General features: G+C 38.4%; 2 protein-coding genes and 1 pseudogene across 7 annotated transcripts; 2 read left to right on the top strand and 1 right to left on the bottom strand.

The window, feature by feature from the left end:
- Positions 1–2,355: 2,355 nt before the first annotated feature.
- Positions 2,356–15,235, top strand: LOC148842508 (cytochrome B5-like protein; annotated as a pseudogene). The gene is made up of 7 exons (XR_016103278.1): positions 2,356–2,379; positions 9,191–9,329; positions 9,815–9,852; positions 13,957–14,034; positions 14,116–14,206; positions 14,402–14,523; positions 14,618–15,235. The product of XR_016103278.1 is annotated as a cytochrome B5-like protein (transcript).
- A 14,769-nt stretch (positions 15,236–30,004) lies between these two features.
- LOC148842507 (auxin-responsive protein IAA26-like) lies at positions 30,005–33,990 on the top strand. 4 transcript variants are annotated; one of them, XM_088957048.1, is made up of 7 exons: positions 30,005–30,923; positions 31,043–31,098; positions 31,292–32,010; positions 32,676–32,947; positions 33,060–33,207; positions 33,451–33,515; positions 33,607–33,990. In XM_088957048.1, exons 3-7 carry the CDS (start codon positions 31,361–31,363, stop codon positions 33,654–33,656), a joined length of 1,185 nt encoding a protein of 394 aa, XP_088813174.1. In that variant the 5' UTR covers positions 30,005–30,923; positions 31,043–31,098; positions 31,292–31,360; the 3' UTR covers positions 33,657–33,990. The 4 variants fall into 4 exon arrangements, with proteins under 4 accessions (XP_088813174.1, XP_088813173.1, XP_088813172.1 ...); XM_088957047.1 differs by having other exon boundaries at positions 30,160–30,923; positions 30,997–31,098; positions 31,286–32,010; XM_088957046.1 differs by having other exon boundaries at positions 30,527–30,923; positions 31,286–32,010.
- A 6,527-nt stretch (positions 33,991–40,517) lies between these two features.
- LOC148842506 (Nucleotide-diphospho-sugar transferases superfamily protein) lies at positions 40,518–54,018 on the bottom strand. Of its 2 annotated transcripts, none has more exons than XM_088959734.1 (14): positions 53,307–54,018; positions 51,100–51,155; positions 50,817–50,991; positions 50,395–50,496; positions 44,487–44,558; positions 43,914–44,030; positions 43,672–43,749; positions 42,875–42,937; positions 42,693–42,789; positions 42,219–42,297; positions 41,918–42,123; positions 41,514–41,659; positions 41,182–41,304; positions 40,518–40,882 (listed from the first exon to the last, which is right to left on the bottom strand). In XM_088959734.1, the coding sequence occupies exons 1-14, from the start codon at positions 53,391–53,393 to the stop codon at positions 40,730–40,732; spliced, it is 1,554 nt and encodes a 517-aa protein (XP_088815860.1). In that variant the 5' UTR covers positions 53,394–54,018; the 3' UTR covers positions 40,518–40,729. The 2 variants fall into 2 exon arrangements, with proteins under 2 accessions (XP_088815860.1, XP_088815862.1); XM_088959736.1 differs by lacking the exon at positions 53,307–54,018 and adding an exon at positions 52,702–53,213.
- Positions 54,019–62,835: the final 8,817 nt, after the last annotated feature.

The raw sequence follows: 62,835 nt of genomic DNA, 5'->3' as shown, positions 1-62,835 counted from the left end.
AGCAGGAGCACTTGAGTACGCAGGAGCGTCCGTATGAGTGGTTTCAACGTAAGGCGCCCCGGCAGTCTCGTGCACCGGTGGAGTCACTTCGGGCTCCCTGGGTAGATCCTCTGGCGTATGGTCTGGGGCTTGGGGCTCCTCATCCAGGGGCAGCTCGTTACGAGTTCGCTTGGCGACCCGCTTCCTCCTCTTCATACTTTGGAACAAACGCCCCCCACGAGTTCTCTCCGCATCCATCACACCTACAGAAACGACTTCGACATCAAAAAAAAAAAGAAAAAAAAAGAAGAGAACAAAGCAAGCAAGAAACCCCATAGCCAGAAACCTACCCGAACTCAGGCCGGCTGCAATAAGCTTGGCCTCCGTTAAGTAGTGGTGGCACTTTAAGCCTTGCCGTGCCCATTGCCGGAGACCCTTCACCGTCTCTTTATCAAGAGTTACGCCCAAATCGGGAGCGGCCTCACCTCACCCGGTCTGAAAGGGCCATCCTTGTGCACTTCGCACGCCAAAGTAGTCCCGCTTCCAAGCCAGGCCCTTATTAGGAAGATCGTGCAGAAGCTTGAAACCCTGGCGAGGAGAAAGGTAATACGCTCGTCTCCCCCCCTGGAAGAGAACCCGCCTGTCTCTTGAGCATCAAGATAGAGGAGAATATCTCTAAGTCTAAGGGAAAGTTATGCTCGCAAAAAAGGGAAATTGTCCCCACCAGGTTCCGAATAGAGTTCGCATGAAGCTGGCCAATGGTGACACCGAAGCGGTTTATGACTTCGACGAGAAGGGGATGGAAAGGAAGTCGCAACCCTGCAGCAAGCTGCTCTCAAAAAATCATGATCTCGTCGGGACCGTGTTCCCAAGGAAAGCTAACCGAAGGAATAAAATATGTGTACCCCCTAGGAAGATTGTAAGATAGAAGTATGGATTGAAGCCCCTCAGGCGTCATGGTCGAAGGGCCAAACCGGTCTAGCATCCGACCTCGGCGGGAGGTAGACGCCAAACTGCCCGAAGCGACTCAACCTACTGGTTCGTAGTCCTCAAACTCCACCTCAGGATCACTGAGGCAGTCTGGGGACACGACTCGGTTGGTGGAACCTACATTGGCCCTACTCGGAGAATCGTCTGAGCTATCAAAGCTAGACATTGGGGAAAAGACGAATTCAAGAAAGTACTCACCGGAAGGTTTGAAGAAATACCAAAGAACCGTGAACTGTATAACCAGCCTTGACGCGAGCTGGAAAAGACTTGGACGCGAGCTGAAGGGTTGGACGCAAACTCAGTAGACAAACCGCAAAAGTGACAACAACCAGGGTCCCCCACTATTTATATCCACAATAACCAAGAATCGACCGTGCAGACCGAAGACGATCCGACGGCCCACGTTCTTACCGACCGCACAACCCTTAAGGTCGAGACGTGACTGGCGCACGTCTTTTCGAAAAAAAGCGAAACGTCAGCCCGTCTTTTTGAAACCGACGTCGCTTCGACACGCGCCTTTTCGAAACTGACGCGCCGCACGTCTCCCTGACAGTCGACTGCGCACGTACAGCAGTGGCGTGCCTTTTTGAAATGACCCGCTGTCACGTCCTAGCGGCGCGAATTGGTTTGAAATTTAAAACGCGCAGTCACAACCACCAGCGTTCTTGAGTAAGCACGTTTCCAGCCTTCTCGGAAACCGAAAGAACCTTAGCAAAAACGTCTCGTACAGTGAAGGTTTGAAGGACGGGACAAATCCACCAGCTATCTCGCGAAAACTCCCCACACCATGGCAAGACCCTCGGCGCAAGGAGTGGGGGGCAATTGATGAAGGAAGATTTGGCCCGACCTCTCTATTATGTGACACATGGCAGAAACGACAGCTCGGCAAAAGGGGCCAAGCTTAGGCAGGAACAAGGGGACACACTTCGCCGAACTGACCCACCTTGTAACAGCTCGGGATAGACTTCGCCGAACTGCCACCTTGTAACAGCTCGGGATACACTTCGCCGAACTGCCACCTTGTAACATCTCGGGATAGACTTCGTCGAACTACCACCTTGTAACAGCTCGGGATACACTTCGCCGAACTGACCCACCTTGTAACAGTTCGGGATACACCTCGCCGAAACTGACCTGCCCTATAGATACCTCCGAGCTCAAAACCGCTTCGCTCAGCACTTCGCATCATCTTCTGGGCACCAAAGCCAAATAAGTCGTACCATGCCTGACACTAGGGAAGTCCGTGCCCAAGGGCGCCACGCCTGACTGACTTAGGATCTGACATTTGGCAGCAGCACTCTAAACGGCCACCTGCCACCGCCACTGACGCCGCCATCTCCAGTTAGACGGTTAGGCAGTGACGGTTCTGTCTCAGCAGAAAGGACGATGGCTGAATTGGCAAGCACAAGGGTAATCATACCCGATCTGACAAGGGCCTCGGGATGAGTACACGAAGTGACTATAAGAGCCCCCTGCCCCCCGACAACGGAGGTATGCAAACTTTGCGCTATCTGGTATTACCTTGCTTTTGAAGGATTCTAACTTGAACTTCGGAACCTCTACACCGGGTTTCCCCCGGAGGTTTCCCATCTCCTCCGTTTTAGGTTCCCTGCTTCCCCGTTCGGAAATAAGGCAGCGGACAGATAAAACCAGCCGGATCGCACTCCATCACCTCCGAAGCAATGTTGCTATCTTAAACGGAACGGGATCATCATTCCCTTGTTTTATTGTCTTTCCTGATCAGTTCAATGCCTTAATTATTTTCTTTTAATCTATGGTTGCCAACCATGAAGGATTATAACAAGGAATGTCAATAATTAACCTAATCCAATGATTCCAATCATGCAACGAGCAGGAAGACCCTACTTCTACTTGGGTGTGGGAAATATTCAATTGAATTGAGAGGACTCTGTTTAATTGGAGTTGGTCATAAATCATAATTGGTAATGTATGGATTTGAATCAAGTATCAGGTGGATTATTATTATTATTTATTCATTTAAACCGTGACAACTGATAAGGTTCCATGGGTTACAACTTGTTTAATTACTGTATCCAAATTGGAGTTGGAGTGGGATGTTTATCTCTTTTCTGTTGTGTAGCTAATTTCTAAATTTTCCTTTGCAACAGTAATTCCTGAGTGCTGTGCTGACAACGTCCCACCCGTACGTTCTTCTGCCTACTTGTCACTTGTCCGGTCAGGTTAAGGTGTATTCAAGTCCGTCCAGTTGTCCAAATACATCCCGTCCGGTTTCACCTCCCTGAATTGAACTCCGTTCTGTTATTGGTACTAGTACTACTCCGTTCTGTTATTGCCACCCTACATTCTGGGAACGGGATGAGTATATCCCTAGCTTGTTCAATTTCAGAGAGAGAGAGAATGAGAGAGAGGTTCATCGAATATGCAGAATTTAGTTGTCGTTCTGAGTCTGGGATAAAGAGTTCTGGCAATAGCACAGTAGTCTCACAAATTTCTAAAAGGATAAATTATTTAACACCTCCTTTCCCTCCAGGTTTTCTTTTTAATTTACTCACCCCCTTGCCTTCTAGAGTTGTAGTTTGGAGCTGGAATTACTGATTTGATTCCATTCCCTCCACCGACATGCCATTAGTTTTAGGCAAACAAAGTGCGCTTTGGTGACAACTTTTTAAAAATCTATTTTACCATTTCTTTCTGGCACCTCGTTCACTCATTGTATTACAAATATACCACCATTCAAACAAACATTTTTCGAGATGGACTGAGCACAGGTTCAAGAAAATTTGGAATAAAAAAAAAACAGTGTTTTACCACTTTAGATTATAGATTTCTGGAGGCAAAAGACTAATAATAAATTATTCGAAAAAGTATGGATTTGTCCCAGATTTCTGATTTACACTGCAGGGCTATAAACATTTAAATTGACCGATACCCACACTCTATGCACCCACGCCCACCCATGAATTGGCATCAATTACGAGCTGGCACCTACCCTGACCGTACATTCAACCTACAAATTCTGACACTGGAGGTATCGGTCATTCTCCCTAAATCATTTTGGTCTTTGGGTCACATGTCAAATGGTCTGGCCATCCGGTTCAATCACTAGATCCATTCAAATAAAAAGGATAAATAGAAAATGGTTTCAGATAAATCTTTTAAAAATATTTCTACATAAACAAGCTTAAAACAATAAACGTTATAGTTTAGGGAAATTGTCTAAAACTCACAATGAGTTTTCAGCATTTCTCTTAAACTCACCACAACTTTTCAAAATGTCTAAAACTCACCATGTCACTAACTTGACATTAAACAGACTAATGGGTGTTAATAAATTATCATTTTGACCTTCATAGAAAAATATAAAATATATACAAAATAAATTAACGGGTGTTAATATATTACCATTTTAATATTTAGACATGAAAAAGGAAAAGGTTCAAAAAATAATTTTCAAATATAAAATACATAAAACATAGAAATTACAAAAAATATAAAAAAAAATTAGAAATTGCAAACAAAATAAAAAAATTATTTTCAAATTATAGAAACCATAGAAATTGAAAAGCAAAATCAGAAAATACAAATTGTAGAACAAACACCAAAAATTATAGTAAAACATAGAAATTACAAATAAATAACAAAAATTATAGGAAAATTTATAGATTGTAGAAAATAGAAAATGTAAAAAAAGCTGAAATTATACAAAAACCAAAAAAGAAAAAAGAAAAAAACAAGAAAATTGAAAATTGAAAAGACCATTCTCCTCTAACTCACCATTCAAGGGTAATTTGGTCATGAAAATTGTTATTTATACTGACATGGACACTTCTGTTAAGAAGCATTAACAGTGCACTAACGGAATGTGAGTTTTGAAAAATAAAAACTTACTAACATGGTGAGTTTTAGATATTTTGAAAAGTTGTGGTGAGTTTAAGAGAAATGTTGAAAACTCATGATGAATTTTAGACAATTTCCCTATAATTTATAATACTTACTGGCATATTTATGCAACATACAGTTTTACTTTCAACAAGCCAATTTCTAACTCCTCTACAGCTCTACCCAAAAAAAAGGGGGTTGACACAGAATGACAGTAAGGAGATATCCTTGGCTGTTTTGAATCTTGTGCTTAGGTACAGCTATAAGCTTTTCTGGGGGAGCAAAAATTTGCTGAACGCTTTAATGGAGCCATATTTTTTATAATAGGGCCTAGAAATTTAATACTGACGTAGAACTTTATTATTGGTTTCACAGATCATTAAACAGTCAAAACGTTCAGCTAATCCGAATTCAAAGATAATGGTGTGATATGAGCTTTAGTAGTGGCGTTCTAGCAATATTTAGATATATGTTGGTAGCAAGAAACAATCTTGTGTAGTGTATCGAAGCCCTCCATTTAGAAGTTTTTTTACCTTTTTTTTTGTCTGATGTTATAACAAGATTTTTTTTTTAAATCTCATCTTTTTTGTTGGCAAACAAAGAAAAAACACACAGCTGCTATCATAAAGAAGCTTTATACATGACTGCCTGACCGAAGTATAACTGATCATCACTTGGAGTTTACATGCAGAAAAGGCAAGAAAATGAACCAACTGATGAAACTGTCTTTTTATTTATATTTATATGCACTAAAAATATAAAAGAAAAAGAAGATATCAATGACTTGGATATATTCCCAATGCCATTGTTAGTGAGAAAAATTGGATGCTGACTCAAGGATAGATTAGTCAACAAACATTCCATCATGTCTCGATTATTTGAATGAATCTATTTTTCCAAGCAATCTGGAGATTATGTAGAATACCAACTGATAAAGGAAAATTTGGCCCGAACTCTTTATTATGAGACATGTGGTAGAAACGACAGCTCGGCAAAAGGGGTCAAGCCTAGGCGGCAACAAGGGCACACTCCGCCGAACTAACCCACCTTGTAACAGCTCGGGGTAGACTTCGCCCAACTGTGCCTTGTAACAGCTCGGGATAGACTTCGCCGAACTGCCACCTTGTAACAGCTCGGGGTAGACTTTGCCGAACTGACCGCCTTGTAACAGCTCAGGATAGACTTCGCCGAACTACCTTGTAACAGCTCGGGGTAGACTTCGCCGAACTGACCGCCTTGTAACAGCTCGGGATAGACTTCGCTGAACTGCCACCTTGTAACAGCTTGGGATAGACTTCGTCGAACTACCACCTTGTAACAGCTCGGGGTAGACTTCGCCGAACTGCCACCTTGTAACAGCTCGGGGTAGACTTCGTCGAACTGCCACCTTGTAACAGCTCGGGACACACTTCGCCGAACTGACCCACCTTGTTATAGTTCAGGATACCTCCGAGCTCAAGACCACCTCGCTCAGCACTTCGCATCATCTTCTAGGCACCAAAGCCAAACAAGTCGTACCATGCCTGGCACCAGGGAATTCCGTGCCCGAGGGCGCCACGCCTGACTGACTTGGGATGTGACGTTTTGGCAGCAGCACTCTAAACGGCCACCTGCCACCGCCACTGACGCCGCCATCTCCAGTTAGACGGTTAGGCAGTGACGGTTCTGTCTCAGCAGAAGGGACGACAGCCGAGTTGACAAGCGCCAGAGTAATCATACCCGATCTGACAAGGGCCTCGGGACGAGTACGTGAAGTGACTATAAGAGCCCCCTGCCCCCCGATAAGAGAGGTATGCAAAAACTTTGCGCTATCTGGTATTACCTTGCTTTTGAAAGATTCTAACTTGAGCTTCGGAGCCTCTACACCGGGTCCCCCCCGGAGCTTTCCCATCTCTCCCGTTTCAGGATCCCTGCTACCTCGTTCGAAAGCAAGATAGCGGACAGATAAGACCAGCCAGATCACGCTCCATCACCAACAAATCATAACCATGTTGGAATTGAGACTCGGAACATGTTCTATGATCCTGTGGGATGAGTTACAACGTAGCAGTGGACTTGTGTTTGTGTCTGAGTGAAGAGAGGGGAAGGCTCAAACCCAAATAATGAAGCTTAAGGGAAATGTTAAAAGTACAATTGACCTTAAAAGAAGGGAACCATCTTTTGGTACAACCGACTAGGAAATAGAAAACATATAATTCCTAAAATGCCTCTGGATTTTGATCCCATTTTTACCTTTCTTTTCTTATTTTTATCACTTATCTTATCAATCCTTCGCTTTTTTAGGTTAAATTACAAAAATCTCCTTCACTTTGCAACAAATACCCCTAATTAGATGATGAAATGCATTAAATTACTAAAATGCCCATTTTTACTTTTCTTATTTTCTTTTCTTTATCCTTTTTCTCTTAAATCCTAATGGAGGAAAAATACATCCATTTTCTTCAAACCAAACAGCTAAAATAACAATAATCATTTATATATATATATATATATATTTTTTTTTATTTATTTATTTAATTCGTGATTCATTTTACTAACATGGATGCCTCTTTTCATCTTAAAATATAAAACTTATCCTCTCTTTTCTCCAATAAATCAAGAAAAAACAAACAAAACCATAAATTTACATGAAATAAACCTCTACCATTTCATTTGAATACTGAATCCAGCCAAAATTTTGCAAAGATCTACAAAAGCAACTAAGAGGACTTCAATGTTATATTTAGAAAACTAATCAAATCATAAATCATTCAAATAAATACAGAAATTCTCGGTTAGTACCCTGAACTTTGGGCCTAGTGCCACTTTGGTCCCCGAACTTTAAAGCATGACAATCCAGTATTCGAACTTTCAAAACATGCCAATCTAGTTCCTACCATTAACCAACCGTTAAGTGGCATTTGAAAAGATACAAATGCCCTTCAAGTGTCATCTATTTTTCTTTATCAACCATCCAAATGTTGACGAAAAAAAATATTCATTGAGATGTGATAAAAATTAACATTTGTAAATCCTTGCCTCTTCTATTCAAGAAAGTTGGAATCACCAAAATACCCACTGAGATGTGATCCCAACTTTCTTGAACAGAAGAGGCAAGGATTTAGGATTGTTTGTTTTTTATCAACACTTGGATGGTTGGTAAAGAAAATAAGACGATGCTTGAAGGGCATTTGTGTCTTTTCAAATGCCACTAATGACTAGTGAATTGGCTGATTAATGGTAGGTACTAAATTGGCACGTTTTGAAAATTCAAGTATTAAATTGTTGCATTTTAAAGTTTGGGGACCAAAGTGGCATTAGGCCCAAGGTACATGAAAATTTTTAAACAATTGGATGTAAATATTTTTCAAAGTTAACCGATGGAACTCAAATGAATGGGGTCTTTGTCGCAAATGAAAATTCAGGAGGGTATTTGTTACTAAACCTATAGTACATGGATCTTTTTAATATACCCTTGTTAGATTTTTGGACTGCAATCCCCCTCAAAAATCTAATTTGCTGCCCCCTCCTAGTCTATTAGTAGGCCCCCCTATAAATCACATCCTGTCCTTAAATTTGGCATCAATCCACGGGTAGGATTCAGCCCATCCCTAATCTACTAGTAGCTCCACTTAGGGGTGGACTGAACCATAAAAACCCCAAAATTTTCTGGCTAGACTAACCTCATGATCATAAACTCAAACCCAATCAAGTTCACATCTATCCCCACAGCACGTCCCTGCCATGTATTGAAAACATCTCCTGATGATAATACCAGTCCTGATGATGTCATCATTGGGAGATGTTCCCAATATATGGCAGAGATGTGCTATGGGGTGGAGATGTGATCTCAACCCAATCTGTATAAAAAGCTTAGCTTGAATCAGGTTAGACCCAAATTCAACCCCTATTTTTAATACAATGTTGCAAAAAACTGTTAGAACAGAATAGGTACAAATTTGTCCCGAAGCTCATCTCGTTTTTAAAAAGACTTTACAGCCTATCAGAGCCAGAAAATGTGGGAGATCACATCTCCGCCCCCACAACGCCCCAGAGCACATACCCGCCGTGTATAGGCCTGCAACGAGATGTGAACTCAAAATGTGGATGTGGACTCAAGATGTGCATCGTGCTGTGGGGCGGCTGATGTGAACTGAAGATGTGGACGTTGGACTGTAACGAGATCGACTTCCATCACGATAAATCTGTGTCCACACCGTCTTTTAACAGCCTTTGCAACCTTGCATTGGGAATATCTCGCTTTTAAGTAAATGGTGATCGAAGCTTCGGATTCTGATTCCGATCACATGACGTGACTGTCTCCTGACGTCTGCTCCTTCCCCTTTCTAGTTCTGTGTGAGTCGTGAGTTGTGTGACATAGATTGGTAGCATCTTATTTCGAGCTTCTGGCTCATTGTTTTTCGATCAGGTTTCCGGCTACTTCTCTGCTGCTTTAAGTGATTTTCAGCCGAATCCTCTGTTTGGTGCTGTCACCGGAAAACTAGTTCATGATTTTGCAGGTGAACATCTCCTCAGCTTCGCTGTTTTCCTTTCCCTGCATTTCCACGTAGTTCTACTAGAAACCAAGTTTTGCCCTTGTATTTTCTATACACCAAGAATCAGCAGGCATTAATTTTCTCTTTCTACGAAACATTTCTGATCATTTAAGAGTTTCCTTCAATGTGGAATCGAAGTACTTGAAGTTAATTAATCGCAGCATTACGTGAAATAATAAAATTAGACCTTAATACTCTTTAATTGTCTACTTGCTTAATTTTAGGACGATTATTGTACAATTCTGTTTCTGTACAATCAACACTGGGAACAAAATCAAGAGATGGTGATAGTTGTTGACATTGGTTTTGGGTGTCTTATTGGGAACTTCACGAGCCCCTAAACCTGGTAATCGTTGTCGATCTTTTGAGTAGACATCAGACATACACACACACACAGAGACTCCATGTCGTCCTCATGTTTTTAATCATTATTGATCTGCTCCATGCAGGTAAAGCAAAGGTTGTAAAGCCGATTCTTAACAACAAGGTATACACTATACAAGATTTTGCTCCATGTGACATTCTCTTAATTGGGAACATCTTCTATAATGATGTGCTTCTTTAAATTTTGCTCCATGTGACATTCTCTTAATTGGGAACATCTTCTATCATGATGTGCTTCTTTAAATGAGTTTCGGGAAATGCTCCATTTAGTTTGCTTTAAGTCCCTCAAAGTTCTATTTGAGAGATCTTTTGTTTCTTTGAATATGTTAATATATGGATAAATAAGAATTAAAATCCATGACCTAGAAAAAGGACTTTGGATCATTACTAGATGCAAAATTTTGTAATATTGGTCAATAGCTTTGTAAAATCAACACACCAAGATTAGAATCTAGGAAAGAGAGATTGTGTAAAATCAACTGTAATAAAAGAAAACTTAAAAGAAACTCAATAAACATCAGGTCAACTCTCCTGTGGAACTCCTTAAACATCAGGTCAAACTCTCCCTGTGGAACTCCTTAAACATCAGGTCAAACTCTCCTTCCAACATATTCCAGCAAACCTTAATAAAAGAAAACTTAAAGCCATCTGGACCTGGGGTCTTATCCCCATTATATGTTTTAATGCCTCCTTAGTTTCCTCCATCTCAAACTCGCTTTCTATCCAATTTGCTGAAAATTCAATTAGCTTCTCAAGCACCAGCTCCTCAAGGGACATCCAATTCCTTGCTCTCGAGGTATATAAGTTCTTGTAGTATCCTACCACTCTCTTCTGAATTTCATTCCATGTCTCCACCACTTATTCATCCACCTGAATTTTTGAAATCAGGTTCCTCATTCTTCTAGCATTCGCATAGGCCTGAAAGAAGGTCGTGTTTTTGTTGCCTTCTTTCTGCCATGACACTTGACTTTTGTCTCCAATGCTCCTCTTCTCTAAGAATTAGCCTCTTCAATTCAGTTTCCAGACCTTCTCTTTCCATCTTTTCCTCCCTAGTAACTGTTCCTTCCTCCTCCAATCTGTCCAAAAGAGCCATCTTTTCTAGAATCTCCATCTTCCTGTTCTCCACATCCCCAAAAACATTTTTGCTCCAAACCTTGATCTCCTCCATCAGTTGCAACTTCCTGACCAACCTAAATCCAGCAGACCCCTCTACTTGCAACCCACCCCACTTTTCTTCCACCCACTCCTGAAATTTTTGGATGATCAAGCTACATGTTTTCAAACTTAAAATGTTTTGGGCCAGAAATCACCTAAAATTACCTAAGCACAATCGGCTTATGGTCTTACATAAAGAATGACAAAGTTTCTTGCACCATGCCACCAACATGTTCTTCCCAGTCTCCTGAATAAAGAAACCTGTCCAATCTTCTTAAAATAGGTGGGCATTTCCCATTTGACTAGGTAAATCTACAGCCACTCAAAGGAGGATCAATTAGACCATTCCTCCTTACGAATTCACCAAACCTTCTCATCCCTAGACTTTCTCTCTCATCCTCCCCCCCCTTCACCTCCCCCAACCTTCTTACCAAGTTGAAGTCTCTCCCCAAAACACCAAGGACCCCCCAATCCTGCCTTACCCCACCCACTTCCTCCCAAAATTCTGCCCTTGCCCCTTCTTCATTTGGCCCATACACATTTGTAAGTCCCCATTTCCACTCCCCTTCCACCATCTGAAAAGTAAATCAAAATTGAAAACACCTCCTTCATCTCTCTCTCTCTCATGCTAAACTTGCATTCCAATCTGTTTAATGCTTAAGTGTTCATATCAACGTTTCCTATTGTTACTTGTTCTTCTACTTTTCTACACAAGAAAGATCAAACCATCCTACTTATATAAGTTCCATGAAGAAAAACTGATGTTGGATCTAAATTCTAGCACTTGGGTCTTCAATTTCCAGAAATTATGCTGTCATTATATCTTATTCAAATGTTAGGAGGAAAAAATTCAAGTTGGATGTAAATTCTTATAATTAAGTCTTCATCTTCCTGCATGAATGGAAATCATGCTATATGGGTAAATAAGTGAGTGGCCTTCTGCTAGCAAAGAAGGTTCACCTTTTAGATGGATACCATGGGAGAATTTCTAGAGGAGCATCTTTTGGCATCAATCTCTTAGTGGACAGTTTCTCTACCTTCTTAATTTGTCTGGTGTCAGGCAAGTGGAACATTGCCTTTCTGGGACTGCTTAGGTAAGTGAGCTTCTATTGCTTAGAAATGATGTAGGGGATGAACTATAGCCAAGTCTTAAAGTTGTCTCATCATCTTTACTGTTGATGGATTTCAAATGGGAAAATAAAAGTTGATCCTTGGTTTAATCCTTGTTGTTGTTGTTGATAAAGAGTAATGTATTAATCTCCAAAAGGGATAATACTGCACAATAAATTTATCAATCATGGTACCTGAGCTCTGCATGTCCAGTTGCTCTGTTGCTTGTTTAATAGCTTCTGGGATAAAAAGGTCAGAATTGGTAAGAGATGAGCTCTGTACTTTATTTCTCTGAGCTGCCTAGTTGGAGAAGCTGTCTATATCCAAAGAAGGTTTGGATGATAGAGATAATAATTAGTTTTCATTTCATTATGGAGAATGAACATGATGGAAAATCACTTCTTCTCAAATATTATATAGCTGAGAAAATACAAAAAAAGGCCATTCCCCAATGTTGGTTCCAGCTATCTGGGGTCTTGGGAGAGGTAGAGTAGATATGAAGCTAACATTTTGGCTTTTTCAGTAAAAGTGGCTGGTCTCAGATTTTTACCCATGTTCTCACACTTGTCTGCTCAAGACTTTACCATTACACCAAACAATGGCAGATAATAGAAAATACAATATAAGATAAATGAGCTGTTAGAAATTTGTGCTGGCAATGACACAGGGGCATGGTAATTGGGGAAAATGAAAATTAGATGTGATTTATCTATTTATAGACATTGTCACTTCTCTATTAACTGTAATGTAAGTAATCGAGGTCTATGCCTTCCTCACTTCAGTAATTTATCTGGTACCCTTTTACAGCTTATGTTCTATATCTTAAACTTAAATTTCAACCATAAATTGATGTTGAATACTTGATAGCAAATTGGAAGCTAGGTGTTGTTAAGATTATCAATAACCTTAGCTTGAGGAGCAGAGCCTGAATACTATCTACTTTGATGGCCTGTTCCCTTGGTAACCTGGAACTTCAGGTATAGGAATTTTCTTTAAGAATGATTTTTGTCTATTCTTTGAGCTATTCAGGAAACCCTTCTTTCAATGCTGAGCATCTATGTATTGAAGATGGTTCAGCTTTTGTCAGTTTATCATTTTGATCCACCATGGCATGCTCACTCAATTATCATTGATTGCAGAAATCTCCTTTGGACCTTCTCACCTTACTCAGTCTCTTATATTCTTAGAGCAGTTCATTGCCATGATACCTGGATACCAGTACACGCCTAGTGTACCTGTGTCGGACACAATATGTACCTGATACAGTAATGGATACGTACTGGACAGGACACCAAATACTGCAGGGACACTTATAGGTATATTCTATAACTCTAACACTTAAAAATATGTGGAGTGAGAGTTGAGAAATGACATTTAGCTTCAAAAGCTATATGTAGAAACATGGTATAAGCATATTACATGAGATAGCCATACCAGTATGTGCATGGAATACTGAGGGAAGTACAGAGGCATTAGCTTCTATGATCTAGAGCTGCAAACAATCGGGCCTGTGCACTTGTTTGGTAAGGTGTTGGGAGATCAAACTTTGTAGGTGGAGCTCCAGTCCCAGGGGCATTTGTATGATGTGGGATTTCCATTTTTCCCTTTTTTTATTTTTTTTACCTATCTTCTTTTAACAACAAGAATAGGATTGGACTTGATGATGGGGGCTTCTGTATTTTCTATGCTTGTGCTTATTTATTTTCATGTGTCGAAAATCATGTGCTGTATTTTCTCATCCTTCTTTCAATTTTTTTTTTTAGATTGCATCAGCTTCTATATTATTTGATGGATAAATACTATGTGGAAAATGGCAGCCATTTATTCTTTGATCCCATAATTTTTCTTTCCCATGATGTTATTATGTGTTGTGGTATTCATGTAAGCGGAAATTGATTATGTAATAAGGCCCATTTCTTTCCATATTCCTTCTTTGCTCCAGGAATCTAAATTCTACACAAGAGCTAAAGTCTCTTCACACAACAACAAGACTGATTGCTGGATCATCATAAAATCTAAGGTTTTGTTCTACTCCCGAGGTCAATACTTTCTGTAAAACATAAAGCTATTAAACCTAACAGCATGTTACTTGTTACTGTAGGTGTATGATGTTACTCCATATGTGGAAGAACATCCAGGGGGGATGCAATACTAGCACATGCTGGGGATGATTCAACTGAAGGGTTTTATGGGTATGCATATCTTTTATGTCAAATTTGCTTTGTTTCTTATTATCAGATAATTAGCTGATATTGGAATTTTTATTTTGTTGCAAGCATCTGGAACTTTTGTTCGAATCATTTATTCTATTTGTAATGATGACTTTCTATTCTGTATTTATTGTGGCAAAGTTCTTCTATGCTTCAGCAATCTTTGTTTTGTTGCAGGCCACAGCATGCTACTTGGGTCTTTGACATGGTTGATGAATTCTACATTGGAGATTTGGAGAATTAGTTGCCAATAGCCACTAGCTTCTGAAATTGTGAAGAGAACTGTTTATTAACTAGAGGTAATTCCTGTCTGAGTCATAAAACAACATATATGTTCATTTTCACAGGATCCATTGCCATTTATGTAAGTTTTAGAGATCTATTCTCGGACAGTGTTTACATTTGAAGGAGACTGAAAGCTCTACTAGACGATTCAGAAGGACAAGAGAAGCCACAGAGATCTACAATGACATTCAGCTGCATTTGAGCAAATCCCTATTTGCGAATCCCATCATTTGCTACAAAAATCTGCTAGAACATCGGATTCTCCAGGCGTCCCTCTCAACGAATCTGAGCAGGATTTTGAGCAGTCTTACTTGGAGAGTTGGAGTTCGGATGGGCTGTAGGGCACGTGTGGGGCGCACTCTGCGGGGAGCCCGTCCAAATTCTCCCACCTAAGTTGACTTCATCTAGAACAGGCCCAAACTGTTCCGGCCTTTTGACCTGTACTGCTGTACATAGAAAAAGGGCCAACTCCTCCAGCCTTTTTGACCTGTCCATAGAAAAGGGCTATCCGCTATATGGAGTATTGGGAGGGGTAGACTGGATATGGATCCAAAATTTGGCAAATCTTGTGCTGTTCTCATATTCTTTGGGGCTGTTTGATGATGGCTGAAATAGCTGAATTGAATGATTTATTGCTTTGTATTTTAGTGGATAAAATAATTAAAGGTTAATATATTCATGGGTATAATAAATTTGTAATTAATATAACTTCAGCTTTAGCCATCAGGCTCATTGCCTCCTTAATGACTTACCCCCCCATCACTCGTGCAGGCGGGGGTTCGATTACATCTCTGTTACGACCAACATGAGACCTTATCAACCAATTGGTTGGCACCTTGCTACGTGATATTTGATTTTGTAGTATTGTATGGCTGTTAAATTTGTGAAAAATACTGAGAACGAATTGGGCACAAATTGCAATGCAACAATTGTTATTTCTTTTTTATTTATTACACCATTAAGCACCACATAGGCGAAAACGGCTCCCCTAAGCAAGAAACTTGATAAGGATGTTTACTCTAAAAATGAGTTTCACATAACCTGAGAAAAGAGGCGGTACAAAACATTTGTACCTGATAGTTCATCCAAACAAGATTATGGGTAGGTAAAACCTAATCACATAGGTGCTGATAATTGTAATGGACATACAAAATACAAAACAACGATAGGAACCTTAGGCTGAGTTTGGAAGGAGTACAAATGCAGATATGTAAAGTGTAAAATTTTATATTTTGTATTATTTTGTATGTATTTATACTGTACATATTTGCATTTGTACTGCTTCCAAACTGAGCTTTAGGTTAAGTTTGCAAAGCCCAAAAGTTCATAGCCCCATTTTAAGTTTTTTTGGTTTGAGGCTTGAAGGTGGTTTGGCATTAGACAATAATGTTTTTAAAAGTATCTCTTACCAAACACTATAAAACATTTTTTTACTCAAATTTGTTTTCCACAGCCCAAAGCTCAAAATTAAAAGTTATCCAAACCTTATTCACTAAGAAACTAAATTTATAGGTCATTCGGTTCAGTTATTAGCCAAATAAAAAAAATAAAAAAAAGCCCCTATGAGTTGACCTTTAATTATTAGCCAAATAAAAAAAAAAAACCACCTCTCTCAACGTCTGGGCCTGGGATTGCCAAGAGAGATACTATCAAAGTTCAATCTGATACCTAGGTTATAATGAATGGGAGGCATGAATAATAATGGGAATATATCCCGCTGCAGATCATCCCTTCTATCGAAGTTCTTATACTGTGTTGAAAAAGCAGTGAAAGAAGATAACATGATAACATTGCGTCTCCCCTCCCGTCCCAAATAATTAAATAAATAAAGCTAACATTTTCCTGGGGACCATCAAATTCCCTTCTTTCCACATGCCTAGCAATATTGCAGGCAGATGCAGAATTATCTTTTCAAGGTAACAGCATAGGAAGATTCTTGCTCAGATGGTCCATGTCGCTCAGTTAGGTTTAACTTTTTTTTTTTAACTTTCCAATCCTGAAATAATTTACAGTTTACCTTGTATATTGATCATTGATGGTCTCTGTGTGTGTATAAGTCAAGAGATGTAAACAAGTTCATCTGACTAGCTAGGTCAATCAGCTGTCTATGAATCTCCCAAGTTAGCCACCAATTGAATTGGAGCAGGTTGCCCTTCTGCACGTAGCAGTACTATTGATGAATCACTATTGTTCTACAGGGTTCACGTGAAGCTATCAACAATGTTCTCTTGACAAAGTGGTGCCTCTGCGCGTTTGAATGACAAAGACAGTGGGTACATGGAGTGTTGGGCTTAGTCGCTCATGCATGATGAGGTTAGATAGAGATGCCGCTGGGAATCTTTGAAAGCATGACCGGATGATCTGTTAATCAATTCATCTCCTCTTCTCAAACACTTCAACAAGAAATTCTCAAGTCCATAGGTCTCTAGGGTTGGGTAGTTATGTCATCTGTCGGTCATCCATCATTTATTCATCATGTACTTATCTTCTCAATACCAGTAGTCTTGACTCTTGAGACTCAGCTATTTCATTTCACCAAAGTTCCTGACAGTGATATGCTACAGCTTAAGGATCCGACAGTGATCAGTGAAGCACATTGATTCACCATTATTCAATTTAGTGAACTAATTTGATTCTTTGCTTTTCTGGTGAGTGTCTGTTTCAAGAATATAATAACTTGGCACTGTTTTCTAGTCAGTGGGTCATGTTTCCATTTTTTCAAAGTAGTAATTGGTAGGACCTCTGACTAGTTGTAGTGTGGCGGAGACCTGGGATCAAATCCTGCTGCCACCAGGATTGGAGAGAATGGGGAAGCCTTTTTCGTCCCATAGGCCTCCTTTTACAAGAAACGCAGTTGAGCCACGAAAATGGCTGTTTGAAGCACCTCTCTCCAAGGCTCCAACTCGATGATTCACAGTGGAGATGGTTAAGCTTGCAAAGATGCCCTTGACACCAGAAGGAAACCAGAAGAGAGCTGGACCTCTCGGTTTTGTCTGGGCCAACAAGCACAGCGCTATGATAGCAGTGCTGCAAAAGGTGGGGGTAATTTCAAGAATGTGGGTTGGTGGGTGGGGGAAAGAGAAGTTACGAACGTCCAGAGATAAATCACAGACTAAAACACGACGACCTCGTAAAACAAGTAAACGAACCCATCGATAAGCTTAAAATCCATCCAAGATGCGATGGAAATGGCTCTTTAATTACCATTTTAGTTTTTACCTCCACTTCATTCATTCAACACTCAACAGTTGAGCTGTTTAAAAACATGTTCAAATTCTCTTGTTTTGTTTTTCTTAAGACTGTTTTTGCTTGGATTTATGAGCTCTTCATTCCATCTGTTTTCGTACCAAAAGTTCACTGTGAAAAATTTCAACTATATCTCTGCCCCTCTTACAGCGAGATAAACATAATAGCCAAAACACATGCAAGAAGGAGAAGAAGAAAGGAGGGGGAACACGTCCATCAACCATGATGGTTAAGTACAATAATTGGTTTCGATTATATTAATTCGGATACAGTTTATTTACTGGCATTCATCAGTGTTTATGAGGAAAAGTCATCTAAATTCCAGAACTTAAAAGCCTATTACAGACACACACAAATACGTGTACCAATCATCTTCATCCACAACTCAGGCAGATGAACAACGGAATTGATTATTGCTACATCAGTCTGAGGACTTTTGTCAAGGTGGGCCAAAGCCCAATTAGCAAACCAATGGACCATCTAGTTCTTTTGTACTATTAGTATATTGTGGACCATAGCCCAAAATACATGATTGTTGCGTTAGTTGCTTCATGGTCTCATACAGTTTTCTATGGTATAGCCTATTTGCCATTCGCTTCTTAGAACAAATGTGGGGATTAATTTTTAGTATCATATTCTCAATACTTGCACTAACAACAAGATGCTTGCGCAGTTTAGTTTTGGTGGTGGTCGATCCAGGGCAGAAAACTTCCTTCAGCTACTCCAATTCATTAAAGTTAAAGATCATATCGATATCGATATCCTTACCCACCCGAATATAAAAAAAAAAAAAAAAAAAAAAGAACGAGGCCTTAAAGTTAAAGATCATATCGATACCCTTCAAAGTCATATTCCAATTCATTACACCATTGACATGTGAAGGTCCAGACTCCAGAGCAATGGATTTGGTCATATCTCAATTGTTAAGTATTGAAGATTTTTACAGGCATGCCTTGACACTATAGACGCATGTTTTCTCCATTATATTGGACCCCTTTTGATACAAATCTGATTTGCGTTCTAGAATGTTGATTATTTAATTATTGAGTTAGAATTAAATTACCCACATGGTTAATTTAAGACTTAAAGTGCATATCTTGATCCTTCTTTACCACTTACCAGGAATGAGATAAGAGGTGATCTCCACGCTCTACTGCTTCCACCAATCCTCTTCGTATAATGAAGATCAACATTGAAGAGCTCAGTTGTCGCCTAAAAATAGCTAGAAACCAAGGAAAGGTAAACCATAATTCCCACCCCACTCATTCTTGTGGGGACTCGCCATGTAAGAGTGGATTACTCTACTTTGTCATGTCATAAATCATGATCTCTTGAAAGAGAGAGAGAGGGAGGCAATAAAAAAATTCTACTTTATTAAAAAAGGAAGCTTACATGTAGCCGTAACTTAATTTGGAAAATGGGTACCCAAAGAAAAGTCATGATCAGGATCAAGTAGGCAGACTCTCTGTAAACCTTAATTCTAGGGCATGGGTTTATAAAGTAGTCATCATGAAAGCGAAAGTAGCAGAGCACGCAATATGTGGCGATTGTTAATTCATCAATAACCACTGATAGTGGAGATAAAATAACACAGACGTAGTCACCTTTTGTAGAAACCAAACACTCCCTTTTTCTCAAGGGAACCGATTATTCCACGAAGGCATTATTCTTAAACTTAGACAAATAAGAAGAAAAAAAAAAGGAAAAAGAACTTGTTAACTGTCCAAATCGAGAAAGAAAAGCAGAGGAAAAAGAATGAGTGATGGTTTTTTCCCTAATGGATATTAAAGTTGGTTGAACTGTTGTTTTTCTTTTCTTTTGAATTGCACCAAATCTTCTTCTTACAGGAATAAGAAAGTAAGGAGGTAAGGACTAAGTAGTGGTCTTATAGGCATGACAAGCAAATTTTGCAATTACATGGGCAGCCCTATTACCTGTATGAGGGATCGAGGAGATTAAAATATAGTGAAATTCTTGCAACAGGATATCTGTTATCTTTTGTGCATCTCGAGAGGCGTTCAACAGGATATCTGTTATCTTTTGTGCATCTCCTTCAATGTGAATATGAGAGAGGTGGAGTTCCTTCGCCATTTGGAGTCTCAACTCTGAAAGTTGGCTCTACTATATGCGAAACTTTCAGTGTGATCTTTCAAGATAATGCCAATCCCAGAAAAATAATCTGTATTTGCACCATCGACATTAATCTTTAAGAATGGGTGAGAGGGAGGAGACCATCTACAATGGTTGCTGATTGTTTGGTTGTTTTGAGAGGCAAGAATGCTCCCCCTCCTTTTTAGTGAAGTCAGCTCCTCAATATGTGCATGGGCCAATGAAATAGTTTTAACTGGGTTGAAATCTTTATTCTCTATTGCCTTCTTGCATCTAATTTTTCAACAGTGCCAGAGGATTATAGCAAATTTGCTGAAAAGACAAAGATCATCCATTGGATTATCTCTACTCTGTTCCCACCAAAATGAAATCCAATCGATAAGAGACCAGTCTGGTTTTTCCTCCATGTGCATGGCTAAGCAAGAACTAAACCAAAATGGTCTTACAACTTGGCAATGGATGAATACATGATCTGCATCCTCTTCCTCAGAAAGACACAAAGGACAAGATCTGTCAATTTTCTTAGAGATTTTGGCTAAGGACGCTTTTAAAGGTAAAATTCCTTTAAGACAATGCATATGAAAACTTGGATTTGAGAAGTGATTTCTTTAAGATTCCAAGAATTTTTCCAAGAGATGCCACTGCAAGCTATATGACTCGAGGAAGTTTCAGCTACTCCATCCCTAAGAAGCTTATAAGCAGATGCGCAAGTGAAACGGCCATATGGTATAAATTTCCAAATCACTCGATCTTGCAGAAATTGTGCATTAGCAGGAAGCTCAATACTAAGAATCTAAGAGGCGGTAGTGGGCTCGAAATCTGAATAGATGAACTGAGAATTTCAAGTACCATTAACAGAGTTAAGGATGCTACCTTATCTGTAAAGCCAGATCTTGGGTTTAGTAAAAGAGAATTTGAAATCCAAGGATCACCATAAATGCTTTTATTCCACCCATTAAAGATAATGTGGTGGGTGCCTCTTAATAAGACCTTCCTAGAATCTAGCATATTCCTCCAAATTGTAGAGTCAGAACTCCTTTTTTTTCACAGTCCAAAAGGTTTCATTACTGAGATACTTCAATCTTAATATATCAGTCCAAAGACGTCCTTGTGCAGTTAGAAATCTCCATGAGAGTTTCATAATGGGTATTCTATTGTTAATCAGTAAATCATGAAAACCCAATCCTCCTTGTTTCTTTGCTCTCAAGAATTTACTCCAGCTTTGTAAATAAATTTGAGACCCATTTGAATTAAACCCCCACCAAAAAAATCACGTGCTATAGCATTTAATTGGGTACAAATTCCTTGAACTCTTCTTAAAAAAAATCAATTCAATGCTGGGATTATTACAATTAAAGATGTCACTTTATCGCTGATTTGATTATGTTTTGAATTATATTGAGTGTATATATAGGGAGGTTTATGTAAGGATCAAAATACGAGGACCAAATAGGGGGACAATACAAATAAGTGTGAATGCAAATATGTAGAGTGTAAAACGATTCATATAAATTGTAAAGTTGAATTAGTTTTGCACTAACAAATTTATCTTCTTACCAAACAAACATTTAGCTGTAATGAATGCAAACACGAATTCTAATAAAATATCTTTTTTTTTTTATCAAAAGCCCACTTGAATGCAAATTTACTTTTTATTGATGTATTTTTACATCTTAGTATCAATATAAATATACATTAAAAAATATATTTTCTGTCATTTGTCAATGTATAAATATAATATTGTCAAATATAAACAAAAATGAACCAGAATGCAAATTAAACCTGAACCGAAATTTACACTCCATTTGTATCGTTTCGAAACGCAGCTTAAATAGTGTGGTGCTGCGCTATTCAAACAGCTGTTATGGGGAATTCTGGCATATCACCAAAAATACTAAAAAAGTACAAAGAAGTATAAGTATTTATCAAGAAATACTTGCAAGTACTATTGGGAATTCCCCACGAATATCATATTTATAAAGAAATACTTGAAAGTACAAGTCAAAAACCCCCTCTCTTTCTCTCTCTTATACACACACGCCAAACCTTAGCTTTAGGTGTTGGCCCTGTTGGATAATTGGATTGGTGGTTGGGTATGTTATTGTGTGTGAGAGTGTAGCGTGTAGGGTCCCTTGAGGGTTCCCTTGCTTTTAACTTTTTTTCAAGTAAAGCTCTTCCACATGCCTACTCTCACGTTTTTATAACTAACCAATCAAAACAAAAACGAGGAACCCACCACCCTCTTAGCTATGACTTCATTAGAGGTCTTTTCTTGTGGGAAGAAAGCTAGTGGCGGAACCCACCACCCTCTGGAATCAAATGGCATGGTTTTTTTCTTGTATAATTTTAGTGCTCATGAGTCATGACGGTCCTCAGGAGAATCGTGACAATACAGATTACAAAGACCCCATGTATACAAACATAAGAAAGATAAGGAGATATTGCTCAACTGGGGACTGAGAGGTGGGGTCTGAGCCTATATATCATCAGCCATTCTTTACTCCCCACTCCCATAACACCAGCCGACGTTCTTTCTTTACTACCTGCTTTTTTGCCACGCGCCGCTCTTCCTATCTCTCCCAAGATTTGATATGAAACTGAAAGAATTTTAAAGCAAATGAATGATTGATTTGTTGTTGTTTGATCCAATTATCGACCAGTAACGTCGCATCTGATCCCAACCCCGCCCAATTAAAAAAACAAAACTGAAGTTGATGTCATCAAAATATCCATATGATATATCTAAACGTAGCATAAACGTCCTTTTTTCACTCTACATATTTTCTATTTGTATTCCTTGGAAGCGTTTGGAATCGGTGTAAAATATCATTCGTGTAATATTTTATATGGGGTTTGATTATGATATGAAAAATATATGATATCTGAATTTTCTCATCAATCAATTGGAATGGCAAATGTGATACCAATTAGGTGTTATTTATCAAAATTTATGGGTAGGTTTTGATTCATCAAAACTCTTCTCATATCATATCTTTTTTGTATTATAGATTTTCTCTTTATATTGAACCATGAATAAGTGACCATTATATTTTTGAAAAGCATGATGTGATCGGTGTAAAGTTTTACATCAATTTTATCGATGTAGTATGTATTTACACTGATACATTGATAATCGGTGTAAAACTTTACATTTGATGAGGTAACCAATGTAAAATTCCGCTCCATTCAAACACACACAAATCTGAACCAGAGTGGAGTTTCATGTCAACTATGATTACATACTTCTTCCAAATACTGATAAAATCGAACCAACATAAATTTTTACGTCGTTCTTGATTTACATTGATTCAAACGCAGCCAAACTGAATCTAATCTTTATGGATGATATCACATCTGCTCCACCAACGCCCCACATGCATATCTCACCAGGCATTGAGAACAACTCTCGAAGTTGTCAGTGGGAGATATTCTTGATATATGGTTGGAATATGCTGTGGGGCGCAGATGTGAATTCTTTATACTAACATGAGTATAAAATGTAAATAGATCATTTAATATCTTTAACTTGATTGATTAAAATTTTGAAATAACTTGTTATAAAAAATTCAAAAAACATGTAGCTGGACTCTTCAAATAAAATATGCAATGCACACCTTCCATGGAGACATTGTTAATGGAGACGTTGGAAATAAGACATGCCCTTGTTTTCTTGTTATAATTTTTTGGCTATGATTTTCTTGTTACAAAATTGCACAATAAAATACACCCTTGTTTTCATTTTTAGATTGATTGGGCATGCAAGTAGACTCGACTTGAAATCAGGTCGAGCCACCGGTTGCATCAGGTCACCTCTTTTCAAACCTACATTTCAAGTTGACATTGACCCGAATGGTTAAATGGTTAAACCCGTATTTTTATCTTATGTCAATGGACCAGATATTGGTTTAATCCAACCCAGTCTAATATAAATCCATTACAATTGGATCAGGTCCAATCTAATTCAATAAATACTTTGAATTTTTAAATCTAGACAGATCCAATTTAATGTCTTGTTGATTCGGCCAATCAGAGATCTAACCCAAACTCAGTCCATTGACACACCTATGCTCTTACAAATGCAGGCAATCTCTTTATTGTCAAAGCATGAATGGTACATAAGATGGGCGAGCCATCCCCCGATTTAACCATTAAAAAGGTGTAAAATTAGCTAACAATAATGTATGTAAATGGACGTCACAATCGTATTGGTAACTGTTTAGAAGACTATGGAACCAATAAGAATACTCCATACCAGTCATAAAATACATGTATCTACATCTATTCAACCTCTCACAGTGACTTTCATGCATTTTATCACTAGCGTGAAACATTATCATTGGTTTCACAGCCCGTTCAAGAATCACCACATTCAGCTAGGGGTGCAACTTAGGTGGGCCCAACCCGAGCCTGAACCGCCCAAGCCCAAAATTTTACATGGGATGGGCTTGGATTTGGTCTTCGAGCCCAAGAAATCGGGATTTTCTATTTTTTGGGCCAGGCCCAGGCCTAGCCCTTAGGTAGCCCAAACCCTGCTTGAGCCCGGGCCAACTATACACATATGTATATATATATATATATATACATATTTGCATAAATACATATATGTATAATTTTAGAGTGGGTTCATTGACCAACTCGAGCCCGACCCAAGCTTGAGCCCAACCCAAGTGCATCAAATTATAGTGCGAACTGGGCTCGGGTTGAGAAAATCGGGCTTGACCTCGGGCTCGGGCCTTAAGCCCAAATTTTAGGGTCATGCCCGGGTTGATCATAAACCCGACCCAACTTGCACCCCTACGTTCAACTAATCACTCACCACCCAAACCTAGGGGTGAGCAAATGAGTAGGTTTTACCCGGAACCAAGTGGAGTTGACCTCAAATTAGCCTTGAATCGACTCTATCTAATTTATTATAAGGTAGGGTCTAGTTGACGAACCCACCTTGGATCAAACTTGCTTTGCAATAGGCCCCAAAGTATTTTTAAGGATGCAAAGATTTCAGCCCAAGCACTCATGGTTATAAAACCATGGTCTTACTTGACCATTGAGTTACCTATGTGATTTGATCATTTGTTTTCATTTTAATATTTGTATGTGTATAATAAATAATGTAAAAGGTAATATTTATAGAATTTAAATTATAATGACAAATTTTTAACCATATATTGATATATTATGATAATCTACATATTAAATTACTCAATTTAATCGATAAAGATAATATAAGTTCTAAGCTATATATTATCATTATTGAAAATCAAGTTTTTGAAGGACATGTTTGATTTTTTTTTTCTTGAAGGGAAAGAGTAAAGAAAGAACAAGTTCCATGAATAGACCTTAAATTAGCCTTGGAACTGCCAAAGCCAAAATTGACATTGACAGAGTAGGTTTTGATTCCAAAAACCTAGAATTGACCCATACAAGATATGTTTAAGGTTATGCCATAAATTGAATTGAACTAACCCATGCTCACCGCTACCGAAATCCTGTTTCTAATACGAATTGTTCATTGTTCCAATAAATAGCGGATAGATCTAGCAATTGGGTTGGGTGGGTCGGGTTTGGGTTGGATTACCAAATGCTAGACCCTAACCCTAAATGCCTGGGTTAGGGTTCACCCGTGGGTCAATTTGGGTCATCCCAAAAAATAAAGAAAAATTAAATGAAAAATTCCAAAATTAAAGGAATTAACCTTAAAATTCCAAATATAAGATAAAAAACTTGAACATTTAAAAATTTTAAGAATAAACAATAAAGAGTAAAGACTAATTAGAAAAAATTAAAGAGTGAAACCTTCTAAGATGCATAAATAGTCCCAATTAGACTTGATAATTAGGTCAGCGGGTTGACCCTTGACCCATGACCCAATCCAACTCAACCTAGTTTTTTCCATATTGGGTCAGGTTAGGTCATTCTCACATTTAGGTAGCTAAATATGAGGAGGTCGGGTCTCTTGCCCACAGCTTCCTACTCACATCCCTACCCACACCATAAATTTTGGACACATGTCCACTAGCATGTTTCTCTTCTTCACATGTGCACAATTGCATGTGAATTCAATGGGATGTAATTATGTAATGGGACGGACGTTTTGTCCATACTGTCAGAACTCACCCATTAACCCAATTAACTTTTTAACCTAAAAATAATTAATCTTTCCCCTTCCCAAGAACCCTAAATAGTCTCATTCTCTCCATTCCATTCTCCACAACTTACTGTTCTAGGAAACTTCACCGGCATCCGGCAACCGATAACCTGCAACGTGTTCACTGGCATCTTATTCTCCCTGTACTCCATTAGTTAACCTTCTTCTATTCTCTATAACGTCCAATTCTAAGAGATTTGATCGACATCTAGCAACTAGCAACCAACAACGAAGGAGATTACTGTGCATGACCAGAAGACCGGTGAGAAGAACCCAGTTGGAAGAACTATAAGAGAATAATGCTCAAATTTTTCTTGTATTGGTTGAGGTTACTTAACCACCGGTGTATCGGTGAGCACGTCCTTTATTTCCGGCTACCGACTGTCAATTGTCAGATGTCGGATGTCGGTGAAATCTCTTGGAATAGGATGTTATGGAGAATAAAAAAGGATTAACTAATGGAGTATAGAGAGAATAAGATGGTAGTGAGCACGTCGCTGATTGTCACTCGCCGATTGCCGAATGCTACTATGGAGAATAGAATGGAGAGAATGAGAGTTCTCGAGAAGGGGAAAGATTTATAATTTTTAGGTTAGAAAATTAATTAGATTAATGGGTGAATTCTAATGGAATGGACATAATGTCCGTCCTATTATACAATTGCATCCCATTGAATTCACATGCAATTGTATACATGTGAAAAAGAGGCACATACTAATGGACATGTGTCCAATATTTATAGCGTGGGTAGGGATATGGGTAAGAAGCTGTGGGTAAGAAGCTGTAGGCAGGAGATCCGGCCTCAAATATAAAACCCTATCCCTGTTTTTTCGGATTGGATTGGATGGGATTCGTTGGTTGAGTCAACGTTTTGCCAGGTCTAATAGCGGATCAAGGGTCCGGAGACATGTGAATCTAATAAAGTCTACATATTCTACGCGTCTGTACGATTTTACAGTCAGTGATAGTGATGGATGGGAACTTAGCTGAGCCTGTGAGCGTAGTACCAATCAGCGCTCAGGGATTACTACATTCGTACACGTAGGTTGTACCCCATACGAAAGAAGATTCCAATCCCACGGATATATAGGACAGACACATGGGCTAGTGCCTATCTACCCCGAGGGGATGATGGGCGATGGGCAGACACATGGGCTGTACGGTAGAGGTTGGATGTGGACTGAATTATAAAACCCTTTTTTCTTTTGGGGGGGGGGGGGGGGGGGGGAGGGGGTTCTGATATCTCGTCCATGGGCCGGACAATTAATTATTCAGCCTGGTTTTGATGATTGATTCAATATCAAAATTCATTCCATCCCCTACTATCAGACGATTCGTAATAATTTAATACCATAGGTTCGTGAGGCAACAAAATTCGCTGCCCTGGCCTTACGATCCGGTCATCATTCACTTTGCCCTCTCCCAGTCTCCCTTCCGTAAAAAGAAGTTATAAAAGGAATATTTATTTATTATTTGTTTTTAGACATTAATTAATTTAAAAAATAGGAGTTTAGATGATTAGATTGCAACTTTAGAACACTTAACAGTAGAGCAATAAGCATTGAGGAAAAAAAAGAAAGAAAAACAGAAATATCCAGTGAGAAGGGCAGTACGTAATAATCACGCCGACTGGGATTAAAAAATGAAAAAAGGAAAGAAAGAAGTGCGATAAAGGTCGAGCATGTTGGGTGGTTGGGGGCCCAGGCCCAGGCCCAGGATCCTGGATCATCCCACGCAAAAAGTGAAAGAAGTCCCAAGGCCCCAACTCCCCAAGTGCCCCCCACATATATAAAAGTGGGGAAATTCAGAATGTGGACTCGTGTCGGTCATTGGCAGGCTGGAATCCATTTATGGTAATCTGGGTAAGCCGAAGATCAACTGCGTGCGTCGGTGATCGGTAGGCCGGTACCCACGCAGCAGCAAAACATTAGACATTAAACGCAGCCGACCGCACGCTTAAACAACTTACATCATCCCCCCGACTCTGTGTCTCTGTCCTCTGGTATATGTCATTTCCGCGTCGACTCGCCGAGTTTGTCTTCTTCTTGCATCCAACGTAAGACGTAAGAATCTTGCTCGGTGATTGCGGAATCTCTACATTACCCTCAACCTCCCTCGGGAATATATATGTAGCTTTACCTAAAGTTGCACAGGTTTATTAGCGAACAGTTGTCACTAGTCCAATAGTAGTAGTAGTTACCACGTGGCACTTGTGTATTCAACTTCAAGCATGCCATCCCCCCGCTTTGGATGCTCTCTGACGATCAAAAAAACAAGTTCTTGATTCTTTTGATGGTGACATTTAATTCACTAATTAAGAAAAAAAAAACCGAAAAATACAGATTTCTGAATTTTATTATAGAGTTATAAACATTTAGTAGGACTTAGGTTCTAAAATAAGTCATTCTTTCTTGGCAAAATTTATAGGAATCTGGAATTGCTTCTCACTTCACACACCATTCTTAGCATTTCCAACCGAGTATTAAGAACACTTGTCTCTCCTATTTGTATGTTATTATTGATCAAGAAATGGTGCAATGTTCTCTCTCTCTATATAAAATGCATTTACCGTACCTTGTAACAAATAATATGGTTGATTGAATATCACCATAATTAATAAACTTTATTAAACTAAACTTAAAATGCATACAGTTTGTGAAACATGAATTAATGAAAAGTGAAAATGTGATATATAAACAATATTAATCAATAATAATTGAAGTGTATGGACGGCAGGTGTCCCAAGTCTTGAAAATCATAATTGTGTAAATAATAGAAAGAGAGGCATGGCATATTGGCATATTGGCAAGGAGTCATGGGAAGCAAATTCGTACTCATTGCTCTCATAATTGACTTAAACAACACAGGACACAGCCTCAGGCTGAATTTATCCACCCACAAATCACAATATCCATTTTTGCAGAGAGTTGGTGTGTCAGCCAACTAGCTAGTGTTAGTCAACGTAACAAAAACAAAAGCCGCTAGGGGATGCCAGTGTTTTACTCTCAAGGGCCGGACAAAATGAAAGCCATTCATCAACAATCATAATTAATTAATAATAGTCATGCCTTAATTGCTTCAATTCAATCTACCGAATGCGACTGCTATTCCACTAGACTCCAAAACACAAATGTCTATCTAGTTTTAATTTTGTGGAGTTGATTTCTGGTGACGACGAATACCTCCAAACATATATAGCAATATATTTTGGACCTCACATGTTTTTATAAATATTATACTCTTTGTTTGCTTTGCTTGGATGCTAGCCAACAAGCAAGTAGTAGGTAGTATGGGCTTTTCTCTCTTCTCTTCCCGTGCTGAAATACTTAATCTGTTTTATTATTATTATTATTATTATCAATTCTCTTCTCTCCTTCACGTCTAAAAGAAATGCATGCATACAACCTAACAAGGCTGCTTGCAAATCCGAGATGGGTCTCAAACTCTGACCTAATTTTGCTGATGATATATACTAATTAATTAACAGTTATAACTGTTTCAATAAATTAAGCACAAGCACTACTAATTAATTGCTGTGCCTGTGGAGGATTCACCCAGCAAGCTCTAGGCTTTGGGCCTTTGGCTTTGGCTGGCTAGGTAAAGCCTTGTGAGTCGTGACGGTGAGGTGCGACTTTGTGAATAGCCACGTCAGGGCTATTTTGGTCACGAAAGAAACTTTTGGTGTCCGCTTTTGTCGGCCAATAACAAGTGAGCAGTATTCAGGTCATTTGTCCATTACTCCATTTTTGACCAACTTATCCACGAGGAATTCGAAATCCGGACGAGGGGAATCAAATATGGGGATCTGGACGGCACTCAGATGCCCTGCCGTTTACATGTTTTAATTGCACAAGCTCACAAGCCCACAATCCCTATAAGCCATGTTTGGTTTAAAGAAAAAAAAAAAAAAAAAAAAAGAAAAAAGAAAGGAAAGGATGAAACCCTTTACAAATCTTGTATAAGTTTACTTATATTTCTCTTCCCTTTCCTTACTCTTTCCTCCAAACCAAACATAGCGATAGTTCCCTACCCACGCATACATCGATCATGCAAATCTTCTCCTCTCTCCCTTCTTCTCCACCCATATCTCCTTACTTTCTCTCTCCTACTTTTTCTTTTTTTAATATTAAGATTAAGATAAAGGGCCCATGAGCCTTGGAGAACCTCCTCCATTCCTTCTCCCTTCCTCTTTAAAAAGACTACACATTTTAATTAATCAGGATCTAAGCCTAGGCTTCATTCTTTCTTCCACCGAGTTCAAGCAAACCGGGCCTGTTCTGTTCATCATCACCCTCATGTTAATACTCCTACTTTGCGTTTTTTAGATAGTCATTTCTGTTCTCATTTCATACACAGACACAGACTCTCCCTTACTTTAATGGAGAGAGAGAGACCGACAAACACAGTAGGACTCGGACAGACGTATTTGGGGCTTCGTGCTTCGATGAGGGTTGCTAACTCGTCACTTCTCTCTAAACAAGTCACATTAATACCAACATCTCTACATGTGTAGATGTGGGGAGGGATGTTTGGGTCAGTGTGCTAATGAGGCTACTGCCTATTTGTCGTGGTGTGGTGGTGGAGTGTTATGTGTATTTCTAGGGAGACGAGCTGAACACGCTCTTGCTTCCCCAACGGAACAATAACCTCACGGCCCAAACGACCCAACGTGGTGTGGTGGTGGAGTGTTATGTGATTTGTTTGCGTGTGAAAAATTCTTTTTCTGTTTTTGGTTTGTCTTGCTTTTTTATTCTTCTTCTCCAGTCCTTCTATACTGTAACGAAGGGGATATATAAAAGAAAGAAAGGAGAGAATCTGATTGATTACAAACAAAACCCAAAGCGGGTGAAGAGCTCCTTTCACTTTTTCTTTCTCCGTGGATTATAACTAGTTTTTATTTGTCTGGGTTAGCAGGTGAGCTTTGTCTTGACTGTTAAATTAAATGTGCTGCTTTGGTTTCTCTGACTCTTTCTCTTTCTGATCTGAGATGATAAACAACTAAACAAGCGTTTTCTTATGGTGCCTCTCCAAAGCTGTATATTTCATGCTTTTGGAATGTGGCTGTTGATGTTTTGGAGCTTTTGTTGAGGTATGTGATCTCTGTCTCTTCTTTTCATATTGGGCTAATATAGTTTTTAGTGTCAAAGTTCATTTATGAATGTTTCAGGTTATTTTGCCCATCTCTCTTGTGTTTTCTTTTTGGTCTTGCTTTTTTGTTCAAGGTGATTTTCTTCTTTCCTATTAATAAATATACTGATTCATTCTACGGTGTGAAGTTTCAGTACAGGGTGCCTTTTTCCATCTGGGTTTCTTCTGTTTTCTTTTCTTTTCTGGTAAAAAAAGATTAGGAAATGGAGGGATGTACAAGGAACGGAATGGTCTGTCCGAAGTTGCTTGACTTGATTCCTAACGAAGGAGAGTGGGTAGTGAGAAGAGATGAGGGAAGTATTGGGGTTTCAGAGGATAAAAAGCTAGAGCTGAGGCTTGGACCACCTGGAGAAGACTGGTTTATCAAAGGTAGTAGCAAGAATAACGGTAACGATGACGATACGTCGCTTCTCTCTCTCGGCTGCTTTCCATCTTCCATGATCAACAGCAACAACAGTAGCAACAGCAGCAACAACAACAATAACGCTTCTCATGGTTCGAAGAGAGGTTTTCTGGATACGGTTGAAGCAAACGCAGAAGAAGCTTGGGTGCTGAACAACGGGAACCCCCTTTCCTCCTCAGAAAAATCAACTGGCACTCTTTTTTCTTCTCCATGGTCTTCTAATTCATCACCCTGTCTATCTCCTTCGGCTTTCCAGATGAAGACCCAGCAGCAACAACATCAATCAAGGCCTTCATTTCTTCAACTTTCGTCGATTCCGCAGAGCATGCCTGCTATGCCAAAGGAATCCTCACAGACCTGTAGCACAAAGGTGGAGTTGCAGAACTCAGAGCAGAAGGCATGTTCTCCAGCTTCTGCAAATACAGCTGTTCCCAACAGCTCTCAGAAAAGGTACTCCAACTTTTAACTTTTTCTCCCTTATTATATATATTTTTTCTTTTATTCTGTCGTCAAGTATTCATTCTGTTGGACTTGTGATTCTAGTAGAATTATTTTCCTGACATGTTATTTTGTTAATGAAAAAAAAAAAAACTCTTTTCTCCTCGCAGATTTTTTTTTTTTGGTTTTTTTCTGTATTTACTAGCTTTCTTTAAAAGGAAAGCTTTTTTACAGTTGAAAGTTTTTGTTCCTATGCTTTTTTATTTTCATTTGCAGAAGTTATAAAATTGTTTTAGCTTTTCAGGTTTTGGTTTCTTCACTCTTTTATTTTCTCTTCCTGCTGAACCTGAAGGGTTGCTGTCTATCAAAACTGAAAATGTAGAATATAAAACTTATCTCTTTTATTTGTTTTATTTGATTCTTTTTCTCGTCTCCGTCTTGGTATTCTGTTTTATATTGTTCGTGAATTACATCTTATTAGGTGTAAGTTTCTCTCTGGAAATCTTTCTTTCTCCTTTTCCATCCGAGCTGGTTTTGTTTTCCTTTCTGGATTTAAGTTTGACTCGGGAAATCTTATTAGTCTTTTCTTTTTGAGTAATTAATTCTCTATTTGACTCGGGTTATTTGTTTTTCGTGTCTTCTCTGCCGGCGACCTGTTGATTTAAAAAAACAAGCAGAACTGCTCCTGCTCCGGTTGTGGGGTGGCCACCAATTCGTTCATTCAGGAAGAATCTTGCAAGCAGTAGCTCTTCAAAACCAGCTCCCGAGTCGCATAAAGTTGGAGCAGATGAGGTGACCCCCGGGAAGCCGGAAGACTGCAGGAAGAATTTGTTTGTGAAGATAAACATGGACGGAGTCCCCATTGGAAGAAAAGTGGACCTTAAATCCTATGGCAGCTACGAAAAGCTCTCCTCTGCGGTAGATGAACTCTTCAGAGGTCTTCTAGCAGGTAGTTTACGTGGTTTGGAGATGGTTGAAAAATTAGGCCATTTTCATTTATCATCTTCCTTGTAGTATCGTAACTCTTTTTCTTTTCTTGGTGTTTTTCTTTGTTCGTTTAGCTCAAAGAGATTGTTCGGCTTCTGGAAATCATAACAAGACAGAAGAGGTTAAGGCAATAACAGGATTATTAGATGGAAGTGGGGAATATACTCTTGTTTACGAAGATAATGAAGGAGACAGGATGCTGGTTGGAGATGTCCCATGGCAGTAAGCCATCTTCCCAGTGCAAAGCTGGTGTTCATTTTTAATCGGTTTAATTCATTATAGAATGTTTTCTGTGATTCTTTCTCTTGTATCTTATATTTTGTTCGATCAAATCTACCTTTTTCCCACTGTTTCCATTTCTTTATTCCACTTGTTCCTTTTTCAAACACATTCCTGGTAATTTGCTCTAGTTGCTAGATAACTGTGAGCAAGTGAATGATGATAATTGAAACATCTTTCCTACAGCATGTTTGTGTCGACGGTGAAGAGACTGCGTGTGTTAAAGAGCTCTGAACTGCCTGCTTTACACAGTACGTTAACTATTTAACCCACTTGTTCTTGTGGCTTGTTGGGTCTTTTAAGCTTTGGTTGATACTGAACGTATGATTTGGGTTCTTTCAGTTGGTAGCACCAAGCAAGAAAAGACACCACTTGACCCTGGAGTGAGATGAAGAAAGTGGAAGATGGATATATTTTTCTCTGGCAGAATCTCCAGTACAGGATACCTGATTTGAGTTTTGAATTTGCCCTCTTTCTTTCGGTTTTTTGTTTTGGGTTTCTACTTTCTTTCTTTTGTTTTTGGGTGGGCGGGGGGTGTTCTTTCCTGTTTTCAGAAATTGTTGTTTGCAAGTTTGATGCTTTTGTATTTTCTGGGACTGGGAGGAATGGACTTTTTTTGCTTTTTCTCCTTTTTTGCTGCACTACTGTTGGCATTTGTAGAAAGAAAACGGAAATCGATGGGTTCGAATGTATTCGAAGGAAAAGCATTCAAGTGTTTGGAACTAACTTACGGATCCTTTGTTCCTTTCCGTAATGGCATAATTCATACTCGTCTCCTTTTAAAGTTTGCTAATTGCGCTATTCCATAATCATCATCTCTTTAGGGCTGTTTCTCTGAGTCAATTAGACCGTCAATGTTGTTAACCTGAGGTCCGGTCCAGATTCAAGTCTTCAACCAAAAGGAGGACCTGACACCCCCACAAAGTAGTGAAGGAACAAAACAAGCTTTAGGGTCTGTATTTTACAAGTTGCAGAATTAATAGAGCGGAGCCTACACCCGATAGAGCTTTCATTACAACTGGGAGTTAAGACTCAAACCTTAATCGAGAAGGAACGGGGTGACCGTTGGATCAATTTGTGTTTGTGTAAAAGGCCCTAATAACTAGAATTGTTTGAAGTAAAGTAGGGGTGAACACAAATAGAGGTATTGTGGGTCATTTGAACTCGGCTCTTTAAAAAGTTAAATTCAGTTTGGTCCAAATCGAACTTCGAGTTAAGTTCGATCCAATATTTGGCTCGATTGTTAATCAAGTTTGAAGCTCGATATATGAGGCTTGCGAATATAATTGAGCGTATATACTATTTTTTATTTTATAATAAGAAATAGTTTTTGTGTAAATTCACTTTTATATATATAAAGCTTCGCTCACCGTCAAGTAAGCTGTGCAGAGCTTGAACATATGAGTTTAAGTTTAACCTCACATTTTTGGGATTTTTGGACTGCAATCCCCTCAAATCTTTTTTGCAGAGTTGAGTTCGAATAGTCTAATACTTAGTTTGTCTTGGGTTGTAGGGAAAGACTAAAGTGGAGATTTTGATGATCTGACTCAAGTTGTGACTTCAAACAAAAAGCCCTAATAACACTATATATCAAGAAATTGTAAATCCTTGCAATTCTCTCTGAATTATTTTGAGGGTGGACATTGTGAAAATGCTGTTTTCTCATGTAACAACCACGCCTTAAATTTAGTAAAGTTACTCCGAGTTTTATGCATATATATTTTTATTGATATTTGGTGTCAGCTACACCACATAAGCAAAAAGGTGAAAACTTAAAACATGGTCTCTAGTTTCTACTGCCCAAAACTAAAAGTGAAAATGATGTTTATCCATAAATGGCTCTTGAAAAACCTAAGACCTAAGTCACTTAATATCACTTAAAACAGCTTGAAAAGTTACTGAATTGACAAAAACATGTTGGAAAAAAAAAAACACCTACCTAAAGAACCGGAGAATAGACTCAATATCCATATTAATGGGTAAGAGTAAGGGCACTAATTGTGGTGGAGTTGTCTTCATATCAAGCATTATCAACTGGCTTAGTAGCTTACGCTACATCCCCACAATCACCCTAGTTGTAGCTTGAAGATGTAATAGCCACAACCACAATATAAAAAACTCTAAAGTCTCTAAGAGCTCGGCAGAGTGCGTGATGGGTGACATGAAAATCATCCAAATTTAAGGGACCTAATGTTGGGAGGTCGCAATCAGCATGTGCCCTCCCTGTTTGAAAGTGTAAAACCAAGGATTGGCTCGTGGTGTTCAACAATAAGGTTGTTGGTTTTGTTATTGAAAACAAAGACATCAGCAAATTATATTATTTTTGCTGATGTGGCAATTATTTTTATTTTTTAAAACAATACCAGTATTGGATGAATTTGGATGAGCTGGAGACAAAATCATACACACTCGGCTGAACTACCAATGACAGTTGAACACTGCTTACTGTGGGTCGCATATGGGATTCAGTTGTACCGAACACTGGCATGTTCAACCGTGATACATAAGTAGTTCAGCTAGGTGTGCATGTTTTTGTCTCCACTAATCCGCCCCTTTATCGAATACCTCATTAATTTTTAGTGTATTTTCTGTGTGTCTGATGTTGTAAGCATCTATTTGGCATTGATGCTGTTGCTCCAGAAAACGGCGACACATCAGCACTATACCGGAAAAAACGGTGCTCTAAGCCATACATTAGAAATCAAGGTGTGGCTTGGAGCAACGCTGAATTTAACATTTCCTGGAACTGTAGCTCGTTGCTGTCAACCGAGATATGATGTGGCACTGGATAATAGGTACCAGTGCTGAAAACATTTCCAAACAAAAAAAGACACCGTTCTTTTCAGAAAATGGTGTTTTCAACCCACATATCTGCAGAATGGATGCCAGACATATATTAAAGAGCAGCCCCAGTACCAGTCACAAATTCAAGGTATATATGATGGGTTATAACTGTAAAGCTCTTTTAAACATTTTTATATGCATTTTTGTTTTTAAAGCCCTTCTTGGCTTTTAGCCTTTAGGAGGATGTTAATTGTTTTTAACTTTTCTCTTTATGGATTGCAGACTAAGACAAATTCGACATAGCAGGCTTAAATCAGGAGAGATATTGCCGTTCATACTCCCATAGTTTAAGCCAATCAAGGAGGAGTAACATACATTTCCATGCACAAAATCAGTAGTTTCATTGCGATAAAACTTCTTAATACATCTAGAACATAAAAATTAAATCCCAGTATTTTATTTTATTAGCATCATATCCTATGGGGTTAATACTTGCAAATGACAATTGTGCAAATATTTCAATATTCAAATCCAATTACCAAATTAATACATTTAAAAGATAAGGAATAGTAAAATAAATTCAAATCCAAATATGTTTTTATATTTTATTTTACTTGCCGCATGTACATAGTACGTGCCCTTCTCTTCCTCCTGGCTATTCTATTTCCTTCTTGACTTGATATTTTAGTCACTCTATATTTTCCACCATTGGATTCTAATTAAGGTACTATATCAATTAAAGAAGAAATCCTGACGACAAATCACTAAGCGTCTTTATCATTAAATTTGACAATTCTATTTTTGGCTTAGGCTGTGCTAGCATGGAAAATCCTTGTAATTTTATCCCCCAAATCAGCCAATTTGTTTTCAGCTTTTGGGCCCATATGATTTCTTTTCTTAAGTTGCTTATCCGTTTTATGTTTAATTTACTCAAAACAACTTTTTTTTTTCTCATTTGAACACCCAACTGGCATTGACTTTTCCTTCGTTACTAGCTGTTTTTGATTTGTGTAATCCTCATTTACACCTTTTCATACATACCTTTATTTCATCTTTTATTTATTTATTTATTTATTTTTAATTTGTAAGTGAGTGAACTGAACTCAAAAGGTTTTGATTTTTTTGCCTATAAAAAAAAAAAAGAAGAAAAAAAAAAAAACAGGTATGCAGTACCTGGGTATTCTCAAACTGCTCTCTCCATCACCATACATCTATCCGAACCAGCTTTTCTTTAATGTTGTTTTGTGGCATTTCTATTGCTAGACCAAATCTTCGTTCAGGGACTAAATCTGTTGTAGCCCACATTGGTTAATTATTTTTATTCCTCGTCAGTTCAGCTTTCTTACCTTGGCATATCTTAGAGTTTAGACTATATCAAATTGAAAATGCGTATACAAGCCCATATATATAAGCTATTGACTTGGGATATGCAAGATGAGTCCATTTTCTTAGAAAATCGGTCCTTTGTGTGCTCTCATCTCATGTACTCACCAGTCACCATATATAAATGAATACATGCACTTTTTTTTTTTTTTTGATCTCTTATGAATCCATCTTAATATCATGGATCGTGGGGTTACTGGGTCAATCTACTGGTTGGTCCGTCTATCTGTAAACCAGTGACTTTAATGTTTGTCGAGTTCCCCAAAAAACAGAAAAAGTTCAGTTGAAGTTTGACAACACTGGATATTCCTTACCCTCCTCATCCTCTTCATCATTGAATGATGAGTATTGTGTTATATTCAAGAATGATAAATCGATTGGCAAGTAGAGACGATAGAACAGAAAACATATACAGAGGAGGTTTATATGGTTCAACTTATATAGCCTACATTCACAGGCGTCAGAGAAGAAGAAATCCCCAGTTCCCCACTATTTGGTAATGGAGATTTACAGTAACAGCATTTCAACCTCTCACCAAACCCTAGCTCCCAAAACATCCGCCACTCTAGCTCTCCTATTTCTCTCACACACTCTTGCCTTCTCATACAAGATATCTAAGATTGTAAGATAAAGGCTATTTATACCGAGAAAATCTTACCGGGTTGGCCTCCTCAGAACCGCTAAGAGTCGAATCTCACGAGTCTCGCTGTGAGTCCAGAGTTGCGAGATCAGTTTGTGATGCTAGGCTATTGTGATCTGCAAGATCATCCCAAAGCGATCTGCAATTAATACCAGCCTATTGTGCGATCAAGTGACATGCAATTCCACCTAATATGTATGTGATGCCATGTCCAAGTGACCTGCGATTATCCAATCGCAACTACCTCAATTAGGATTGCTTCAGCACCTCCATATCGCAGGTTCACGTTCACCACAGATCACTATGGAATGGAATTTTGTTCTCGGGTTTTTCTCCACTTTCTTCAAGTCGGGTCATGGAACAAATTGCAACTGGAATTCAAGGCACGCACCGATACAACACTCATCAAAGTACCTGTCTCTGTCTCTGTCTGGGAGAGGCGGAGAGCTGAAGCTCAATGACTTGTGGTTTTCCAAGGTGGACCTCTCACAAAATCCGGAGAGCTCAAATTGGCTGCCAGTCAATCATTTGAAGGACTGTCAGCTTCAGCCCTCTTTGAATTAGTTTTATCTCGAGCGCATCAAAGCAGCTGAACCAGCATGGCTGAATTTTCATCTCAGTTCTCCCAAATCGGACCTCAAAATCGGTTCTCTAGCTTTCATATAGAATTTTCTGGGATCAATTTTCGGAGCCCATCTTTCTAGCCGTAGGGGAAAACCCTTGACTAACCAAAAAGACACAGCTGACACCATTTTGCTTATTACTTTCGATCTCGTCCTTTCCACTGCAATATACATTAGTCCTCTCCTCCGCTTTTCCTTCCATATGATTCTTCGCTCCTCCTTTGCTAGTTCCACCATACAGAGTTACTGTCCAAAAACCTTCCGGCGCTATTACCTAGAGAGCACCCTCGCTCCTACAGAGAGACACAGAGTAATCTCCCCCTACAGTTACAACACTTATTTGGTACATCAAAGCTGCATTTGGCATTTTTTATTCTTGGTATGAAAATCAAGTTTTTAATAGCAAAAAAGAGATAAGTCCTCAAAATAAAGAAAGCCAAATGAAATCTATTTGGCATAATTAGACTGATTGAATATAGGGATTTTTATAGTTCTCAGTGGACTGCAATCTATTTATTCCTTAAATAATATGTAGAAGTATGGATATATCCAATGCAGAATTCTGAATTCCAGCCCTCCATCTCTCCCTATAAACCACCTCCTGTCCCTAAATTTGACATCAATTCAGCATTCCCCTTGTATTATGGGGCATTGGAGCTATAAAATTTTGATCTGGGCTGATTGGTCATTCTCCTGACTGTTTTATACATATGGTGCATTTTCTGAACTGTCAGTTTGAGCATTTTCTTAACTGTCAAACAGAGCTTTGGAACTCGGATCTTCTAACAGACCTTTTCTTTTTTCTTTTTCCCGAAACCTAACAGAGTTCCAAAGCTCTGTTTGATTAGAGTGTATGGATGGCCCAGACGGATCATTTTGATCGGTGGTCTTGGAGAACATAGCATAATTTCTTATATCCGGTGATTGATGAGGAAAGAAGGGTCATTGTCGTTTTTCTGATAGAGATGGAAGGGTCATTGTCGTTGGGAAGTGCCTAACCCTGGCCATGGGTTCAAGTAAAAGTTTCGGTCGAAGACGAAAGGAATTTTCCTGTGCAATTGTGTGGAGAGTTGGAAAATGAGAGAAGGCCCCATCTTTTTTTTAGCTTTGTTGGATCTTTTCCCGTCCATTCGGATATACCACACAGTATAACCTCGTGTGGCAAGTCTCGAACCATGCACAGTACCCGAAGAAGTACGGATAAACCCATTGCAGAATTCTGATTTTCTCTGCAGATTTACAACATTGAAAAGGTCAATTACCCCACCTTATGCATCAATGTCCACCTATGAATTGACATCAATTCCGATCAAACACTTACCCCAACTGTACTTCAAGCCTATGAAATCTGACCTTCGGCTGAACCATCATTCTCCCTTTATTTTCTTTGCCAAAAGCACCTACCCGTCACAAGGGTGAAGGAGACAATTTTAGGACTACTTCAATTCAAATGCGTATAACTTTTCTTTTTAATGAAATAATACATGGAAAAGCGACTGATGTATTTATTTTAAGAAGAATCGATGGGCAAATTTCACAAGCGGTTCTTTTTAAGTACATTTTATATAGCCCAGCCTGGAATTGGATAGCTCATAAGATTCCTCCATCTGGCAGAAATGCGTACTGCACTTGATCTTTAGGCCAGAGACCGAGAAGAGAAAGGTATAGCTGCGGGCTGCAAAAATAGACGGAGATGTTAAATGTTAAGTGAGCTTCCGTCATTGACTGTATTAGGAATTCAGGGAATCTTTTTCTTTTGTTGATTATGATTTGCCAAGTAAACGCAACAAAACTTTCTGATCGTGCCCTTAGTTCACACCTCATTTGCACAAACCTATTGTTTCAAATTGAATTTTAATTATGTATGACTATAATGTTACAAAACAATCAACCTGGTTGCTAATGGCTGAACATGAAGAATCAATCACTTGATGAGAAGTAAAAAACAATGAAAAAAATGAAACTAAATAACTACATAAAAGAAAAAGAATTTGCCCATCTCCTAAGTCCACCAATTTTCAGTTACTGAAGTCTGCTACCCATCAAATTTTTTGGGTTGTTGCCACTGTGCTAAACTTCTTGCCAAAGATCCAAGGAATGAATTTTTTGGTATAGCGCTTCTCTTCCCGTACAGATGTTTTCCACCCAAATCTGAATATCTTAAGTTACACTCCTTACTCCTCTCGATCTGAAAAATAAAAAGGTAAATCATATCCTTTTAGCAAGTAGTTGGGATAAGGCTCAAATGGTGATGATGTATAAAAAAACTAACCAAAGCTATGAAAACTGCAGCCCATTAACAAAACTCAGAAAGGGAGGGTGATCTCCCTAGTCCTTCAATCATGCAAAGCAAATAAAGATTCCTAAGATATGATCAACTGGTGACAGGCATGCCAGCCAGTGAGGGTATGATTGCAAGTCACCATGAAAACAGGACTTGGAAAAGTGTAAACCATATTTATGATGATAAATCTAGACTTGAGTCACCTTGTTTATCTTCCCATTCTTCAAATGATACCGAACACCAGACCAATTGATAGACTGAGAAAAATGTGATCGGACTGCCGAAATAGGGTACAAGAAATTGTCGACCAATATAGCAAGAAAGACCTGTTTGAATGTTATAGTTAAATTAGTAAATTAACATTTTTCTGATGCGAACGGACACCAAACTGCAATTCTAAGCAGATATAGAGGCCTAATAAGCTCTGAAAACCACAGAAATAAAATCCCACCTAACCTTGTATTAGCAAACATGAAAGAACTAACAACAACCTGTCATGCTTCTAAAAACTTGAAAAAGTATCAAGGATACTTACAAGGGCCCAATTATAAGAATCAAGTGAGACTGGTGGACCCTCTGGAGATAACATGTTGCAGAGTTGAATTTCCACCTTTGTCAAGTTCCACATTGAAAGGAGTTCTACAATAGTGCATATAGCTAAGCACCCCACCAGTACCAAGCCTGTGAACAAAATAATGTACAATATTAAACAATACAATATGCATATGATAACAGTTTAAGACATTGCAATTGCGTCTACTTTTCCTTTATAAAGCCAAATGCTTTCCTTTGCTTTCGTGTACAATTTTTCATGTTAAGCTATCATGTTATTAATAAATACTGCATTCCATCTATGGACCCTGAAACAAGTCAAGTTATCCTGCATAATTATCTTAAGCTGATTTAGAACTACCTAAGAAGGGAAGGTAATGTGCTCACCGGAAGTAAAGGTTGTTTCCTCGCCAGAGTACTTATAGCATGCTCTAAGTGCTGCTGCAATATGAATTGTTGCCATAAAGTACGGTATAACAAATCCCCAGGATAGATAGCAATGAGAAGAAAACAAGGCACGGTTCATCATCCAGTTAACCTTATCAATGTATGATTCCAAAACAAATGTTTGCTTCCTCAAATAATTCCAGTACCTACAATAAGAATAAGGGGAAAAGAAATTGTGGAATATGGACAAAGTGATTAACAGTTGAATTTGAAGGAAAAACTGGTAGTGAGCCCCACAAACCTTGGGAAACTGAGATCACTTGCAAGAGGATGAGGAAAGACGGCAACAGGTGGTGATGTAATTAACCTCTTATGTGCCCCTACAGAGTGCGATTTACAAATAATCAGCCATCAATTTTGTCCATTTCAACCAAAAAATATGGATAAGACTTGATTCTAAATTCTGATGACCAACTTCCCATAGAATTTGGTAACATATAATGGTGGTGGGCCAAGAAGTCTGAATAACAATGGAACCAAAAAAGAAGAAAATAAATGTCCATTTTGGCTAACTGCACTTGGAGTATTTTACCCTACAAATTGTCCTTAAATTTGTTATGGCAATCCAAAAAAATGAGACATTGCCTAAAAGAAAGAGGTAAAATAACATTTATATTATGGCATAGATTTGTTGAGATAAATAAGAAGTGGTTCCTGACTACATAAATTGTCCTGAGATAAAAAGAAAAAAAAAAATCATGGGAAAATATATTACCAGCTATTGCTGCAAGGGTCATATCATCAGAGTATCCACCATCTCGGAGTCCAGAAACCACACCATATAAGTCATGTCTAAAATCATCTGCATGCATCTGAAAATATGAACTAAAAGAATTAAAAGTGGAAGTTTGAGTTTAAGTGGCTGTGGTGTTAAAAACAAAGTAGAGCTAGTTTTACCATCATGCATCCTCCCCATAGAAAGAATGTTCTTCCCCCAGTTGCAAAACCCATCGAGCAAGGCTGAAAATTTATCAACATTTGGTATATTTAGAGGTTGAAAAGATATTATAAATCCTTATTTAGAAAATAAAGAGAAAAAAGAAGGCTAGCAAATATATCTTAGATGTTGTAGCAAATATATATATATATATATATATATATATATATACTTAGAAATTGTAGCACATTTTTTTTGAGAATGTAGTAATATCAAGAAGAAAAAAAAAAATCAACTCTCACTAAATAGACAAATCCCCTAATAAAATTTTCTCCATACTAAGATGGAAAGAACTGTAATATCCTCCAAGGTTAAAAGCTTTGCTTATAATCCACCAACCATCATGATAAATACATTGTTGAGAAAACATGCCAACTCCAGACACAACTTAGATTCAATCCTAGATTTGATTGTGTGGCTTGGACATAAGCATGAAACCATTCTGTATCATGTAAAAAACCAATAGTAATAAGAGCCTTGTGTTTCCAAATTTTTGCCTGAAATATTTAGTTTGATAGATTTTGGTTAGAAGATAAGTGCATTTAATCCCCACTTTCCCTGAGGCAAGAGTATAAAGTCCCATATCTTTGCTTTATGCAATAGATGCAACATCCATATTGATCAAAGAAAAATTAGAAACGTGCAACATCCAACTGAATGGAGTAGAAATTAAAAAGAAAAAAACAACATACAAGACTCGTATGGATCATAAATACCATTAGAGATTGAGAAAGGTGCGTTTCAGATGGTGATATACCATATGATATTCATATATGCAGTAACTTCCCAAACTTCCAGAAGGCAAATCAAGAGGGTATCCAGTTTGAATGAATATCTGCATGCCATTGGCAACAGAAATAAGAAAGAAATTAAAATTCAACTTTTACATGTAATGGACCCCAAATATACACAGTAACAACATTTGAGGGAAGAAAGACCAATAACCAAACAGAGTCTAAATAAGGACGGGAGCATTAAGAAAGCACAATGAATCCATACCTGAGGATTCTTTTCCATTTCTGCAGTTAGGGCTCCTATGGAGCCAGGATGCAACCTAACATCATCATCCAGGAACAACACATATTTGCTCTCTTTATGCATATTCTGCACCCCAACCTGTATACGCATACCACAAGAATGAGCAATTATCGTATGATGTGCTTTCCGGCCAATAAAAATAGAGAATTTTTAATAAGCCGAAATAACATGTCAATGATAAGTACACAGGTTATAGTGCCAAGCTAAACATCTATGTTTAAACCATGATTCCTTGCAACCATGCACATGATTCTGTGATGTGTTTCTTTCCAGAAATAATATATGAACCTTATCCTATATCATAAAAAAAATCATAGAAATGTAAAACTAAGAATAGTTATGAAAAAAAAATGTACGACTGAGAATAGATCTATAAGACCCAGACTTTGGAGGGAGAAAATAACAAGCTTCAGAAAATCCAGACATAGTAGTTTTCCTCCCAAAAGAAAAAATTACAGAAAGTATTTTATAAAAAGAGAGAGCACAGTGTGCCCCAAGGAAGAATCAGTGAAGAAGTTTGAACACTTTACATACTAACTGATTATGAATTTTCTGACTGCACGTTGTTGATAAACCAGCTACAACAATCTTAGCATCCACGCTATCCTGTAACAATCAACAAGCATAAGGAAATTAGAAAAGGAATGTACAGAAAAGATCAACAATTCCAGCCAGCAACTGAGCAGCACTTAAAAATGACTACTAACTAATTGATCCAATACTGCAAAAGGATTTGTGCAGAAAATGTATCGTCAAATTCAATTACAATATAACAGAACATAACTAAAAGTTCCCATTCATTACAACACGCTAACAGGTATAAAATATTGAATAAGAGAAGAGAATGCAAATAAAATGCTTAAATAATAATGGAAGATATATCAAGGATTGTCATGATAGAAAGTTTCAGCTGATCCCCAGACCACTCTCATAGGTCCAAACTTGAATATCTCCATATTTGTCTGTATGTTGGTGTTGTTTCATTTGAAGAAATACAAAGGCATCAACCAAGTCCTGTTTGGATGGATTGAGAAGAGGGTAGATTCTCAATTGGTGCCGCCTTGATAACCCTGGAGCTGGAGCTTCAGGATCAGGAATAACCAGAGTCTTTAGAGATGATTTGAGAGAGGGGACCGGGGGGAGAGGATATGCTACTCAGCTATTCAGACTCTGCATGAAATGGAAATGGAATATCTCTCAAAGCAGAATTATTGGCACCACTTTTACAACATTTAAAACTAGCCTTTTCATAGGAACAATTGTCTAATACTGTAGTAGAAGTGGACTTTCCAGAGGTGACTAATTGGTTATACTTAAGAACAGAAGCCCCTTCAATTTCCAAGACAGGCAAGCGGTCACAAGGGATAATCTGGTTTGGGGGACAGGGAGAAATTTGCAAGCCCGCATTCTATTGCCGGAAACCTAGGAGTTCTTATCTTTCTACTTTAATAAAATTATGATTTGCAATTGCTGATAAAAAAAGCACCACCAAAGTCAAAAGATTCTGCTGATGATTTCAAGGCAGATAGTTTTCTTTTGAAAGGTAAGATTTTATTAATTCAGATAGTACAGATTACAACAGAAAAGCTAGCCATATAAGGACTAGACAGGGCACAAAACCAAGTTACAGACTCCAAATGGACTTGGATCTAAGCCAAGTTAGACTCCAAATGGACAGGGCACAAAGCAAGTTACTAGGCAGGGCACCCAAGAAATCAGCTTGCTGATCGCCCCTGCTGCACTACCTCATCAGTGCTCTTTGTCTTGTTACAAAAGACTCTCCTGTTTGTCTCTGACCAGATTACCCAAAGAACAGCCACAGGAATTGTCTTCCATATTAACTTTCCTTTTTTTCTTCAGGCCTGTAATCTCCCAGCTGAACAGGTCTTTGACTGAACTTGGTATGACCCAGCAAAGTTCAACAGCCCTGAGAAAATGATCCCATATTCCCATACTCTAGAGGAGACAGGACAGTGAACACAAAGGTGGTCTGTGGATTCAGCAATAGACCACAAAGACCACACAGCAGAGATGAGAGATGAAGACCCCTCCTATCCAAATTGATTTTAGAGAGGCATTTGTTCAGCACCATTGTCCACACAAGGAAGTTGGATTTAGAGAGAGAATTAGGATTCCAAACTTGATTACAGGGGAAGTTAACACCACCAGTGCTACTGAGTTTAGAAGTCAGGGATTTAACTCAGAAGCAGCCATCCCTACCCCAGATCCAGTTCCATTGATCTTCACTGTTGGTATCTATAATCTGACCCTGTAACAGGTCCAACAGCTCCAAGATCCCATCTACTTCCCAATCAAACAGGTCTCTTCTGAACTGAGGGTTCCAGACCACTGTGTTATTGGAGAGAGTATATGACTCCATCACTGAAACTTCTTGATTTTCTGCACATAGAAAAGGAAGGGGAAATGCCTCAGCTAAAGGTCTGTCCAAACACCAAGGATCTTCCCAAAATTTCAGTCTGCCACCTCTACCCAGCTTAAATCTCACACCTCCATACATCAAAGGTAGACTAGACTTTTGAGAATACCTTTCCAAACAGAGCAGCCCCAATTTGAGAATGGGTCCTGTGAATTCCAGTTTCCCCAATCCACCCCGTTTTGTTTTTTTTATCAGCAAAATGAGTAATTTATCAATGCTTGAAAAATTTACAGATCCTTACTACAAAGTTGACCAAATACAGCAGAAACCAGATTGGCCACCCTGATTACCATGCCCCATTTTACTATTACAGATTACAACATTGCCCAAAATAGAGTGGACCTGTCTACTCCCTGTTTTGCGAGAATATCTACCAGTCCATTTGCTGATCTTTTTACCCATCCAAAGCTAGTGTTACAACTTTTTGCAAGGTAGTCAATTTCCCTGAAGGCAAATTTATATTTCCAAGGAGCTGAACTAATTTGTTTTGCCCAAGAAATAACCAATAAGGAATTTCCTTCCACTTCAAGCTCTCTAACACCCATCTGTGTTGCCAGTTTTAGTCCTTGTAAGAGAGCCATTGTCTCAGCATTAACCGAGTCGCCAAATCCAATTGGCCCAGACAATAAGGCCACAACTGCACCTAGATGGTTTCTGAAAACTCCCCCATACCTGTCCTCCCTGGATTACCAAAGGAGCTCACATCAAAATTTAATTTCAATTTGTTTGGCCTTGGAGGTTTCATTCCATTATCATTACTTCTTTGTGTGTCTCTGTTTGTACCACTTCAGACCATTTCCATAATAAGTCATTTGTGGTAACATCCTGAGGGGGTACCCATCTGCAACCAAAAAGAGAGCAAAAGTAGTCCCAAATACAAGTTACAAACGAACAGGAAAGTAGTAAATGAGGAAGGGTTTCACCACTGGCCTTGCGAAGGGTTTCACCCCGTATTTAGAGGCAATCAAGTTCCTCCACCAGGAATTTCTTTCAGAAGCAAACCTCCGGCACCACTTACTCAATAGAGCAAAATTTACCACCTTCAACTTTCTTAGGCCCAGACCCCCTCCTCCCTAGGCAAACAAACTTGATCCCATTTCACGAGATGAATTTTCCTCTCTTCTTCCCAGCCCCACCAGAGAAAATTCCTCTGCAGATTTTCAAGCTTCTTAGCTACTTTGGTTGGAATGGGAAAGAGAGACATGAAGTAGGTAGAAAGATTCGCCAGAGTACTTTTGATAAGAGTCACTCTACCTCCAACAGACAGGTATTTCCCAAGGAAGTGCACCTGGCAGGCCATCAACCAAGCACACTCTTCCAAGTTTGGAACAGGGCCATAAAGGAGCCAAATCTGTCTTTATTTTATTTATTTTTTATCGATAACTTCAAATTTCATGTAGACAGAAACAAGGGGGGAGAGCTAAAACTCTTAACTCTTCCCAATGATAGAAATATTATTACAATTGAGCCCCAAAGAATTGATTTCATCCCACCCCTTTGTTTTGCCAAAGCATCAGCAAAGCCATTAGATATTCTTTTCACCCAACTAACCCTCACTTCCATGTCTTGTGTCAACCATTTGAATTTATTCCTTTCATTCCTATAATTCCACAGTCCAGCTTCTTCCTTTTGCAACCATCCCACCACCAGTTTTAAATCCCCTTCTATAATCAGTTTACTGATATTCATATCCTTTACCCTTCACACTCCTTCCATCATAGCCAAGATCTCAGCCCTTAATGGATCCCCTTCACCTATTGGCCTTGAAAATAGACCAATAATGCTTCCCTCTTCATCCCTGGAAATGCCACCAATACCTGAGGGTCCCAGGTTCCCTGCACTACTCCCATCGAAGTTCAGCTTTGTGAAACTGTGGAGTGCTGGGGACAGGCTTATTCCTATCTGAACTAGCCACTTCTTTCCAATTTCTCATAATATCACTAACTGAAAAATCAACCAAAAGCTCTGATGATTTTGCCCATTGAACAGCCCTGATGGTGATGGTCTCAATAATGGCCTCTCTACTTCTTTCCTTGTCTGAAAACATTCTTGCATTTCTTTCCTCCCAAATTGTCCACACTAAGGCTGCTCTTACACATCTCCACAACAATCTTCCCCTCTTCTTTGGCCAACTAAAGAATGAAGAGGCAAACAAACTTTGAAAAATTGGTGGAGGGGTCCACCTACACCCAAACAAAGAAAAAAAACCAATCCCAAATAGAAGAGACAAATGGGCAGGAGATTAATTAGTTCTACTAGATAGCTTAATTGGGGTTTAATAACTATTGACAGCATTCTGAATCCTATGCCAAGTTGTCAACAATCTTTTTATGACTATATCAAATAGTACGCATACAATTCTCAACTACAACTGATATAAAATTGCCCTTTTCAATCCCTAAATTTCCTTTATTAGTAACAACAACACCTAACTCGAATATCACCAGGTGTCTGAATATTAGCCATAATCTGCCAAGTGAACTCATTTTTTGGTCTGTCCATTACTACAACAACGAAAGGAGAAAATTCAGATGGCTGGTTAAGGACATGGAAATAAAGTTCAGTTGGGTGAAGAGATCTGCTAATTCGTTTGCTGATGGGTTAGCTAAGCTAGGGGTGGACAGGAAATCTATATTTCCCAAATAGAAGAGACAAATGGGCAGGAGATTAATTAGTTCTACTAGATAGCTTAATTTGGGTTTAATAACTATTGACAGCATTCTGAATCCTATGTCAAGTTGTCAACAATCTTTTTATGACTATATCAAATAGTATGCATATAATTCTCAACTACAATTGATATAAAATTGCCCTTTTCAATACCTAAATTTCCTTTATTAGTAACAACAACACCTAACTCAAATATCACCAGGTGTCTGAATATTAGCCATAATCTGCCAAAGTGAACTCATTTTTTGGTCTGTCCATTACAACAACGAAAGGAGAAAATTCAGATGGCTGGTTAAGGACATGGAAATAAAGTTCAGTTGGGTGAAGAGATCTGCTAATTCGTTTGTTGATGGGTTAGCTAAGCTAAGGCTGGACAGGAAATCTATATTTTGGGCTCAGTTGTAATTCTGGTTTTCTCATTGTGAGGGTTCATGCCTCTGCTGGGGAGTTAAGAGAGTTTATCTCCCCCTTTGTATAATTAATTATTCTGATTGATTAATGAAAGTTTTGTTATTGATCAGAAAAGAATTACTACTTCAACCTTTAAACTCTTTTCAACTCTAAAGCTCTGAGAAGCTTTCCTAAATGACAAGGTAGTATAAATAAGAAACAGAAAGTATGGGAAATTCCTTGAAGGCTGAACTGTTGGCTATATTGCAAGGCCTCAGATTAGCCAAACAACTGGGTTTCAGGTTGGTTGAGCTAGAAGGGGATTCAAAGTAGTTATTGCATGGGCAAACACCAACACGCATATCCTCTGGACTCTTAACACGTGATAGGGAAGTGGATGAGATTGCAAAAGACATGGGATGAATTTAAGTGGGTCATAAGGAGTGCAAATGGGTTCACTGATTCTCTTGATAAACAGGGAGTAAAAAGGCAGCAGTTGTTCTGGGCTTGTTTGAATGTGGGCTTGAGAATAGGGAATGACATTCCTATGATCATGTTGTACTAATCACCTCTTTAAATCTATTGATACAGATTTTATTTTCTGCTGACCAAAAAAAAAAACAGCAAGTATAATTATAGAAATAGGAAGAGGGAAAAAAGGATAGTCACTGGTAAAAATAAGGCTGAGGACAGGCTGGGCTAGGTGATAAATGGTACATAAGAAACAAGGGACAGGCATAGGACCAACCGGCCTAAAGTTGAGTTCAGGTTGCCCTAGCCTGTCATGAATTGTACATATATAATGTGCCATATATTAGAAGATAGCAATATATACAGTGAATATAAACTCACAATACATAATACACAGTATATTCACAATTAATAATTGTTTGCAATTAATTACTATAAGACAGTACAAAATTCAGCCAGTGGTAAATCATTTACATTAAAATCAGAGATCAACCGAGATACAGCATGATAAGCAGGGTCTTCTGTACTCTCTACCACAAAAAGAAATTCCAGGGGACCACCATAGAGGGATGTGATCTGCACAATCCATTAATGCAAATAAGAATCAGCACTTGGAACAGAGCTAAGTCATGCAAAAATGAAACAACTTTCAAGTTTAAAGAAAGTAATTGATAAAGTCCAAATACTAGATTAAATTATAAGAATTAAAGTAGTGCAATTTATAAGTTTTTTTTATGTAGAAACCAGTTTTAGAGAAAAATATACTACAAAAGGAAAAACAAGCCAAGAAAATCTTCCAATGTGCACTAGTTCCATTGGTACTTTTTTATCCAAAGAAAAATATCCTCTCTTCACTCTTCTAGAAGATAAAAAACATAAACCTATCTCCAACCAACCTGACTTCTCCAGTTTTGCAGATTGTGTTCTCCAAACCCCTTCAGAGGCATGACAACTGACACCCTTGGCAACTTGATCTGATTAGAGTGCTCGAGGTCATTGATATCTTGACAGAGAAAGGCAAAACTATTACCATGTTTGATACTATCCTTCATCCTTCTGATCTCTCTATTCCTGCAGAAAGAATGAAGTTGTTTCATAGTCTTTGTTAGTTCTAAGTAAAGAAAAGCAGAGAATAGCTGGCCATCACATTACATTGGTTCATATGTTAAAACAAGATACCTGACGAAAGCAGCAAAAGCCCATCCTATTGCAAGAGTCAAGCAGATAAAACATCCCTAGACCAAAGTAAATTAGTCAGCCACTATACATATTCACAACACAAATAACAGAATAACTTAGTGAAAACTATTAGAATATCCACAAATGACCATAAAAATGAGCAAAGGACACAAGAAGCTGAATTGCTGGCATATATATAGTTTGGGCTTACCCACAACAGACAGGTTGCTGGCATATACATTATTTTATGAAGCTATCCATTGCATACATATTTCGTTAGACTGGGTAATATCCTCTTACATAAATACTTCTAAGTATTGGGTTCATCTTTGATGAAGCTGATTTAATTAAGCATGAAACACTTGAAATATACGAGGAAACCTTAAAGGCCTGTAGTCTAGTGAAGCAAGGCTGAAAATTAGTAGCTGGAAGAATTGCATTGTTCTAACAGGGCTGTCCCATTACTTGGATCTACACCAGCCAAATTACATAGATGAAAAAAAAACATTGGCAAAGTACTGAAATCCTACTTATCTATCTTTAGGATCCCAAATTTGGTTGCAAGAGCTAATTCATAGAAATCAAAAATCAAAAAAAAAAAAATCAGCAAATGCAGCAAAAAAATCTACCCACCCCCAACCTCAAAAAAAAAAAAAAAAACAGAAATAGTAGCTAAGATAACAACCACTCTTGTTCTGAGGGGCCATTTGATAACAGATGAAGTGGCTTTAACTGATGACATACTGTTGTCTTTTGGTTAATAAAGTAATCGCATGATAAGATATTTAAGGGTATGGTAATCAACCCAACATGTCATTCAACCATTAAAGAGTTAATAAAGTAATCCTGCTTCCAATCTTAATTAGATGTTCAGTTTACATTCAGAAAGAGTTGACAATTCAAAATGAATGCCATGTACAAAGTGCTGATGCAAGGTCTGAATGCCATGCATGAAAAAATTAGTTAATAATTTTTTTAAGCCCCTTCCTAAGATTGTTTTCTTATAAGAGATCATGATAAGATGAGGTTTGATATACCATTACAAATTCGGATTGAAGAACATAAAATAATAAATTAAATGTAGGAAAAAGAGTATGTGATGTTATTCAACTTTATTACCTTAGACTCAGGGATTAAGTAAAGGATTCAGTTCTGTGGAATTGTAGAGACACGGTTCAAGGATAAAATAGAAAAATAAAATATTAGCCATTTCTCACTTACCATAATTCTTGCATATTGATTACAAAATGAGGATGGATAGACTCCAAATTTTAGAAAGTGCAATTTGTAATATTTTATCAATCTATCGGATTATAGAAAATGATTTGGAGGTCATCGAAAGGAGTTGTCAGAATTCTGACCTACATTTGGAGTTGATCATAACTCGATTATCACTTATCAGTTACTGCCTTTAGATCCAAAAGGTGACAGACAAAAAGGTAAAAAACCGAACAATGTTGCAGACAAAGAAAGCGTGGAGCTTTGCAGTCCTTAAATGCCCAAACTAAGAACCTAACTTGGAACACAGAATACTTCTTGATCTAATACTGCCTTAGGAGTTCGGAAGCATAATACAACTGAACTTCTTAGTTACCAGCTTACCCGAAGCATTGATCTGTTTATCCTTCGAGAAAACAAATTTGTATAACAGCCATCCCAATCCCCAACTTCCAACACGTTGTTTGTTTTTCAGCTTTGATCTGGGAGGTTGCTTGACTAGAGAGATGCAAACATTGTAACCTCGAAACCTCACATAGCTTAATTGTCACCATGACCACAAAATATTGGCACCGCCACAAACAAAAAAAAAAAAAAAAATCGATCATTTAACCTCGACAAAGCGATGTACCATCACATAATCCATATGAGGCAAGAATAAGTCTGGTCTACAGAATCCAGATTACATGCATAAGCACGTTACACCAAGCACCCAATTAACCAAAAATTTCGACGATAAATGAGCGGTAAGAGAAAGAAGTTTTTTTTCCCTTTCTCAGACAAACGACAACGAAGGAAAAGAAAAGGATACAGGAAACCAGTTTCGTAGAATAACAAATCCACTACCTAACGTCGTTTTCTCAGATCCAAACCTTAAAAAAAAAAAAAAAAAAAAAAAAAAAAAAAAAAAAAACATTTGGACATGGACATTGATGCAAAGTTTGTTCCTTTTAAGAAGAGAAAAGGCATTAGTGGAATACGAAATGAACCTGGATCTGAATGAAAACGGCGAGAGGACTACAACAAGCTCGAGTCGCAGAGAAGAGGAACCAATCAAGAGCTTCAAACGCCACCATTATAATATCTCCCTCTCTCAGTCACTGCGCTGGGGCGGGTAGATTTGTCTCAGAAAATGAGAATGCCCCAGTTGGTGTAGTCTCCTCCGCTTTTCCTTACTGTTCCCCCCTTAAATCAAATGGACAAAAAATAGAAACCATATCCAACGAAATAGAGGGGGAAGAAGGAAAAGAGAAAGGGTGTTAAAAAAATTTGTGAGAGCGGCTGGTTTTATCTTAATCTTGCAGCACTAGTACAGCCACTCCTGCACATTGACGGATTGACCACAAATCTCACCCTTATTTTATGCAGAAACCAAATTAATTAGACATCAAAGAAATACAGCCCCCAGAGAGAGAGAAAGGGAAGAAAAGAGGAGGGAGAGACCGTTGATGGGTTGAAGTTGGCGATTACATTTTACTTATACACAATATGAGCTTGAACTATAAAGGGTTGGCGATTCAAATCGTGCGAATGCACACGTGTGAACTGTGAAATGCATTATTCTACTGTACACTGTACTGGAAAATTGAAATGTGTCTGGGGAAGGTTCGCCCGTTCGGGATGTAGGATCCTTGGAGAATGATACTTCAATTTGGTTCGAATCTTCAATTTTTTTTTTTTTTTCCATTTTAATCAATCACCACACAACTTACAACTTACAAGTTGTTTTTTGGATTAATAACTGACGACTAATCTTCATTATTATAGGCTTATAGCTGTTTTAGATGGCGATGTCTCTGTGTGTCCGTGCCTACAGTATTGATTACCTATACCGTTCTGGGGTCCACTAACGCTCAGCGTATGATCTCTCTAGAACATCAATCAGTAACATCGGGTCACAACAAAAATCATGCCACGTTTGATTTCGGTTAGCAAAGGTATTACGCAAGTTGGAGATAATTAGCCTTACCGCGTCAATTCGAAAATTTTCGATTCATGGGACTAGACCACAGTACCCATTGGTTGGATGATCCACCAGTAATTGACGTCAGGTTGGAACTTGTTTTGCGAGTTTAAGCTACTACGTTGATTTCTTTGACATCAAACAGCTGGCGTTGATTCATTAGCCATTACCAGAAGAGTAAAAGAGTAGTAAAACTACCGCAGAAAAAATAAGTAGAAAACTACCACCCGCTCACAGACCAAAACGAAAATAACCACCACCGCGTACATCTTCCTGAATTGGGATCTGCTCTTCATGAGGCGCCTCACAACGACCTCAAAGTCAAAGGTACATCCCACCGTTCATTGAGAAATGAGAATATCTCCTGTAAATAATAATATATAAGTACTGAAATATTCTTAATACAAAATGGGATATACCTGTGAGGTCAATGTGAGGCGCTCCGTATAAAGAGTAGATCCTGTCTCCATTTTTCTACGGTAATTACAAAAAAGGTACATGGTAGTTTGGTTTGAGGCGCATTCTGTGAAGAGTAAATCCGAATTTGCCTATATGGCTTCGGATCCGGGCCCATTAAAGAAAAAAATAGAAATCGGGATTTAGTGATTTACTTCTCACATAACACACCTTACATATCTTACACCACATCCCACGGTGTGTTAGAAACATCTCCCTATTAATTCTTGATATACGGCTGCGAAGAGCAGATCCGGACACCAAAGAAAAAGATATCAGGCTGCCACTGCCAGCATGGAATCCAGGCCAACATACCGGACACCCCTGCTCGAGTCCAAGTGTCCAACGCATGAGTTAATCGGATCCTGATTCATGATCCTAAGTTCCTAGCCCAATCGGATTCGAACCCAAATGCAAAATGCCAATAATAATAAAAAGGAATCATTTTTGTTCAGTAGTACGTATATAAAATACTTGAGTATTGGGCTATTGGGCAATGAGCCAATGAATATGATAAAAGGGGCACGTTATCACGTGAACTCTAATTTAAACTCTAATTTAGTTTTGGCTTTACGGTTTCAAGAGCAGCTCTTCCGTTACCAATTGATATGATATGATATAATGTTATAAGGATCCACCTGTCACCTTTTGTTCTTTCTTCGTTTCATATTTTGATTTTCAGAGTTGGACATCATTTTAGGGGAAAGCCCACCATTTTTCAGTGCACCAGGTTGTAATTTGTAAGATTAAAAGCCACATCTCTTGAAATAAAAAGTTTGTTTTATGGGGCCATTCATAATAAATGCCCGTCTATAGGAAAATAACCCGGAAGAAAGTATAAGAAAGGGAAAAAATGTCTTGGCCTGAATCCACTAAAATACTGTTTAAAGTTTGAGTTCGAGTTCAACTTGAAATGTTGAAAATGAATATATTTGATATTTTTATAATAGGTAATATATTCTTATAATATATATATATATAAGAATATATTATCATAATATATTTTTATATCTTATAATAAATGTATGTATTAAATGAGTCATCCTCATGAATTTTTGAGACAAACTTTATATTGATTGAGCTCGAATTCAAATAACTAATCAAGTTTAATTCAATATTCAAGCTTGAATCGAACCTAATCGAATTTAAACCCAAACTATTCAATTAGAGCTCAGGGAATTGATGTTCTATACATATGGGATATTTTGATAATCCAAAGCTAACATCCAAGTTATCTTCATTTGTTTATGCAGAAAAATCTCTACTTGAAATGTGGTCTAAATGGAGCATGAATTTTCTTTGGTGTCTTTTATTTTATTTTTAAATGATCATAGGACATATTAGTAATTTATGATTTGGGTAAAATACAAAGAATCACATTGTACTTTGGGGGCAGTGATACTTGGATCCCCAAACTTTCATTTGCCCTCAAAAAGTTATCATACAAAAATTTCTCTAATTGATAGAATTGCATCAGTTTTTAGCCTTTTATTAGGGTTGCAAATGGATTTATTCGAACTCGATAAATTGGGAACTTGGGATGACGACCATGGTTGCAGACGGCTGCATGGAGCCAAAATTGGACCATATATGGCATAAGGTCCGTGGAGCAGGAAGTGAAATCTTCTATGCCCGATGGCGTAGCCTTGGGCTGAAACCTGAAATTATGGCCTTTGGGCTTTGGATGATGCGTTTTGTAGCTCATCTTAACATCACTTCATCCAATTCAAAAAGGGGCCAAGGGCTATGATTTACAGCTTTAACCAAGAGTAGGAATGCCAACGGAGTGGGGATGAATCGGATGGCATTCACTCCATAGGGATGGATTCCCTATGAAGACCCAAATCCTTAAAATTTTTTGTTAATAATACTTTTTGACAAAAAAATACTTAGAATAAATAAAAAAAATTAAAATATAAATAATATTTAAAATATATATATATCGGATTTGTTTAACCAAAAGCTATGCCAACGGGCGTAGGCGTAACCACACGTTTCAACCCTCAACGTTAGTAGAGGGTTGGAACGTGTTTTGTTGGGAGATCTTCTCAACTCATATTACCCTGATCAAAGAACCAAACTGGGAATGAGAATGCACTTGTGTTCGTCGCCAACTCACTCGTTATGAAAGAGAAAAAGCATTTGGAATATTGGTTGTCAATAGGCTGGTTGGCCTTAAGCCCTTAGCTGGCATTCAGATGCGGACACCATGTTGGGAATGATATGGGCATAAAAAATCACATGACTTTGCTGCCTTTGCCGCCTTTCAAGTCTCAACACAATACCTTTTTCCCTGCCAAAATCCAAAAGCTTTATTTCCTTTTATATACTCATATATATGTTGTGTTATTATATCACCCGCACCCCTACACTGTACATGTGATCTGGATCGCTCATCTGCTGCCTACTATATATTTATCATTCATGTTGGCAATATATATATAATCAATAGCTTGCATGCAACCCTTTAGATAATTTCCTGCTCAAAACAGCAACTACCAGTCTGTTGGTCTTAAGTCTTAAACCACATTTGGTAGTTGACACGTTTGTTTGTAGCTAGTTCCTCTTAACAACTTAACACAGCCTGTTCAATTCATATGTGGAATGAATGATGGAAAATATATACAAAAGTAAAAGGTTTGAAAAGGTCTCAACGTCCAAAAATCAAGTCAATTTGAGAGAGAGCCGTGGATGGAAGCGGCATAAAGGATATTAATTGATCCTTTTCACTTTTCAAGCGGGTTAAAGATCGGAAAAACTTTAGTTGTTGGAGGCCAACGGCCTCTACTGTTGAAAGAATTTTTGAGAATGTTACGTTATTTTTAGAATGGATAAATTAATAATTACATATTAATTTATTTTTATTAAATAACAAAACATGAACGTGAATAAGTGAGTTGTCCAAAACTTGCCCAGCAAGTATATTTTAGACAGTTTGGATATATTGTGGCCGTACATGTACAATGTAAAGATTGACTAGTCCCATTCAACCCGGAAAGGATCCGGATTCTTCAGCCGGAAAAGGGCTCAACCACTCACTAAGATTTATTTGGGCCCAAGAAGAAACTGTTTTTCCTCTTAAGTCGATACAGCACTTGATCATTGTCCATAAGAGAGAGAGAGAGACTGGGAAACTGGAAGGACTCTGGACGACTGGACGAGTGTTTGTTTTTTTTTAATATTTGGTGTCATGCATGCACCACTACTTATTTGGTATTAATATTTGATTAATACGATATGGATTTATGGATGGGATCGATGACATTCTTTTTATGAAAGCTCTTAAAAGTTAGTTACATTCAGCTTCAGCCAACTCTAAGTAGAGTGTCGAGGACTGATGCATTGCATGTCATGGCGTCAATGGTGCATTCTCCCCATTTGGATAATATTCAAGTTTCAATGTTAATGTGTCCATATATGGTTGGTTTGGTTGCATGAGATCAGATTTAGGTTCTCTTTGATGATTAAGTACTTGTTAAAAGAATTATTTATTTTAACAATCCTTTAGACAGATTGGTAATCCATTTTTTTAAATCAATTATTATGTTTTTAAGTACTTATTGGGGTGGGAATGTTTGATAAGTTACTTTTCCCACAAGTGCTTATATTTATGTAAATGACAAATTTAGCCCTCATTTCACTCATACATATATACAATATTTTTCACATATTATACTATACATTTCAACTAAGAGCCCATGTGAACCCCCATGTGGATCCAATAATAATAATAATAATAATAATAATAATAATAATAATAATAATAATAATAAGATAAACATGTAATCTGAGGAGCTATACTCGAAGTAGCAAAGAAGAGAAGAGAACCATTGAAATGAAGAGAATGTTGAACTGTACTAGCCAGTCGACCAATCTTTTATTTATAGATGAATGTAGTACAAGGTACAAGAAATTACTGGGATACCCCTGGTTAGTGATGGGACACCCAAATGAATTAAATGTTAAACAGGATTAGACCCAGTTACAAGATAAGTTAAATATAAGAATGGGCTAATAAGAACTCTTATCAGTAGAACATCACTCTAACATTCTAACATTCCCCCTCAAGCTAAGCATGGATATCAATCATGTTTAGCTTGCCAAGTATGTCCCTGAACTTTATTGTTGCCAGCCCTTTGTTAATACATCTGCAATCTGCATCTCTGATGGAGTATAAGGCACACAGAGTTCTCCTGAAATAATTCTCTTTCTGACAAAGTGTTGATCAATTTCAATATGTTTTGTCCTGTCATGCTGCACAGGATTGTTGGCAATGCTGATAGCAGCTTTATTATCAAAATACAGCTTGAGGGGACCCTCAGTTTTGATACCAAGCTCATTAAGGAGGGTTCTAAGCCATAAGAGTTCAACAACCCCGTGTGCCATAGCTTGGTATTATGCTTCTGCACTTGATCTAGCCACAACATTCTACTTCTTACTGCGCCATGTGACTAGGTTTCCTCCCAAGAATATACAGTAACCTGAGGTTGATTTTCTGTCTCCAACAGACCCAGCCCAATCAGCATCAGTGTAGGCTTCAATTTCAAGTCTGCTGTTTTTCCTTAATAGAATTCCTTTCCCTGGGCAAGTCTTTGGTGAGTGCACAAATTGACTGATAACATGCACTACATAGGCAATGTCTGGCCGAGTAAGGGATAAGTATATCCGTTTTCCTACCAATTTTTGGTACCTTTCCTTATCACAGTATTCCTCACCCATTGATTCTTGTAATCCATGGTTTGGTTCTATTGGAGTGTCTGCTGGCCTGCACCCCATCATGTTTGTTTCCTCTAGGAGATCTAGCACATATTTTCTTTGACATATGTAGATTTCTTCTCTTGATCTAGCAACTTCAAATCCAATGAAAGTATCTCAGATTTCCCAGGTCCCTGATCTAAAATTTTGAAGCTAAGAACTCCTTCAGTCTCTTCATCTCTTTCACATCATTTTTAGTAATCACCATATCATCCACATACACAATGAGTGTTGTAAGTTTGTCATCCCATCTCCTTGTAAACAATGTATGATATGCACTGCTCTGAATGTACCCCACTTTCTTCATGGCCAAACAAAGTCTCTCAAACCATGCCCAGGGAGATTGCTTCAAACCATATAATGCTTTCTTTAGTTTACATACCTTCTTTCCAACATCATATCCATGTGGGGGTTCCATGAATACCTCTTCATGAGGATCACCATTTAGGAATGCATTCTTCACATCCAGCTAATGAAGTTCCCAAGATAATTTTGCTGCTAGTGACAGTAGAACCCTAATTGTGTTGAGCTTTGCTACTGGGGCAAAGGTTTCCTTGTAGTCAATTCCTTCCTTTTGTGTAAATCCCTTTGGCACAAATCTGGCCTTGTACCTCTCAATTGACTCATCTTCCCTATGCTTTATTGTGGATACCCACTTGCACCCAACAGTGCCTTTCCCCTCTAGCAGGTCCACCAATTCCCACATTCCTGCTTTCATTAGGGCTTTCATCTCCTCATTCATGGCTTCTTTCCACCTTGGATCAGATGCCTTCTTTGAATACCTGGAAGGGACACATACAGAGGAAAGAGTAGACACAAATGAATGATAGGAAGGGGATAAGTGTGAGTAAGAAACATAATCAGCTATGGAATGCCGAGTGATACAAGAACGAACAGGCTTACGGAGAGCAATAGGAAGATCCAAATCTGAATTGAGTGAGTCAGAATTACCTTGGATTGCAAAGACAGATTGATCTGAGGTCAACTGATTGCAATCATGAGGTCGAGGGCCCTTCTTCCTTCTACTGTATGTAAGTATCTCTTTCTCTTGTTTATTAAAACCTTCAGAAGCATCAGTCGAATCTAGAGAAGTAACTGGCATAGTGGGAGTCTCACTAAGTTGACCCAGAATGTTACAGCTAGGAGTAGTGGAAGGTGATGAAAGGGGAACAAAAAAGAAGGGAGACTGAGAATCTTCTTCCAACCCACTACTCTCCCCTGAAGAGGATTATGAGAAGACTGAAAATAGGGTTGAGACTCAAAAAAGACTACATCTCTGGTGACATATTTTTTCTTGGAGACAGGATCATAATACTTATACCCCTTTTGTGTAGGAGAATACCAAAAAAATATTCCCTTTGTAGCCTTAGGATCCATCTTGGTTTTCTTTGGATCCTTCACATGTATGAAGCATGTACAACTAAAAACCCGTGGGGAAAGAGGAAATTTTGGAAGAGTGGGACACAAAACAGAGAAAGGAGTCTTCATACTCAATACCTTAGATGGCATCCAATTTATCAGGTATGATGCAGTGAGAACAGCTTGAGACCAATATGCTTGGGCACATTGTGTTGGAAAAGAAGGGCTCGATTTGTCTCCAATAGGTGCCTGTTCTTGTGCTCAGCAACCCCATTTTGCTGAGGGGTGTAAGCACATGATAATTGATGTAACATGCCTGCATTTTCCATGAATGAGTTCAGGGATCTTTCAAAGTATTCAGCTGCATTGTCTAAACGGAATTGCTTGATCTTTTTGTCAAATTGGGTTTCAACTATCTTGCAAAACATCATAGTTATCTGGGGAACTTCATCACGTCCTTTCAACTGATAAATCAAAGTGCACCGATAATAATGGTCAACAAAACTAATAAAGTAACGCAAACCATCAATGAAAACAATGGGTGAAGGACCCCAAATATCAAAATGAACCAAATCAAAAGGGGCTTGAATTTCATTACTAGAAATTGGATACATAGATCTACATTGTTTTGACATTTGACACACATCACAAATTAATCTCTGCATCAGAATGCTTTTACATAGTTCAGGAAACAACATTGCTAAAGAAGAAAAAGACAAATGACCTAGCCTAGCATGCCACAAGTGTAACCTAGCTATTGACTCCACACTTTCCGGACTAGTAGTAGCAGAAGCTTGCAAGGTTGAGCTGACATCCTCATCAAAATAGTAAATGTCCCCATACTCATGACCACTCTAAATCGTTCTCCTCGTCAATCTGTATTGGAAGACACAATGAGAAGGAAAGAAAGTTATATTGCAGTTCAAATTTTTTGTAAGCTTTGAAATAGACAACAGATTTGAGGTAAGACTAGGAACATGTATGACTGATTTAAGAGAGAGATCATTGCTTAGGTCAACCACCCCCTTTTCAGAGATGGTGGAGAGGGACCCATCAGCTATTCTCATCTTATCTTGGCCAGACAACAAATGATATGTAGAGAATAAGGAGGACATATGTGTCCTATGGTCAGTGGCTCCATAATTAATCACCCAAGAGGTAGAATTAATGGAACTAGTTGCACTAAATGCAGAGACTGTACCTGATTTGGCAAGAGAGGTGGAAGCTAAAGAATTGTTCTTCAGACGGGCTAATGCCCGACTGAGAATCTCTACCTCACTAGCTGTGAAGCCCAAAGTACTTGGTCCAGAGAAATCGGCAGCCTGCCTTGCGGTGGAAGAGGACACTGTCTGAGTACTCTGTGAGTTGTCACTACTGTTGTTGGTGGCAAAATTCCCACTTGTCGTGTGACCCTTATGTTGCCTTTTGTCCGTTCTCAGAGCAGCTGGCTTCAGATGAGGGTATAAGACCCAACATTTCTCCTTTGTGTGTTTCTCACCACCAAAATGGGTACACTTGAGAGACTTCTTGTCTGAAAATTTATTCTCCTTAGTGGAGGCTAAGGCTGAATGTTCTCCAGGTAGTTTTGTTGACTATGTTTGAGAGTCAACTTCCATCTCCTTTCTCCTTACTTCTTCATTCCTCACCAGGTAGTAGACATGGTGAAGCTCAGATAATTCATCTCTCCCTAGAATCTGTGACCTTATACCTTCATATACAGGGTCAAGGCCCGCCAGAAACTTAAAGGCTCTGCCCTCCTCAATTTGCTTGTCATGCCTCTCCTTATCCTTGGCATTTTCCCAATCCAAAATCAAGTGGTGGTCAAGCTCTTCCCAGAGGCCTTCCAGTGTTGGAAAATATGTTGCCACGAACATGTCTCCTTGCCTTAGGGCTGCAATGTCTTGGTTCAGCCTGTAGATTCTAGCATTGTTCTTTTTCTGGCCGTATGTCTTGGATACTTTCTCCCAAATTTTAGCGGCTGTAGG

The sequence above is a fragment of the Nelumbo lutea genome, chromosome 8 (genome assembly GCF_056320005.1).
Source record: "Nelumbo lutea isolate HS-2025 chromosome 8, American lotus-T2T, whole genome shotgun sequence".
NCBI classification, from domain to species: Eukaryota; Viridiplantae; Streptophyta; class Magnoliopsida; order Proteales; family Nelumbonaceae; genus Nelumbo; species Nelumbo lutea.
Note: the sequence above shows the minus strand (reverse complement) of the source record. Positions and strands in the feature narration are given on the sequence as shown.

Coding starts and splice junctions, on each gene's coding strand:
- LOC148842507 (XM_088957048.1), top strand. CDS start 31,361: ATGGAGGGATGTACAAGGAACGGAATGGTCTGTCCGAAGTTGCTTGAC. Junction 33,208..33,450: donor GTTGGAGATGTCCCATGGCA/GTAAGCCATCTT, acceptor TCTTTCCTACAG/CATGTTTGTGTCGACGGTGA. Junction 33,516..33,606: donor TGAACTGCCTGCTTTACACA/GTACGTTAACTA, acceptor GGGTTCTTTCAG/TTGGTAGCACCAAGCAAGAA.
- LOC148842506 (XM_088959734.1), bottom strand. CDS start 53,393: ATGGTGGCGTTTGAAGCTCTTGATTGGTTCCTCTTCTCTGCGACTCGA. Junction 51,156..53,306: donor CCGTTTTCATTCAGATCCAG/GTTCATTTCGTA, acceptor ACTTTGGTCTAG/GGATGTTTTATCTGCTTGAC. Junction 41,660..41,917: donor GGAAACAACCTTTACTTCCG/GTGAGCACATTA, acceptor TTTTGTTCACAG/GCTTGGTACTGGTGGGGTGC.